A 72,089-nucleotide genomic window follows, 5' to 3' on the forward strand; every position below is an offset into this window, starting at 1 on the left:
CATTAAAGAGATTAGAAAGTGGTTGAAGTCAGTGCACAGCAGAGGGGGACGAATTGGGGAGTTATTTCAAAGAGCTATGAAATGCCAGGAGACCTCCTTCCACACGCCAACTCTGATTCTACAAAAAGAAAAAATGATTTTCAGACTTGGGAAGATTCTTCAAAAATTTCACAAGTAACCAGCTTTTGGGCAGAGTAGAGTTGCTGAGATGATAGACCAGGATTTAAGGGTACCAGTAGTGATAATATGCTGAACACAATCAAATTTTGAGGTTGTAGAATGATGTGGTCTTCAGCATTTTTGAAACTTTGACCATTTTCCTTCCTCTTCACAGAACAAGTCAAATAGCGGCAGCACAATGTTGCATGGCCGCTCAAGCCTGCTCCACCGTTGATGATGATTGTGGCTGTTCTTCCACATCAATTAAAAACATTTGCTCATATCTCATCCGCTTTTCAAAACATTGATCTATTCACGTGTAATATCTCTCTCGCTAAATTCATGAGAATTCATTCCAATCACTGAACTCCTCACGCTGACCCACCTGAGATCAAAAAATTCAGCTGAGATCAGGAACTGATCTCGCCTGTATGGCTGAGCTGGTTTTTAAAAGTTTGCCAGTGAGAAACATTCATTAAAAAAAATACAATTGCATGGATTGCTCTCCAATCCTAAACTCTATTCAAATTCAGTTGGCTGAACGGTTGGTTTGTGATGCAGAGTGATCCCCTCCAACAGAGGGCTCAATTGCCACACCAGTGAGCTTACCACAAAGGATCTTCGCCTCAACCCCTCTACTTGCCTGAGGCATGGTGATCTTCAGGTTAAATCATAACCAGTTGTCTCTCTCTAAGGAGTGGCCAAATGGCGTGGTAAGGCTTTTCCTTTAATCCTGATAACATGGCAACAAGTAGATAACTCAGCTGATGTCACTGACTAATAGAATCCTCAATTATACTCATATTAACGATGTGATATCATCAGAAGGCATGCTCAACGAAGTTTTAATTTGCAAATTAAGTTAACAACCATTCAATCAATATTACTGAAGTACTCCTATTACTGATCATCTCGATACAACATTGTGGTTACATGTTCATAAGTGAAGTGTAATGTAATTGCAGTTACTGTGGTTTTATCAATGTGATTCTGCAATGAGTCAATAAACAGGTCACCCACAGGTTGCCAATCAGTGTGGATCCCCTCAGCTGTTATCACATGAGCCTCAAGGTCATCCAGAGCTTTCTGCAGTTCTTGAAGTTTCTCCAACGCCTTTTCCACCTGTTTCTGCCAGTTGCTCGCATGGGTTTTCAATTGCTCCCAAGTTTCCTTCACTTCTATTGACTGTTTGCGGACAGCTTTAGCTCTCTCTTCTGGGGTAGGTTCTGGAAATATGAAGTGCAAATAATTTATCAACTATTCATGTCTTTGATCAATGGAACTTAAGTTTTCTTTCTAAATCCCTTTCCTTGAAAAGGTCTCTCTGGACTTTCTCCTGAAATTGGGATATACAGTATAAGACTAAAGATTTTATGACAGGCACATCAATGATAAATTCTCTAATTAGCTGGCAGGTCGCGGAGCCATTCACGGGGAATCACAGAGAACCAATACAAAGCCGAATAAAATTCCGCAGATATTTCAAATTTATGACTACCAAGGAAACTTTAAAAAAGGAAAAGGATTAGAGTGACTAAGTGGGTAAAATTCTCAACAAAAGATATGAAAAATCCTTTCAGGATATCTTTCATAGCTATGAACCAAACATCCAACATAAACCAACTTTCATCTTTCAGGCCTGGCAAGTTAGAATGATAAACCCTAAGTCTACCCTGCATAGTTAACTCAAGAACTCACTTAATGAGGTTGTTAAGAGATATAGAGATAACAAAGTGTGCAGCTGGATGAACACAGCAGGCCAAGCAGCATCTTAGGAGCACAAAAGCTTACATGTTGAGCCCAGACCCTTCATCAGAAAAGGGGGAGGGGGAGAGGCCTCTGAAATAAATAGGGAGAGAGGGGGAGGCGGATCAAAGATGGATAGAGGAGAAGATAGTTGGAGAGGAGACAGACAAGTTAAAGAGGTGGGCTAGAGCTAGTAGAGGTGAGTGTAGGTTGGGGGGGGAGGGAGGGAGGGAGGGAGGGGGGGAGGGAGGGGATAGGTCAGTCCGGGGAAGACAGACAGGTCAAGAGGTGAGGTTAGTAGGTAGGAAATGGGGGTGTGGCTTGAGGTGGGAGGAAGGGGTAGGTGAGAGGAAGAACAGGTGAGGGAGGCGGGGACGAGTTGGGCTTGTTTTGGGATGCAGTAGGGGGAGGGGAGATTTTGAAGCTTGTGAAATCCGCATTGATACCTTTGGGCTGCAGGGTTCCTAAGCAGAATATGAGTTGCTGTTCCTGCAACCTTCGGGTGGCATTGTTGTGGCACTGCAGGAGGCCCAGGATGGACATGTCGTCTAAGGAATAGGAGGGGAAGTTGAAATTGTTCACGACTTGGAGGCGCAGTTGTTTGTTGTGAACCGAGCATAGGGACTGCTTTGCAGAACACCTAAGTCTCTCCTTGGTTTCCCCGATGTTGAGGAGTCCACAATGGGTCCAGCGGATGCAGTATACCACATTGGTAGATGTGCAGTTGAACATCTGCTTGATGTGGAAAGTCTTCTTGGGTCCTGGATGGGGGTGAGGGAGGAGGTGTGGGGGCACGTGTTGCACTTCCTGTGGTTGCAGGGAAAATGCCGGGTGTGGTGGGGTTGGAAGGGAGTGTGGAGCGGACAAGGGAATCATGGAGAGAGTGGTCTCTCCAGAAAGTAGACAATGGTCGGAGGAAAAATGTCTTTGGTGGTGAGGTCAGATTGCAGATGGTGGAAATGTCAGAGGATGATACATTGTAGGCAGAGGTTGGGAGGGTGGTATGTGAGGATGAGGGGGTTCTCTTTTGGTGGTTATTGCGGGGACGGGGTGTGAGAGTTGAGTTGCAGGAAATGAGAGAGACACGGTCGAGGGCGTTCTTGACCACTGCGGGGGGTTGCGGGGGTGTGGGATGGGTTGGGGGGAGTTGCGGTCCTTGAAAAATGAGGACATCCGAGGTGTACGGGAATGGAATGCCTCGTCCTGGGAGCAGATGTGGCGAAGGCAAAGGAATTGGGAATAGGGGATGTAATTTTTGCAGGAAGGTGGGTGGGAGGAGGTGTATCCTAGGTCGCTGTGGGAGTCGGTGGGCTTGAAATGGATATCAGTTTCGAGGTGGTTGCCCGAGATGGAGATAGAGGGGTCCAGGAAGGTGAGGGAGGTGTTGGAGATAGTCCAGGTGGACTTGAGGTTGGTGCCCGAGATGGAGACATATATAGCTCCATTCATATTCACAAATCTCTGTTTCAAATCTAATCTTCTGAAGCACGTATGTAATTTTTCATTGTCAAATAATGTTGGAATGTTGATTGCACAGCAAAAGTGTTTCAAGAGACTGATTGGCCTCATACTGTTTAGCCAATTGTATTTGGCAAGTTGACGTTCAGCACTTCTGTAACAAGTCCAATCCCAGTAAGTGGAGCAAATGGCATGGTCAACATTTCAATATAAATACAAGAGAGAAAAATTAAGACAATGGCCTGAGTATTTCGCCCGATTACAGCAGAGGCATTAACACATACTAGGTTACATTAATTTATCTCTGAATCTACCAAGAAATGAATTCTTTGACAATGTCATGACAACATTGAGACATTTGGCAAGCTCAGGGGCAAGGGGGCTGGTTCAGAACTGTACACAGAAACGTAATGAAATGCCGAAACACTGTACGGCGAGAATGGTACTAACAAGGAAATGGTACTATTTCATTTGTATCAATCCGTAGTTGGAATACACATGGTTTGAACCGGCACCAATGCAAAATTGAATAGCCATTGCATGACATAGCATGTGTTCAGAATGAGGAAGAGATGAAGCTTAGTTAGGATTCATTTCACTAAAATGAATCTCAACTAACTAATCTAATCAAACAAGGCAGTTTTACATACAGAACGCTGGTTTACCATCAAAATCTGCACTGATTGACTTCCAGATAGTAAACTGAAAGCTGTTGATCTCAAACTTTGATTATAAACAGAACTGAAAGATGAAGTGACAATATTGGATTCAGGATTGCAAACTGACATTGGTGATTAAGCAACTGATAGAGACCATCCATGTAGTTAATCTTGAATTGGCAGCATTACAAGTGACCAGGACAATACCTGCTCTGTAAAAATAAGAAACAGAAGACAACTGAGATGCAAAAATGCGACATTCAATTAGAATTACAAAATACCTTAAGCAAACAATTTTATTTCATTCACATATATTATCTGCAATAATATCCATTTAATATTGGTTCTTCCAAACTGTTGCAGCACTTTGACATTAAAAGAATATTCCATCACAAGTATTGCTTGCAATAAAAATCCCAGCACGTTCTGAAATCCTTGGAATAAAAGTATTTCAATCCGATGGTGCTCCTGCATTATTCATCAGTTCCCCACTCAATGGTTATGTTCTGATATGCAGGAAACTTCTATTGTTCGATATGGGGATGGGGATTAACTTGGCATTGTTCTAATGGAGGCAGCACTGACAGATTATAATTTTCTTCCTGTGGGCTCTGTAGTCCAGATTTTTCTCTCCTCCATTATATTGCATTAAAGATCAACAACATTCACCATTTCCTCAGTCTGAGAACCGACCATGTTAAAAAGTGACCAATTAAAGTGTTGCATTGCCTTCAATTTCACAAGGACTGAACTAATCTGCTGCTTACGACACTGATTGCAAAATTAAACCATGAATTGAGAACAAAAACAGCGGGATTTTGTACTTTGAGAGATAATAGGAACTGCAGATGCTGGAGAATCCAAGATAATAAAATGTGAGGCTGGATGAACACAGCAGGCCAAGCAGCATCTCAGGAGCACAAAAGCTGACGTTTCGGGCCTAGACCCTTCATCAGAGAGGGGGATGGGGGTGAGGGTTCTGGAATAAATAGGGAGAGAGGGGGAGGCGGACCGAAGATGGGGAGAAAAGAAGATAGGTGGAAAGAGTATAGGTGGGGAGGTGGGGACGGGATAGGTCAGTCCAGGGAAGATGGACAGGTCAAGGAGGTGGGATGAGGTTAGTAGGTAGATGGGGGTGCGGTTTGGGGTGGGTGGAAGGGATGGATGAGAGGAAGAACAGGTTAGGGAGGCAGAGACAGGTTGGACTGGTTTTGGGATGCAGTGGGTGGAGCGGAAGAGCTGGGCTGGTTGTGTGGTGCAGTGGGGGGAGGGGAAGAACTGGGCTGGTTTAGCGATGCGGTGGGGGAAGGGGAGATTTTGAAGCTTGTGAAGTCCACTTTGATACCATTAGGCTGCAGGGTTCCCAGGCGGAATATGAGTTGCTGTTCCTGCAACCTTCGGGTGGCATCATTGTGGCACTGCAGGAGGCCCATGATGGACATGTCATCTAACGAATGGGAGGGGGAGTGGAAATGGTTTGCAACTGGGAGGTGCAGTTGTTCGTTGCGAACTGAGCGGACGTGTTCTGCAAAGCGGTCTCCAAGCCTCCGCTTGGTTTCCCCAATGTAGAGGAAGCCACACCGGGTACAGTGGATGCAGTATACCACATTGGCAGATGTGCAGGCGAACCTCTGTTTCATGTGGAATGTCATCATGGGGCCTGGGATAGGGGTGAGGGAGGAGGTGTGGGGGCAAGTGTAGCATTTCGTGCGGTTGCAGGGGAAGGTGCTGGGTGTGGTGGGGTTGGAGGGGAGTGTGGAGCGAACAAGGGAGTCACGGAGAGAGTGGTCTCTCCGGAAAGCAGACAGGGGTGGGGATGGAAAAATGTCTTGGGTGGTGGGGTCGGATTGTAGATGGCACAAGTGTCGGAGGATGATGCGTTGTATCCGGAGGTTGGTGGGGTGGTGTGTGAGAACGAGGGGGATCCTCTTTGGGCGGTTGTGGCGGAGGCAGGGTGTGAGGGATGTGTTGCGGGAAATATGGGAGACGCGGTCAAGGGCGTTCTCGATCACTGTGGGGGGAAAGCTGCGGTCCTTGAAGAACTTGGACATCTAGGATGTGCAGGAGTGGAATGCCTCATCGTGGGAGCAGATGCGGTGGAGGCGGAGGAATTGGGAATAGGGGATGGAATTTTTGCAGGAGGGTGGGTGGGAGGAGGTGTATTCTAGGTAGCTGTGGGAGTCGGTGGGCTTGAAATGGACATCAGTTACAAGCTGGTTGCCTGAGATGGAGACTGAGAGATCCAGGAAGGTGAGGGATGTGCTGGAGATGGCCCAGGTGAACTGAAGGTTGGGGTGGAAGGTGTTGGTGAAGTGGATAAACTGTTCGAGCTCCTCTGGGGAGCAAGAGGCGGCGCCGATACAGTCATCAATGTACCGGAGGAAGAGGTGGGATTTGGGGCCTGTGTAGGTGCGGAAGAGGGACTGGTCCACGTAACCTACAAAGAGGCAGGCATAGCTGGGGCCCATGCGGGTGCCCATGGCCACCCCCTTAGTCTGTAGGAAGTGGGAGGAGTCAAAAGAGAAGTTGTTGAGGGTGAGGACGAGTTCGGCTAGGCCGATGAGGGTGTCGGTGGAGGGGGACTGGTCGGGCCTGCGGGACAGGAAGAAGCGGAGGGCCTGGAGGCCATCTGCATGCGGAATGCAGGTGTGTAGGGACTGGACGTGCATGGTGAATATGAGGTGTTGGGGGCCAGGGAATTGGAAGTCCTGGAGGAGGTGGAGGGCGTGGGTGGTGTCACGGACGTAGGTAGGGAGTTCCTGGACCAAAGGGGAGAAAATGGAGTCCAGATAGGTGGAAATGAGTTCGGTGGGGCAGGAGCAGGCTGAGACGATGGGTCGACCAGGGCAGGCAGGTTTGTGGATTTTGGGAAGGAGATAGAAACGGGCCGTGCAGGGTTGGGGAACAATGAGGTTGGAGGCTATGGGTGGGAGGTCCCCTGAGGTGATGAGGTCATGAGGTCATGAATGGTGTTGGAGATGATGGTTTGGTGCTCGGGTGTGGGGTCATGATCGAGGGGCGGTAGGAGGTGGTGTCGGAGAGTTGGCGTCTGGCCTCGGCGATGTAGAGGTCAGTGCGCCATACTACCGTTGCGCCACCCTTGTCTGCAGGTTTGATCGTGGGGTTGGGGTTGGAGCGGAGGGCTGCCCGTTCTGCAGGGGAGAGGTTGGAGTGGGTGAGAGGGGTGGAGAGGTTGAGGCGGTTAATGTCTCGACGGCAGTTAGAGATGAAGAGGTCGAGGGAGGGTAGGAGGCCTGGGGGTGGTGTCCAGGAGGAGGACTTGTGTTGGAAGCGGGTGAAGGGGTCAGTGGAGGGAGGGTTAGGTTCCCGGTTGAACAAGTAGGCATGGAGGCGAAGACGGCGGAAAAACTGCTCTATGTCCAATCGTGACTGGTATTCGTTGATGTGTGGTTGTAGGGGAACAAAGGTGAGGCCCTTATTAAGGACTGACCATTCGTCCTCAGTCAGTGTGAGGTCTGGGGGGATGGTGAAGATGCGGCAGGGTTCAGTGTGGCTGTCTCCTCTGGGGTTGCTGGCTGTGGAGGTTGTGGGCAGAGCGATGAGGTCGTCGACCGTGGGCGGGGTTCCATCGGCGTCGGCCGTGGGCGGGGTTACGTTGGCGTCGGCCGTGGGCGGGGTTCCTTCATCAAATCCAACCTGTTTTGATGAGATACTTTTGACTGTATAATCATCCCTCCATACGAAAGCCTCTTCCTCTCCATCCATTGAATTCAATACTCTCTGACTTTGCAATGAACTGCACATTAATTGCCCTGGGCAATCTAAAAACATTTCCGAGTTGAAAACTTATGGCCAACTCCCAATGTGAATAGATTCCTAAATGTACAGTTATTAGCTGAGAAAATGGAAGCAGGTTCACTTACATGCCAATGTACAGGCCTAAACATGCACTTTAGTTTTGAAAAACTGAATGGTGGCTGGGAAAACGTCAGTTTGTATAGGTAGAAAATGGGGAGGTGGGTGGGGTCAGGAGCAATCAACAGGGTGGAGCCCAAAGAGAAAGACAGTTGAACAGATTTAGGAGTTGCTAATGATCAGGCTGGGAGGGTGAATAGTTGTTAATGGGGACTGTTAGTCATGAACAATAGCGGGTGTGTCGGGGGAGGCTACGTGGTAACAAGGCCTGGTGTGTGGGGTGGGGGAGGCTGGGACATGGGAGAGTTTCGGCCCAAAAATTATTCAACTCAATATTGAGTCCGGAGGGCTGGAGGGTCCCCAAGCACAAAATGAGGTGTTGTTCCTCCAGCTTGCACTGGGCTTCACTAGAACACTGCAGCAAGTCGGAGACAGAGATGTTGGTCAGGGAGAAAGGTGGTGCATTGAAGTGGTAGACATATTTTTCAAAAATCTGATCTCAGATTTAGTCAAACCCTTCCCTCCACCAGTTTGTCACTGTTAGAAAATTTGGCCAGTTCATTAAACCCCTGAGTCCATGTTGTTGGTGGTAACTACAAATAGGCAAGATCCTAACATGATCCTCGGACGCCACAGCAAGTACTCTTACCAGTCTCAATCTTGATACCACTTCTCAACTGAAAACTCACCGCTTCAGCCAGTTTCAATCCATTCCTGTGTTTTGTTTTAATTCTACCACAATGAGCTTCAATAGCTCTGTTACATGGAACTTTGCTGAAGTTTCTTTTTTAAAGTCTAGATATATGTCAAATCAGGTAATGATCTAAATGAATTGCGAAGCAGACTCATAGATCCAAATGACCTTCTCCTATTTCTGCATCTTGGAATTCCCACAGTCTACCTGGAACATGATTTCCTCTAAAAGTTCAAAGTGGTTCGTCAGCCAGACTGCCCCTTCCAAACCTACATGTTGGCCAATGTTAATTAGATTAGCTGTTCGACCCTCACTCCTCACAATCATTTCCAGTATTTTACTCCGACCTTGGTTAAGTGTAATGAACTTTAAGTTTTAGAATCCTTACAATGTGGAGACAGGCCCTTCGGTCCAAAATGTTCAGTTGGATCCTTGGAACATCCCACCCAGACCCATCCCCCTATAACACACCTAATCTACACATCCCTGGACACGATGGGCAATTTAGCATGGCCAGTCCACCTAACCCGCACATCTTTGGACAGTTGGAGTAAACCGAGCACCCGGAGAAAACTCACACAGACACAGGGAGAACTTGCAAACTCCACACAGACCGTCACCCAAGTCTGGAATCAAACCCGGGTCCCTGGTGCCAAGAGGCAGCGGTGCTAACCACTGCACCACCATGCCGCCCTTAAAGACATGTCCTTTGAGTCAGAAACAAACCAGCAACCAGAGGATCTTTTTGGATCTTTATTTGAAAGTTAACCTGTTTCCAATTTGTATTACCAAGATATTCCCAGAATATAATTTCCTCGTAACAATTACCAGCACATCACAAATAAAATCCCTTGGCTCCCTCAACACCTGAAATACACGCTATTAAAGCCACTTGCAAAACTGAAGACTGCATTCTCAACAAAGCGACTGATAGATTGCCACAGCACATACCAGTAGAAATCAGGAACCATAGACAAGAGTGATCTTTATCGTTACTATCCCAAGGTCCCACAGACAAACTACTCTTATGTTGAGTTGATACAATGTAGCCCCTGATTATTAATTCAACCTGGAACTATTTTGTTACAAATCGACGAGACACTTTCATCACAATGGGAGCAGATTAAATGCTGTCTCATTTCAATGTATTTCAATGCTGTCTCATTTTTGAATGTTTTTTTATTACGTCATTATCGTGTGTTACTGCTTTAGTGCATCAGCAGCCAGGTAACCAACAAATTCTCTGATGTATCACTGGCAATTATGGACTTCGGGCCAGGTTCATTAATGCTTTGATTTTTCTCTCTCCTTCTACTTTCAGGAATCCCAGTGTTTCTGGTGGAGGAAGCTAGGGTCAAGTTCAGCTAGAGAGGATTACATGCAGGCAAGGAAGGAGCTCAAAAATGGTCTGAGGAGAGCCAGGAGGGGGCACGAGAAAGGCTTGGCAGAAGGAATCCGGGAAAACACAAAGGCATTTTACACTTACGTGAGGAATAAGAGAATGGTCAAAGAAAGAGTAGGGCCGATCAGGGATAGCATAGGGAACTTGTGTGTGGAGCCTGAGGAGGTAGGGGAAGCCCTAAATGAGTTTTTTGCTTCTGTCTTTACGAAAGAAACGACCTGTGTAGTGAATGAAACCTTTGAAGAGCAGGTGTGCATGCTGGAATGGATAGAGATAGAGGAAGCTGATGTACTGAAAATTTTGTCAAACATTAAGATTGACAAGTCGCCAGGCCCGGATCAGATTTGTCCTCGGCTGCTTTGGGAAGCGAGAAATGCAATTGCTTCGCCACTTGCGAAGATCTTTGCATCCTCGCTCTCCACTGGAGTCGTACCTGAGGACTGGAGAGAGGCAAATGTAATTCCTCTCTTCAAGAAAGGAAATAGGGAAATCCCCGGCAATTATAGACCGGTAAGTCTCACGTCTGTCGTCTGCAAGGTGTTAGAAAGGATTCTGAGGGACAAGATTTATGACCATCTGGAAGAGCATGGCTTGATCAAATACAGTCAACACGGCTTTGTGAGGGGTAGGTCATGCCTTACAAACCTTATCGAGTTTTTTGAGGATGTGACTAGTAAGGTTGATGAGGGTCAAGCTGTGGATGTGGTGTATATGGACTTCAGTAAGGCATTTGATAAGGTTCCCCATGGAAGGCTCATTCAGAAGGTCAGGAGGAATGGGATACAGGGGAACTTAGCTGCTTGGATACAGAATTGGCTGGCCAACAGAAGACAGCGAGTGGTAGTAGAAGGAAAATATTCTGCCTGGAAGTCAGTGGTGAGTGGGGTTCCACAGGGCTCTGTCCTTGGGCCTCTACTGTTTGTAATTTTTATTAATGACTTGGACGAGGGAATTGAAGGATGGGTCAGCAAGTTTGCAGACGACACAAAGGTCGGAGGTGTCGTTGACAGTGTAGAGGGCTGTTGTAGGCTGCAGCGGGACATTGACAGGATGCAGAGATGGGCTGAGAGGTGGCAGATGGAGTTCAACCTGGATAAATGCGAGGTGATGCATTTTGGAAGGTCGAATTTGAAAGCTGAGTACAGGATTAAGGATAGGATTCTTGGCAGCGTGGAGGAACAGAGGGATCTTGGTGTGCAGATACATAGATCCCTTAAAATGGCCACCCAAGTGGACAGGGTTGTTAAGAAAGCATATGGTGTTTTGGCTTTCATTAACAGGGGGATTGAGTTTAAGAGTCGTGAGATCTTGTTGCAGCTCTATAAAACTTTGGTTAGACCGCACTTGGAATACTGCGTCCAGTTCTGGGCGCCCTATTATAGGAAAGATGTGGATGCTTTGGAGAGGGTTCAGAGGAGGTTTACCAGGATGCTGCCTGGACTGGAGGGCTTATCTTATGAAGAGAGGTTGACTGAGCTCGGTCTCTTTTCATTGGAGAAAAGGAGGAGGAGAGGGGACCTAATTGAGGTATACAAGATAATGAGAGGCATAGATAGAGTTGATAGCCAGAGACTATTTCCCAGGGCAGAAATGGCTAGCACGAGGGGTCATAGTTTTAAGCTGGTTGGTGGAAAGTATAGAGGGGATGTCAGAGGCAGGTTCTTTACGCAGAGAGTTGTGAGAGCATGGAATGCGTTGCCGGCAGCAGTTGTGGAAGCAAGGTCATTGGGGTCATTTAAGAGACTGCTGGACATGCATATGGTCACAGAAATTTGAGGGTGCATCCATGAGGATCAATGGTCGGCACAACATTGTGGGCTGAAGGGCCTGTTCTGTGCTGTACTGTTCTATGTTCTATGTTCTATGTTCTATGTTCTTGGCCTTCCAACTGACCTACCAGTGTTCAAGGATATTCTTTTCCATACAGCAAGATATTATTTTCAGAATTATATCCCCAAAACATAATCTAGCAATTTAACACAAGAAATTCAACTGGCATACGCCAGCTAGAGTTATCACATTCGTAACCCTTATGACAATTGTTTGTAGATTCTCTACATCCTCTCAGCATTGTCTGGCCAATACTTTCCTCCATGTACTGTGTTAACAGCAAAGTCACAAAGTGAAATTATATTCTATTTGTGTCAAATTTCAGAAGTACAATGGATTCACTGGTAAAGAAATACTAACTCAAATACAGCAGCTATAGGTAATCAGTTTAACCTTCCAACCAAAGCAGAACAACAACCAAATGACAGACTGCCAAACTATACAACCAAAACAACAGCAAATTCAAAATAAGAAAAGCCATGATTAAACTGCTCTCATGAGAATGCACTTGATAACTGCACTCGGATACAGGGAAAAATGCCAAGCCTGGAGGAAAAGTGCAGCACACCCCTAAGGTAAACTCAGGTTGTTGAAGGCATGCTTCACAAGAAATAAATTAAAGAAATTTTGGCTTTACTGCTGGCAAACACAGCAAATGGCTGGTGAAAACAAATGAGACGTTTCTGAAGGAAGGCTCAACTTCAAAAACATGTGCTCCAAAGAATCAACATGACAAAACAAAATAAGAAAATCAGATGACACCAAAAACAGAAGTTGCTGGACAAGCTCAGCAGGTCTGGCAGCATCTGTGAACAAAAATCAGAGTTCACATTTTGGGTCGGGTGATCCCTCCTCAGAACACAACCGTCTTGTTTGTCCGTTTCTATGCATAATGCAAAATGTAAAACAGTTGTCTAATTGCAAAGATTTTCATCATGTTTTAGTATTTCAGCCAGAACATACTGCTTATTAGATGATTAAATTGGTCTTTCATGACAAGCCTGCTCATAAAGTTGTGTCTAAACTGCAGTGGGTAATCACTTGAGCAATGCTGGATGTGTCAAAATGTCAAAATGCTGCTTGGCCTTCGGTGTCCATCCAGCTCCACACTTGGTTGTCTCTGATTCTGCAGCATCTGCAGTTCCCATCATCACTGATACAATTTTGTGACTTACCCATTTACAAACCAAATATTTCAGAAGATATTCTAGACAATAGAAGAAATCTGTTGAATTACTTTATGTTGAATCTTTCAGGGTAATGCTAAGAGTATGTTTTTGCATGTTTCAGTTTTCAAATCAGATGCACAGCAACAGGACGCCTCCAAGTATTTCTAAACAAGACAGATTTGATTTTTTGTGGTGGCACAGAAGCAGAACAGTTGTTGCCAGTCTCCAAAAGTCTATTACTTTAGCATATCAGAGTCTCTGGGGTAATCTCACAGCATACTCACGACAAGATCACTCTCAAAGCCACACACAAATCAAATCTAATTCTAGACGGATTCTTCTCTTTACTTCTGTTTATTTTAAAGCAAACATTTGTACGGAAAAGAATTTTACAATCAGACTGTTTGAATCAACTGCTTTAGAAAAAGGCCGACAAACAAACACACAGCACGCAGTTCTGGGCAAATTATTGAGGGTCTGTCTACCAGTCCTAACCATTTCTTCATGAGGACCATAAATCTTTTTGAATCCTTATATTTCCTTGTTGACCTTGTCAGCATTTCATGATAAAGTACATATAAATGCTTAAAACAAGTCAAAATCCTGGAATTCCCTCCCTAATGTCATTGCGAGAGTAGCTATATCACATGGCATGCAGCGGGTTAAGAAAGCAACTCACCACCACTTTCTCAAGGGCAACTCAAGACAGGCAGTGATGTCCATATCGCAAAAGTGAATAAAAATTGTATGTTGAAATAAAGATACACAAAAGTAAGTCTCACCTCAGGTGAGGAAACTACTGGAAGCAATTCTGTGGGACAGAATTAATCCACACTTGGAAAGGCAGGGCAGTCATGGTTTTATTGAGGGGAGGCCATGTCTGAATAACTTGATTGCATTTTTTGAAGAAGTAACCAGGTGTGTACAAGAGGGGATTACATTTGAAATAATCTACTTGGGCTTTAGCAAGGCTTTTGTCAATGTCCCAAATGGAAGACTAATAGTGAATAGCCCAAGGGGTCTGAGGAAATTTGGCTACTCGGATCCGGAATTGGTCGAATGGCAAAGAACAGAGGATGATGATTGCTTGGTGTTTTGGTGATTGGAATTCTGTGTTCAGTGCAGGGATCAATGTTGGACTTTTTGCTGTTTGTGTTATTTATAAACAATTTAGATATCTATACAGCAAGACAGATCAGTTAGTTTGCAGATGGTGCAAAAATTGGTGGTGTAGTCATTCATGAGGAGGTTAGCTTTAGATAACAGGGGAATATAGATAGGCTAATCAGCAGCAAATGGAATTCAATCTGGATACACGTGAGAGAATGCACTTCAGCAGGACAAATAAGGCATAGGAATATATGATGAAAGGTGGAAGCACTGAGGATCCCAGGGATTTTAATATACATGTACACCAGTCCCTTAAGGTATCAGGTCGGGTAGATAAAGTAATGAAGAAGGCATAAGGGACACTTATCTTTACTAACTAAGGCATTGAGTTTAAGAGTAGGGTGGTTATGCTGGAACTCTGCAAAACATTGTTTAGGACACAGCTAGCGTAATGGGCACAGGTCTGGAATCCACAGTGAAGGGTTGGGGGGATGTCACTGCACTGGAGAAGGTGCAGGGGAGATTTATCAGGATGCTGTCCAAGGTGAAGAGTTTTTGAAATGAAGAAAGATTGAACAGTCTAAAGTTGTTTTCCATAGAACAGAACAGATGAAGGGAGAATATGATTGAAATGTATAAAATTATGAGAGACATAAACAGAAAGAAACTTTTCGCTTTGGTGCAGGGATCAATGACTGGTCACGTAGATTTAAGGTAAGGGGCAAGAGATTCATAAGGGATGAGAGGAAAAATGTTTTTACCAAGAGGGTGCAGGGATCACTGCCAGTAAGGGTGGCTGAGGCAGAAACCCTCGTAAGATTTACGAAATAAAGGTGGATACTTGCTACGCCAAGGCATACAAGGAAAATGGTACAAATGCCGTAAAATGGGATTAGAATAGTTCGGTGGCTGTTTTTCACAGGCACAGTGCCAAAGGTTCCTTTCCTGAGCTAGAGGCCTCTATGAGACAATAACCAATTCATGAGCATAATAGGTAGTTCATAACATCAATAACTTTGGTTAAAGATATTGGCTGAGAAATTCAAATTCGATTGCCTAACATGACCATTTCTGGGAAATAGCTCAGAATGACTCCCGAAGTGAGCAGTGAATAAAGAAAAGGATTTAATCTAATTACCATTAGATACTGTTTCAACAAATCTCCTGTGCTGTGTTAAAAACCTGCCTGCCCTGCCCAAAATCCACAAGCCTGCCTGCCTGGGTCGACCCATTGTCTCAGCCTGTTGTTGCCCCACCAAACTCATCTACACCTATCTGGACTCCATTTTCTCCCCCTTGGTCCAGGAACTCCCCACCTACGTCTATGACACCACCCACGCCCTCCACCTCCTCCAGGACTTCCAATCCCCTGGCCCCCAACACCTCATTTTCACCATGGACGTCCAGTCCCTACACACCTGTATTCCGCATGCAGATGGCCTCAAAGCCCTCCGCTTCTTCCTGTCCCGCAGGCCCGACCAGTCCCCCTCCACCGACAGCCTCATCCGCCTAGCCAAACTTGTCCTCACCCTCAACAACTTCTCTTTCGATTCCTCCCACTTCCTACAGACAAAGGAGATGGCCATGGGTACCTGCCTGGGCCCAAGCTATGGCTGCCTCTTTGTAGGTGACATGGAACAGTCCCTCGTCCGCACCTACACAGACCCCAAACCCCACCTCTTCCTCTGTTACATTGATGACTGTATCGGCACCGCCACTTGCTCCTCAGGGCAGCTCGAACAGTTCATCCACTTCACCAACACCTTCCACCCCAACCTCAAGTTCACCTGGGCCATCTCCAACACATCCCTCACCTTCCTGGACCTCTCAGTCTCCATCTCAGGTAACCAGCTAGAAACTGATGTCCATTTCAAGCCCACCGACTCCCACAGCTACCTAGAATACACCTCCTCCCACCCACCCTCCTGCAAAAATTCCATCCCCTATTCCCAATTCCTCCGCCTCCGCCGCATCTGCTCCCAGGATGAGGCATTCCACTCCCGCATACCCCAGATGTGCACGTTCCCCAAGGACCGCAACGTTCCCCCCGCAGTGGTCGAGAACGCCCTTGACCGCGTCGCCTGCATTTTCCGCAACACATCCCTCACACCACGCCCCCACCACAACCGCCACAAGAGGATCCCCCTCGTTCTCACACACCACCCCACCAACCTCCGGATACAACGCATCATCCTCCGACACTTCCGCCATCTACAATCCAACCCCACCACCCAAGCCATTTTTCCATCCCCACCCTTGTCTGCCTTCTGGAGAGAGCTCTCTCTCCGTGACTCCCTTGTTCGCTCCACACTCCCCTCCAACCCCACCACACCCGGCACCTTCCTCTGCAACCGCAGGAAGAGCTACACTTGCCCCCATATCTCCCCCCTCACCTGCATCCCAGGCCCCAAGATGACCTTCCATATTAAGCAGAGGTTCACCTGCACATCTGCCGATGTGGTATACTGTATCCATTGTACCCAGTGTGGCTTCCTCTACATTGGGGAACCAACCGGAAGCTTCGGGACCGCTTTGCAGAACACCTCTGCTCGGTTCGCAATAAACAACTGCACCTCCCAGTTGCAAACCATTTCCACTCCCCCTCCCATTCTTTAGATGACATGTCCATCATGGGCCTCCTGCAGTGCCACAATGATGCCACCTGAAGGTTGCAAGAACAGCAACTCATATTCTGCTTGGGAACCCTGCAGCCCAATGGTATCAATGTGGACTTCACAAGCTTCAAAATCTCCCCTTCTCCCAATGCATCCCAAAACCAGCCCAGTTCTTCCCCTCTCCACAGTGCATCCCAAAACCAGCCCAACTTGTCTCCGCTTCCCTAACCCGTTCTTCCTCTCACCTATCCCTTCCTCCCAGGTCAAGCAGCACCTCCATTTCCTACCTACTACCTCATCCCGCCTTCTCGACCTCTCCATCTTCCCTGGACTGACCTACCCCCTCCCTACCTCCCCACCTATACTCTCCTCTCCACCTATCATCTTTTCTCTCCATCTTCGATCCGCCTCCCCTTCTCTCCCTATTTATTTCAGAACCCTCTCCCCATCCCCCTCTCTGATGAAGGGTCTAGGCCCGAAACGTCAGCTTTTGTGCTCCTGAGATGCTGCTTGGCCTGCTGTGCTCATCCAGCTTCACACTTTGTTATCTTGAATTATCCATGTAATGGATTATAAAGTAATTTGAATGAAAGAGAGAGCATAACCCAGGAATATGGGTATAAATTACATAGTTGAGATTATGTTACGAATACTGAGATTCATAAAGCTTTCCCTGGACAAAGAATTCACTAAGCATGTTGGTCACAAATCTGTAAATAGTTTTTTAAGCCACTCAACTCAGAATCACACTGTGTGCTGAACTAAATCTTTACACATTTTTGACACATGCAATACAATTCATCAAAAGGTATTGCTTTCAGCAGAAACACACACGGCTGTAAAAATTGCACAGCTCTTAATAAAAGTCAGTCAACTCACTGTATCTCCTTGAACATAATGAAAACTTGACTGAAATTAACTGCATATAGCTAATTATAAGCCGAACTCTGGCAGCTCCCGTTCATATGACAGCACCACACAATTAATAAAACAGCTCCACAAAGTGTTCACAATCAAAAGACTGAGATAAGTACTGAATGACCTGGGTAACTGGAGGTCGAGTCTAGAATTTTAACTCATTGTACGAGTCAAGGTTGCGCTTGGTTATATAAATTAATGTTATGATTGGAATAGCGTAGTTTCTCTAACTGTGTGTGACTGAAATTAATCAGAGCTAACATTTCGGGTCCAGTGACTGTTCCTCAGAACTGGACCCGAAACTGGACAATAACCGGCTCGTTGTTGCTCATTTTGGGTTCCATCAGGGCCAACGTAGCTTCTAACTTTAATACAATCTCGGTCCAAACAGAGACAAAAGAATAGTTTTCCAAAGGTGACAGAAAAGTAACTCACCTTGACATCAAAAAGCCTTCCGAAAACTGAAGTCAATTGGGAATCAGGTGGGAAATGGCCGACTAGTTGGAGATATAGACAGCAAAAGGCAGGATTGGTTGTGGTTGCCGGAGATCCATCAGCTCAGTACTAGGTCATCGCTGCAAAGTTCCTCAGTCTGGCCAGCTTCAGCTGCTTTATCAATGAACGTAACTCCTACACAAAGTCAGAAGTGGGTATAGGCACTGATTACTGCAGTCCATGTCCATATGCAGCAAGGCCTGGGCAAAGTTTAGGCTAGGGCTGACAAGTGGTACGAATTATGCATTACAAAAAAGTGTCAGGCAATGACAATCTCCAGTAAGGGAGAATCTAAATCTCTTTACTTGACAAAAACAGAAGTTGCTGGAAAAGATCAACAGGCCTGACAGCATCTGTGAAGTGAAATTGGAATTAACATCTAAGGTCCGGTGACCCTTCCTGAGATATATATTTGAAAGTGCTGAATTTAGAGGCCTACAGAGACACAGCTGGGTAGCTCTTTCAGGAGCCAGTACAGACAGAGTGGGCCAAATGGCCACCTTCTATACTGTAAAATTCTATGATTCTTCAGTTCAGAAATATTAGAATTTGATTGTGATGCAGGATAATGGAGTCGAAGTTGATCACCAAAAAAAAAATCGCTGAGCTCACATTTTTCCGCACTTCAGTTAAAGAATAATTTACCAAAAAATCTCACTCAAATTTTACTAGTTACTTGCGCAATTTTCCTGAAAGGCTGTTACCTTGCTGGAGATGTACCCAACAGTTCCTCCATACTCATCTGTTTTTCAGCTATACTCTACAACAGTGGGTGGCAGTCGCTACATTAATTCAACACAGCACATAACTCTCAACCAAAATGTCTTTGCTGAGGACTTTCTGGCCCAAAATCTTTTCAGCATACACAAATCAAACTTGTGTTAGAATGCCTACAGTGTGGAATCAGGCCTTTTTCTGATCCAAGCCCAGACATAGGTTCAATTGATCAACTGTCAAATTGAGGATCAATGTGGTGATCGGTGACACGACACCATTGTCAAAAAGCAGAGGAACTGTGAGAAAGTCACCTCATTTACCCCGTTTTTGGCTGAGAGTCTTGTTCTGCAGGGTTTGTTCTTTTTACTGATATCTCCCACCCACGATACTGCAGAATAACTGTTCGTCTTGACTATCCTGCCACCTTATTGGTGACAAGTGTATGCATGTCTGCACCTGAATGTAGAATGGTTTAAGTTTACATGTTCATCATTAATAATCCACTTTGTCACTTGTTAAAGAATACATTTAAAATAATAAATGTACTTTTTCCCCCATTAATTGATGAAGCCTGGAGAAAATTTCTTTTATCCTCAATAACGGTAACAGTCAGACATTCACAATCCTTGAGATTACACTCGTCATATTTACAATTATTTATGGAATAGTGGGGTTCAATCTCTAGTAGGCTCTTCCAATATAGATTGTGACAAATCAAAAAAAAATTTACGTCCCAAGAAAATGCTGCTCAAAACAGGTTCATAATGATAAAATCAAATATATATCAAGTGTTTTCACTGAATGTACTTAAGAACAAAATTTACCTTCATTCTCTCAGGGAATCGAGGGACTCAGGGAGCAAGCAGGAAAGCAAATTTGAAGCCCAAGATGAGCCACGATTGTAGTGAATGAGGAAGCAGGCACAGTGGGCTGCACAGTCTTCTCCTGCCCTTGGTTCTTATATTCCTTTACAGTATTATTAGATTGGATCCAAAGCCAAATTGAAACTAAGCACAGCCCTGGATCCTAGCTGAACCTGTTAAAACGAGTGGAAGGGATGCACTGTCTTTAAGTTTTTCACAAAGCCTTTCTTTATTGTTCACAGGAGTGCATCAAAATATTCTGGACAGCTTTCAGTGAAAGAGCATTCCAACTAATATCAAATAGGCAATCAGTATCAAACACCAACAAATCTTAAAAGAAAGGCAGTAAACCTTTAGCAGAATATTGCTGGCCTACTTTATAAAGTACATTGTTGCATACAACATGGATACAAAGTTCCAAAGTTCTTGTCTTGACTAAATCAAGCTTTGTACAGCTTCATTTACTGTTCAGGTTTCATACAAAGTTCCGCTAAATCCTTTCACCATGTATATTTCGTAATCAAACAACAAACTAAAAGGAATTTGTGATTAGTTGCAAATAATTAGTAGCGTGTTATGAAAGTAAAGAGTCAAAATTCATAGTTTCAATGTGCAAGAGTCCACAACACAAATAACCCACAACTCTACAATCTGTGAAATATCAATTGGAATGCAAGCTGATTAAAAAAGCTCAAAGGCAACAGAAATGAGAATTAATGCTATTGGTGAAACTCCAAAGGTTAACATATCACACTGCATGCACCTTTGTATACATGGGAAGGTAATAAATGAGATTTGATTTGACATATTACCGTCACATGTAGACAGACACAGTGAAAAGTATTGTTTTAAATGCTAACCAAACTAGGTTGATACGGCATCAGGAAAGCCAGTGCCAGACATGAGACTGCTGAGTGAGAGAGTTTATTTCAGGGGATAATGTTTGGTGTAGGAACCAGAGGAATGTACCTGCATGAGTAACGGGCATGGTCAATGTGAGGTCAGGTCGAATGACATATAAAGATCAAGTAGATGCAACAGCCCTGAACGAGAATGTCACCAAGACCATACGAATGCTGCAAACTCGCAAACAGTGCAGGGGCACAACGTGCCCAGCTCCTCGACAGCCTTTCCAATAGTTTGGGAACATGTGTGTTCGACTTCTCGGTCAAGATTCTCGGAATCTGAGATGGTCACTGCCTCGACGCCTTTTCCGCTTGCAGAATAAAACTGATTTCTTGCGAAATACTCTCGGTGCAAGAGGCAGGCTACTGCACATTACACTCTGCCCGTATCCGAGACAGGATTAGAGGAACCTGACCCGACGCTAGAACATCCAGAAACCACAAAAGAAAAAGAACCAGCCTGTGTCCTTGAACTCAGAAGGGGAGGAATATATTGAATGTAATGAGGTCAGCCAGATGGACAGCACAGAGTGAGTTTCCTGAATGGGGCTTAATCTGGTCCAGTCAGGAAGCCCTGGCTGATTGATAAGAACTGGAGTGTCGGACATCCTGCTCACTCTGAAAGAGTCGGTTGAGTGTCAAGGACTCTCAGTTTGTAAATAAAAGGTGACTTGGTGACAGGATACCAGCTCTGCGGAATTATTTCAGGTCCCTCTTAAAAACAAAATTTTTGATCCCTTCCACTGCGACAAATTAAAAATTCTGAGTGAAAACCCAAGAGGACAGCGGATGCTGTAAATCAGAAATAAAAGCAGAAGTTGCTGGAAAAGCTCAGCAGGCCTGGCAGCATCTGTGAAGGAAAATCAGAGTTACCATTTCAGTGACCTTTCCTCAGTTCTGAACAAGTACATTCATCATATGAATGCTGCAAACTCGCAAACAGTGCGGAAGCATGACATGCCCAGCTTCTCGACAGACTTCCGATAATTTTGAGCATCTTGCTAAATCTCCTCTACACCCTCTCTAAAGCTTCCACATCTCTCCTATAATGAGGCGACAAAAGCTGAACATAAAAATACAAGTGTGGAGGAACCAGAGTTTCAGAGAGCTGCAGCATAACCTAATGGCTCTTAAAATCAATTCTCCTGTCAATGAAAGCCAACACACCATATGCCTTCTTAAAAACCCTCTCAACTTGGGTAGCAACTTGGTGGGAGCTTTGGATATGGACCCCAAGATCCCTCTGTTTCTCCATACTTCCATTAACCCTGTAATCTACATTGAATTTGAACTTACAAAATAAATCAGTTCACACTTTCCTGGTTTGAATTCCATCTGCCAGTTCTTTGCCCAGCTCTGCATCCTGTTGCAACCTGCAACAGCCCTCCACACTATCCACAACTCCAACAACCTTTGTGTCATTGGCAAACTTACTAACCCACCCTCCCACTTGCTCTTCCAAATCGTTTATAAAGATCACAATCAGCAGGCGTCCCAGAACAGATCCCTGCGGAACACCACGAGTCACCGAGCTCCAAGCTGAATACTTTCCATCTACTACCAACCTGTCTTCTATTGGGCAGCCAGCTATGTATCCAGACAGGCAAATTTCCCTGAATCTCATGCCTCCTTACTTTCTGATTGAGCCTACCATGTTGAAGCTTATCAAATGTCTTGCTAAAATCCATAGACACCACATCCATGGTCTACCTTCATCGATGTATTTTGTCACATCCTCAAAGAATTCAATAAGGCTTGTGAGGCCTGACCTACCCCTCTGAAAGCCATGCTATTTCGAATCAAACTGTGCTTTTCCAAATAATCATAAATACTATACTATTCATATTGGGATATACCCACATCACATGGACTGCAGTGACTTATTCTCACCTTCTCAAAGGCAATTAGAATTGGACAATGGACACACTCCATGAATGATTTAAGGAAAAAAAAAACTCCGTGTCTGTCATTTTTGTTCCACTGACACAGTCAACCTCTTCTTTCCACCCTCTACCCAGTTAGAAATTTTAGGTTGAAGCTCCAAACCAGGACTTGAGCACAAAATGATGGCAATGTTGAGGGAATGCTGCAATGCTGACGTACCTACTCTTGGCATTCTTTCCGAAGCCTGAATTCAATGGAAGTCTGCAATAAAAAAGTTAGCCAGAACGTGTCCATTAAACCATTCTCAATTGCCATTTGGTTCACTAATGCCCGACACAGAAGGAAACCTGGCCTAGGATACACGTGATTCCAGTCTTCGCATTCATAAAATCACAGAATCATATGGTACAGAACAAACCCTTCAGTCTAGGCCATGCATCATAGTTTACGCTTAACTGCCTTCTAAGCAATTTGGCATGAGCAATAAACAGTCACCTAGCCAGCAACACAAGGCCCATTTAGAAAAAGTACTGATAATATTGGCTTCCAAGAGTTACTGACGTCGACACCATCAAGAAGCTGAAATAACATAAATATAGTGATGCAAAAATTGACTCAGCGGCACCTAACTAAGCTCCTTGATAATGAGCAGAGACTCAGAATCTCTAAGCTGGTAAACTCAATGTCATTACTAATCAAAGCAAAGGGTGCAGAGGTACATGCTGTTAATCTTAGTTGTGTGTCACTGGTCAAGTTCAAAAAGGGGGCCACAATGATGATTAAGAGCGTCTAAGTTGGCGGTTGGTTGGCTGACTGTCATAAGCCAAGCTCATTATGTGCTGAGGATACAGAATGACTTGTATGAAAATAAATTAATTTTAAAAATTATATTTCCTCATTAGAAGTACAGGATAGTGTTAATAGCCCTGAAGGGAACATTATAAAGAGTCACTTTAGGCTTTATGTTTGTTTTGCTTCTGTCCTACAGGGGTTATGCGTGTAGAACATAGAACATAGAACAGTACAGCACAGAACAGGCCCTTCAGCCCACAATGTTGTGCCGACCATTGATCCTCATGTATGCACCCTCAAATTTCTGTGACCATATACATGTCCAGCAGTCTCTTAAATGACCCCAATGACCTTGCTTCCACAACTGCTGCTGGCAACGCATTCCATGCTCTCACAACTCTCTGCGTAAAGAACCTGCCTCTGACATCCCCTCTATACTTTCCACCAACCAGCTTAAAACTATGACCCCTCGTGCTAGCCATTTCTGCCCTGGGAAATAGTCTCTGGCTATCAACTCTATCTATGCCTCTCATTATCTTGTATACCTCAATTAGGTCCCCTCTCCTCCTCCTTTTCTCCAATGAAAAGAGACTCAGCTCAGTCAACCTCTCTTCATAACATAAGCCCTCCAGTCCAGGCAGCATCCTGGTAAACCTCCTCTGAATCCTCTCCAAAGCATCCACATCTTTCCTATAATAGGGCGCCCAGAACTGGATGCACTATTCCAAGTGCGGTCTAACCAAAGTTTTATAGAGCTGCAACAAGATCTCACGACTCTTAAACTCAATCCCCCTGTTAATGAAAGCCAAAACACCATATGCTTTCTTAACAACCCTGTCCACTTGGGTGGCCATTTTAAGGGATCTATGTATCTGCACACCAAGATCCCTCTGTTCCTCCACGCTGCCAAGAATCCTATCCTTAATCCTGTACTCACCTTTCAAATTCGACCTTCCAAAATGCATCACCTCGCATTTATCCAGGTTGAACTCTATCTGCCACCTCTCAGCCCATCTCTGCATCCTGTCAATGTCCCGCTGCAGCCTACAACAGCCCTCTACACTGTCAACGACACCTCCGACCTTTGTGTCGTCTGCAAGTGTAATTTTCATCAAAAATGATTAGCTGCTCTAGGCCGGCCCAGATTAAAATTCTAGCAGTTTGGTAGTGGCTTGACCACTCGACCATAAATATAGCATAAAGACCCATTCATTCCTTGGCAGTTTTATTAACTCCAATACCGTTTGTTATTAGAAAGGCTGTCAAAACATATCAGAAAGAATCCTTCAAAGGAATCAGCTGAGAATACAATACTGCAAAGATAATTTTCTCTTCAAGTTGTCAAATCATTTTATTTTTAAGGGTGGACAACTATCGTGGACAAACAAGAGACACAAAATTCTACAGGTGGGGGTGGAGTAGTGATATCATCGGACTATTAATCCAGACCCACAAGCTAATGTCCTTGGGACTTGGCTTCAAATCTCACTATGACAGACGATATAACATATTTACTCTCTCCTAATGTCCCCTTAACTCCTCAATACCTTGTACCTAAACATTGGAAATTAATTCCCTTTATACAATTACAGGAATAAAAATAATTTACATTTTCGATAGTCAAATATCAAACTTCTAGTTAGATATATGTCACAACCAACTCATACCTGACCTGATCAGAATTATAAAACTTTCAATGAATGTTTAAAACAAAACCAGTGTTATGACAGTGGATCAGAGCTTCAAAATACAAACAGGCCTCTTTTCACTTCGCATTTCAAAATTACTCACTTTTGAAAGAAAAACAGGACTGCTACAGAAAGTATAAACTGTAAATGTGAACTCACTGAAAAGATCCTACAAGAAGCCCACGTAATGCTGTAAAGAATCACAGAAATTTCAAACAGGGACAGACCTCCTAAAAAGACAGACCGAGGGGCTGACTGCACCCCTGTCAGCAAACAGCCACCTCTTTCAGGCATATCTGTGTTAGCCTCCAGAAATGTATGAAAAAGAGGTTAAAAAGTGAATGCAACAATGAGCCTGTCACTATTAGCAGAAAATGTCCTGGTATATGGCCCAGAGTGCTGAGGGACACAGCTTTGAGAATAGCGATTTTTAACAGCCCTATCCTACCAGAAAAAACATAGAATCACCCCTTCTTCCTCCACATGCTGTCAGTGAGTTCAAAAGTAATCACAAAGGAATTTTGATTACAAAATCAACATCAAAACTGTCAGCTCAACTATCAAGGTCAACGCTACTGGCCCAATCCAATCACAGCTGCTACATCTTTGCACTTGCTCCTCACAAATAATTCAGAGGCTCATCTGCATTTTGCTTTTACTTTTATCCAGTTGCACTCATCGCTTACTTTTATAAGTTTAGTAGTTTAATTATGTATTTTTTTATTTTGAAGAAACTGAAAAATGTTTGGGAGGAAACAAATGCTAGGAAAGTCAAGGAAAACTGTCTCAACTCCCCTAGTCAATTTTCATCATGGGATATCACATCCCTGGAATTATTGTAAATTGCTTCTGCTCTGCATCCAACATATTCACAACATTCCCATAGTATTGGAGGTTTTCATCTGCCATGGTGGCATAAACCTATTTAGAAGTAACCTTGCCAGAATCTTCCTGGAAAAGGTAAATCTGACGAGCAGCAATTCTAACATGTGAAGCTGTAAAGGCAACAATACACATTTTCAGCTCAGACAGCAGAAGGGAAGTTCTCCATGGAAAGAGAAAAAAATAGCAAAGAAATAAACTGTAATAATGGCTGAGAGACAGTGGGCAAGTGGCAAATACAGTGAACTAAAAATCCAGAGACCCAGGCTGATGCTCTGGAGAATGTAGGTTCATGTTCAAACACTGTAGCTGGTCAAATTTACAATTCATTAAAAAAATACCCAGAACTAAAAGTTATTTCCAGTAACGCTATCATGAAACTATCAACAATTGTTGGTAAAAATCCATCTGATCCACTCATGTCTTTTTGGGGAGAATTTGATCATCCTTACCCCATCTGATCTACATGTGGCTGCAGAGCCACAGCAATGTAGGTAGCTCTGAACCACCCTCCCAGCCATCCACTCAGTTCAACAGCAATTAGTGAAGGACAACAAATGATACCTTCACCGGTGATAGCCACATCCCTTGCAAGAATGGAACATGTTATAATGAAATGGAAGGACTTGATCAATGTAGTGTGAAATTATCAACAGATGAATGGATAGAATTGGACACAGAATGCAGTTCATCAATATGATGAGATGGTGCAAAACAGAGGATATTGCTTTCAGGATTCCTGTCATTAAGGCAAACTCGAAGACTCAGCAAGCAGTTAGGGCACTCATTAATGTATGAGCAGAAACTAAATAGCCATGAAAACCAACATAAAAGTACAAACAGCAGGCTCTTAAAATTTTTTGGAGATGTGCAAGGCAATATTAAATTATGCCCTGAAGTGGTTAAGTTCAGTTAATCCTATTATAAATAGCACTGAAACTCACTGTCAATTACACATTAGTCCAGAATTTTCGAGGCAATAGATAAAGTGAAGCAGAATACCAGTTTCCATGAGGAACAAACATAATTTGGAAGTTAAAGGGATGAAAGGAATTACTTTTCTGAACAACGTTCTGAATAAAGACAGGCAGAGGGCAGATTGAGAATATGAAACATTGAGGAGATGGTAAGTAAAGAAACAGGTTTGGAAGCAACAGTGTGGTAGAATTGTAGAAGTTCTCTGGCCTCATGCAACATCAGGAATGAATACATTTGATCTTTATAGAACAGAATGTCGGAGAAGGGGGGGCTCTCTTCCAAAATGGTCAAGCTTACAAAATGTAGGAAAAAGGCTGCCTTCCTCTTGGTGCTTCTCACTGGATGAACACTCGAGGAAAGTTGTGCTCATGGGTTGCGGACATGTTGGTGGTTGCTTCGTTCATATCAGGCAGATTCTCCCACAGCGGGTGAAGGTGTGGTCACAGTCTTCACTGGGGGCAACTGAATCTATTCCTCTTCTTTGTTCTTTCATGCAAGTTCTGTGTTTGGATTCCTGATTGTGGCTACAAACTCATCTATCTGTCCCTCGAACGATCAAGTCTCCGATCACTCACGTCCTGTTTACCTTACCCTTTTCCGCCGTGCCCCAGAGCCAATTACACTTTACTTTAAACAAATTTTCAGTCCAAATCACGGTAAAAGGAAGCCATTTGGTCCATCATGTTTGAACTAGCTCTCCAAATACATATCACAAATTTGTGCCTTTTCCTTACCCTGCACATTATTTTTCTTTCATTAATCAACTAATGCTCTCTTGCATCTTTTGCTGAAACTGCCTCCTCCAGGTAATGCATTCTATAGACTGTGATAAAGCTATTTCTTACAGGGCAGTTACTTCTTTTGTCAATCACTGCAAACCTCTGCATCCAATTCTCAATTCTGTCACAAGGTAGCAAAGTCTTCCCGTCGTCTGCTCTGACCAGACCTCAAATGATTTTGCAAGATTCAACATAATCTCTTCTAAGTCTTAGCATCTTCGAGGAAAGCTGTCCCAATTCCTCTAATCAATTTTCATGAGATATCACATCACTGCAATCATTATTGTAATTTGGTCCTGCTCTGTCTCCAACATTTTCACAAAGTTCCCTCAGCATGGAAGGTTTCTGCACCCATTCAGAATGGTTCCTTCCATTTTATGTACTGTTTTTCCGACCGAACTTAACCACTTCACAATTTTCTGTATTACATTTAATGTACTACATCAACTGGTGCCTCTCCTCACCTTGACCTCTAACTTGCAGCCTCTCTCCACTCCCAAACCTTTGGGTTGTGCCCTCTCCTGCTTCTCAATCTCTAAGTAACAGCCTCTTTTCCTTCCCTCCGTGACCTCAGGGATGCAGTCTCTGCCTCCTCACCTCCTGCTGCTATTCAACAATAAATAGAACACAGAACAGAGAACATTACAGCACAGTACAGGCCCTTTGGCCCTCGATGTTGTGTCGACCTATCATACCGATCTCAAGCCCATCTAACCAACACTATTCCATGTACGTCCATATGCTTATCCAATGACGACTTCAATGTACCTGAAGTTGGCAAATCTACTACCGTTGCAGACAAAGCGTTCCATTCCCTTACTACTCTGAGTAGAGGAACTACCTCTGACATCTGGCCTGTATCTTTCACCCCTCAATTTAAAACTATGCCCCATCGTGCTTGCCGTCACCATCCCAGGAAAAAGGCTCTCCCTATCCACCCTATCTAACCCTCTGATTATTTTATATGCTTCAATTAAGTCACCTCTCAGCCTTCTTCTATCTAATGAAAACAGCCTCAAGTCCCTCAGCCTTTCCTAAGACCTTCCCTCCATACCAGGCAACATCCTAGTAAATCTCCTCTGCACCCTTTCCAAAGCTTCCACGTCCTTCTGATAATGCAGTGACCAGAACTGTACACAATTCTCCAAGTGCAGCCGCACCAGAGCTTTGTACCGCTTCACCATAACCTCTTGGTTCCGGAACTCGATCCCTCTATTATTAAAAGCTAAAACACTGTATGCCTTCTTAACAGCCCTCTCAACCTGGTTGGCAACTTTCAAGGATCTGTGTACATGGTACAATTTTATTCATTTCGTTAATCTAATATTTGATATTATAGCAGCACTAAGTAGAGCTGAAGACTAAAAATGGCAGGAGATCCCAGACCTGTGTTATGCTGCTCTTACTCAATGTGGGAGCTCAAGGACGTGGCTGATGTCCGTGACTCCTTCACGGGCAGGAAGTGTGTCCAGCTGCAGCTCTCGTTAGACCACATGATGGCTCTGGAGCTGTGGATGGACTCACTTTGGAGCATCCACGATAGCACATTCAGCAAATTGGTCATATCGCTAATGAGGATAGCTGAGGGAGAAAGGGAATGGGTGACCAAAAGGCAGAAAAAAAAGCAGGAAGGCAGTGGTGTCCCCTGTGGCCATCTCCCTCCAAAACAGGAAGGACAGGAAAAAGAGTGGAAGGGCTATAGCCACAGGGGATTCTATTGTAAGGGGAGGAGATAGGCGGTTCTATGGTCAAAAACATGCTATGTTGCCTCCCAGGTCCACCGGTCAGAGATGTGTCAGATCGACTGCAGGACATTCCAAAGGGGGAGGGTGAACAACCAGCTGTAATGGTGCATATAGGCATCAATGACATGGGTTAAAAAAAACACACAATGAGGTTCTACATGCAGAATTTAGGGAGTTAGGAGCCAAGTTAAAAGGTAGGACCTCAGGAGGTAGTAATCTCAGGATTGCTACCAGTGCCACATGCTAGTCAGAGTAGAAATGAAGAAATAGGCAGGACAAGTGAGTGGCTTGAGAGATGGTGCAGGAGGGAGGGGTTCAGATTTTTGGGACATTGGGACCGGTTCTGGGGGAGGCGGGACTATTACAAATTGGACCGTCTACACCGGGAGCCAATGTCCTCGGGGCTGCTTTTGCTAACGCTGTTGGAGAGGATTTAAACTAATGTGGCAGGGGGATGGGAGCCAAATGCACAGGTTAGTGGGCAGTAACAAGATAATAACTGCAGCCTGTAAGGAACTAGATAACAAAGTCAGTGTGACTAAGAGGAAGAGTAGACACAGAGCAGATGATGAATGCAGACGGACAGGTGGTCTGAGGTGCATTTGTTTCAATGCAAGAAGTGTGTAGTGCGCTATCAACGCAAGGTCGCTCAACTGTGGGGTCCTTACAAAAGTTATCTCAAAACTGAACAAGTTGAACTGCTGGGACCGGACAGATTTAGCAAATATCATGTGTGGCACAGCACAATTTTTGACAAAACAAATCTGAATTCTCAGAGATAATGGGAACTGCAGATGCTGGAGGGTTCCAAGATAATAAAATGTGAGGCTGGATGAACACAGCAGGCCAAGCAGCATCTCAGGAGCACAAAAGCTGACGTTTCGGGCCTAGACCCTTCATCAGAGAGGGGGATGGGGAGAGGGAACTGGAATAAATAGGGAGAGAGGGGGAGGCGGACCGAAGATGGAGAGTAAAGAAGATAGGTGGAGAGAGTATAGGTGGGGAGGTAGGGAGGGGATAGTTCAGTCCAGGGAAGACGGACAGGTCAAGGAGGTGGGATGAGGTTAGTAGGTAGATGGGGGTGCGGCTTGGCGTGGGAGGAAGGGATGGGTGAGAGGAAAAACAGGTTAGGGAGGCAGAGACAGGTTGGACTGGTTTTGGGATGCAGTGGGTGGGGGGGAAGAGCTGGGCTGGTTGTGTGGTGCAGTGGGGGGAGGGGACGAACTGGGCTGGTTTAGGGATGCAGTAGGGGAAGGGGAGATTTTGAAACTGGTGATACCATTAGGCTGCAGGGTTCCCAGGCGGAATATGAGTTGCTGTTCCTGCAACCTTCGGGTGGCATCATTGTGGCACTGCAGGAGGCCCATGATGGACATGTCATCGAGAGAATGGGAGGGGGAGTGGAAATGGTTTGCGACTGGGAGGTGCAGTTGTTTGTTGCGAACTGAGCGGAGATGTTCTGCTGAATTCTCAGATAAAGATGCATGAAAACTGATGCTATCATAAATCAGGAACTATATTCAGAATTCTCAGAAAGCTCAATGATAAACTGTATTCATCAAGAACTACTGTAATATTTATATTTTATATATACAATCTTATTTAAGTATTTCACAAACAATGAAAGTGCATATTTTTCACATTTTTCATTTCAGTGGTTCAGCCAGTTATTTTCTAACCACCATCTTTATCAGGCCGGAAAGCCATAACTAGTGGAGTGCCACAGGGATCAGTCCCAAGACGACAATTATTTACTATCTACGTTCATAACTTAGAGGAGGGGACAAGGCATAAATCCATCCAAATTTGCTGATGCTACAAAAATAGAGTAAGGGAATGTTGTCATGAGGACAGAAAGAATCTGCAAGGGGATAGACAGGTCAAGCAAGTCGGAAAAAAGTTGGCAGAGAGAGTTTAATGTAGGAAAGTACACTTTGGTAGGAGGAATCAAAAGATAGACTCTTACTTAAATAGAGGGGGACTCTAAAAAAATGCAGGGTAGGGGACTTGGATGCTCTCGTCCATAAAACACATAACAGCATGCAGGTGACTGATTGCTTTATCGCTGTCACATGTACTGAGATACTGTGAAAAGTGTTGATTTGCATGCTGGAGAGGCGAATCATACCGTACAAAGTGCAGAATACAGTGTTTACAGCCACAGAGAAGATGCTGAGAGAGAGAGATCAGAATTAACATTTGAGAGGTCCGTTCAATAGTCACAACAGGAAAGAGGCTGTTCTTAAATCTATTTGTACGCTTATTCAAACTAATATCCTCTGCCCGACAGAAGAGGATGGAAGAAAGTATAACCAGAGTGAGGGGGTATTTTGATTATGTTGGTTGCTTTCCCAAGGCAGTGGGAAGTGTAGATGGAGTCAATGGATGGAAGGCTAGTTTGCGTGATGGATTGGGCTGTGCTCATGATTCTCTTTAGCTTCTTGCAGTCTTGGGAACAGCAACTGCCATACCACACAGAGATGCATCCAGATAGGATGCATCTACAAAATTAGGTAGGGTCCTCATGGACATGCTGAATTTCCTTAGCCTCCTTGACCATCATGTTGACATGGGTAGACCAGGACACATTGTTGGTGAGCAACATTCCCAGGAGCTTCACACTATCAACCATCTGCACCTCAGCACCATTGCTGCAGACAGAAGCTTCCTGAAATCAATATCCAGCTCCTTCATTCTGCTATGTTGATGGACAGATTGTTATCTTTCCATCATGCCAGCAAGCACTCAATTGTTTTTCCTGTAATCTGACTTATTGTTGTTTGAGGTCCGACCTACAATGGAAGCATCATCAGCAAACTTGTAAACGGAGTTGGGGCCACACAGTCATGATTCCATAAGGAGTATAGAGTAGGGGCAGCTCTGCTGGGCACCGGTGTTGAGGCTTACGGTGGAGGAAGTGTTGTCATCTATCCTTACTGATTGTGGTCTCTGGGTCAGGAAGTCGAGAATCCTGTTACAGAGAGGGATGCTGAGGCGGAGGTCTCAGAGTTTAGAGAGGAGATTGTTTGGAATTACAGTGTGGAAGGTGGTGCTCTGATCAATAAGTAACAGCCTGATGTAGGTATCCTTGTTATCCAGACATTCCAGGGATGACTGTCAGGCCAGGGAGACGGTATCAGCTGGAGACCTGTTGCAGTGGTAGGTGAATTGCAAAGGATCAAAGCACTTTGGTAGGTTGGAGTTGATGTGAGCCATGACGATGGTGATGCAAGTAATTTAGAAGGCAAATGGAATTTTGGCCTTTATTGGAAGGAGGTTTTAGTTCAAAAATGGGCAAGTTTTTTTGCAACTGATCAGGCTATCGAGGAGGTCACACTTGGAGACATACAAGAAAGGATACACAGCCATGGGAAGCAGTTCAAAAGAGATTCACTGGGCTGATTCGTCGGATCATGATTTATCAAGAATGGTTACACAGAAGGTCTTTATTCATTCAAGTTTAGAAGAATGAGGGGTGATCTTACTGAAACACAAAATTTTGAGGGGGCTTGACAGGCTAGATGTGAAGACAATGTTTCCATTAGTGTGGAAATCTCAAACTCAGCAACATAGTTACAGAAGAAGGGAACATTGATTGAAACCGGAGATGCAAAGAAATTTCTTCTCTCAGCAGGTAGCGATTGTTTAGAATACAAGAGAATTGTGAAAGGTACATCACTGAAAGAATTTAAACAAGGTGGTCGATAAGATTTTTGAAATAGAGAAGTTGAGGGCTCTGAGAAGCTGATATGGAAGAGGAGTTGAGTCCTGGGCAGGTCAGCCATGTTCTTAAAGGATGGTGAGGCAGGGTCGAGAGGTAGAACATCCAGATCCTGGTGCTATTTCTTATGTTTTTGTCTGCTTTCTAGAACTGATAAGGAGTTTTATTGTGCTAAATGGCCAAGCAAGCTACTGACACAGAACAAGACTGAAATAATTTGCTCAATAAAACATTTCATGAGGCTTTATGGGATAAAGAATATTTTCATGTACTACTTTGCTGACATCAATCAAAATCTGCTCAATTGAAAGAAATACATTCAGTTCACACAATTTTATGTCATTCTTTCCTTCAATGTATCAAGTATATCTTTGTTGTAATTCATTAAAGTTTGTCTTTCTCAGGGACTTAAAATATGAAACAATACATAATACTGAAGTGTACAGCAGTGAGCACAATGGTCCAATTCCAAATACTTTTAGATGGATCGGGAAAAATATCTGCTACCTGCAGCTTCATCATGAATATATTCAAATTGTTCCAGTCCTGAACCATTTCAGACTGTAGTTCGGATGCTCACATCTCTCACTATTTGGATTTTGTTTTGCGATTACATTCTAAAGTGCAGACTACAGACCAGAACATTGTATTTTTGGAAAAGAAATATTATAAAACTAAATAACTTCATGAACCATGATAATAAAATATTAATTGCTTGCTTAAATTGAAAGGGTTCTTTATCTTGCTCATATATTTGAAGCCAAATTATTTGGACATGCTTTCTACAACAGATTGGCTAGTTTAGAAAATGTTTTCACTGTTACTTGTATAAATTTCAACCTCATATTTAAGTCATCAAGCTGGTGAGAAATCTTTGGAGAGAAAGAGACATCAAGTGGAGATAACTGACTGGCCAGATCATTTAATATTTTGACTTCTTGTTTGACTGGGGCAATTTCTTCTTTAAAAACCTAATGGAGAGGAAGCGTATAAAATCTGAGAAATATCCTGAAATTAATGATTAAATGTAAAGAAGAAATTAAATTAAAACTAACATCCTAATATTAAATACAAAATACAAAAGCATCTGCTGAAAATGACATTCAATTAATAAAGATCTCGAGTTAAAAGTAACAGTGATGATGAAACTATCATAAATTGTTGTAACAGAAAACTGAATTCACTAAACTATTCTTCAGGGAAGGGAATCTGCCTTCCTCAGCAATTCTGGTAAATGACTTCAAATTCACTGGGATATGGCTGACTCTCTACTGACTTCCAAAATGGCCCACCAAGCCATTCCTGGATGGGAAATGAATGTTAGCCTTGCCAGCAGTGCTCTCATCCTGTGAAAGAATGCTTTAAAAAAAAGTGGATTTAATAAATGTCGAAGTAAGTAACAAAACAGGACAAAACAACTCAAAAAGGCTTTGAAGGATAATACTACTAAGTCCTGTTCTTCTTCCTTACTTTATGCTATCTGTATGCAGAGCTGCATTTGAAATTACAATTTGACACCTGCCTGATGCACATCACACATAAAGACATCCTGAGGCATCCCAAAACTCAATCTGTTAACCAGTTCCAATTCAAGCCATTAGGAAATCAACCTCTGGATGTCGGGTATGCGTTGCCTGAACAAGCATAAACTCTTCCCTTTTTATATATACCACCAAGCAAATAGCAGACAATTAGGTTTAATGCAGAAACGGTTTTAGGTTTTGGTTGGCAAAATCAGGGCAGAACTTATACACTTAATGGTGAGGTCCTCAGCAGTGTCGCCAAACAAACTTGGGGAGCAGGTTCAGAGTTCCTTGAAAGTGGAGTTGCAGGTAGAGAAGAAGGCGTTTAATATGCTTGCTTTTCTTGGTCACAGCACTAAATATAGAAGTTGGGAAGTCATGTTGCAGCTACAAAGGACATTGGTTAGGCCATTTTTGGAATACTGCATTCAATTCAGGTTTCCTTGCTATAGGAAAGTTGTCGTGAAATTTGAAAGGGTTCAGAAAAGATTTACAAGAACATTGCCAGGGTTGAAGGGTTTGACTGTAGGGAGAGGCTGCTTTCTCTCAAGTACCTGCTTCAAAATCTTCCCACCCCCAGCCTCATCTCATATCCAGCCTGACTGATCCAGACTGATCAGAAGGTAACAATGTGACCACCTCTGAATGGCACTTCTCACAAGACATAAGAAAAAAGTCGCTCAGCAACATCATTTCTTTTTCTGGCAACAGAAGTTTTAATTGCAATAAATTACAAAGAATTAACGAAAAGAAAAGCATGCTGCTGTTCGACTCTTCAGAAATATGACAAATCCCAAATTTCCAGTTAAATCTTGGTAAAAATGGAGTGACGAAAATCATCTGCACACAGAGTGCGAGCAGCAGCGGAGGCAAGACGGACCCGGAAGACTGCAGCTAAGGTAAAGCAGTTTATTTTTAAAATTACTTACTGGTAGCGGGCAGCGGTGTTTTTCCTCTTTCAGAGAAGGAGCGGGAGCAGCAGAGGAAGTGACGAGGACCAGAGGGGCAGCCGGGAAGGAAAGCAGTGACCATATATATCAGCAAGGCGTGTTAGGGAAATGGAGCTGGAGCTGGATGAACTACGGATCATTCGTGAGGCAGAGGGGGTAATTGAGAGGAGTTACCGGGAGTTGGTCACTCCTAAGGCTCAGGACGAGGATAGATGGGTTACAGTTAGGGGGAGGAAAGGGGACAGACAGACAGTGCAGAGATCCCCTGTGGGCATTCCCCTCAGCAATAAGTATACCGTTTTGGATACTGCTGGGGGGGAATGACCTACCAGAGGAAAGCCATAGTAGTCAGTTCTCTGGCACTGAGCCTGACACTGTGGCAAAGAAGGGAAGGGGGCAGAATAGAAAAGTACTCGTGGTAGGGGACTCGATAGTTAGGGGAATCGACAGAGATTTTGTGGGCAAGATCGGGATTCCCGGAAGGTATGTTGCCTCCCTGGTGCCAGGGTCCGGGACGTCTCCGATCGGGTGTATAAGGTTCTAAAACGGGAGGGTGAACAGCCAGAAATCGTGTTACATATTGGCACAAATGATATAGCCAGAAATAGGTTTGAGGATATAAAAAGTGATTTCAGGGAGTTAGGATGGAAGCTGCAGAGCAGGACGAACAGAGTAGTGTTCTCTGGTTTACTACCGGTGCCACGAGATAGCGAGGTGAGGAACGGGGAGCGGGCGCAGCTGAACACGTGGCTACGCAGCTGGTGTAGGAGGGAGGGCTTCAGATATGTTGATAATTGGGATGCCTTCTGGGGAAGGTGGGACCTGTACAAGAAGGACGGGTTGCATCTGAACTGGAAGGGGACCAATGTCCTGGGTGGAAGGTTTGCTCGAGTAGTTCGAGAGGGTTTAAACCTGAGCTGTATACCAGAGGTGAGCGTTGATGCAGGTGAGGCAGTAACAGGAGGTAGACCAGCTAGTGGGAAGGATTTTCCTGGGAAGGAACCAAGGGATCGGTTAAAGTGTGTTTGCTTTAATGCAAGGAGTATCAGGAATAAAAGTGATGAACTTAGAGCATGGATCAGTACCTGGTGCTATGATGTTGTGGCCATAACAGAGACATGGGTTTCTCATGGGCAGGAATGGTTGCTGGATCTTCCAGGGTTTAGAACATTTAAAAAGAATAGGGAGGGGGGAGAAAGAGGAGGGGGTGTAGCACTACTAATCAGAGAGGGGATCACAGCTACAGAAACTTCCATTGTCGAGGAAGATCTGCCTACTGAGACAGTATGGGTGGAAATTAGGAACAGCAAGGGAGTAGTCACCTCGTTAGGGGTTTACTACAGGCCCCCCAATAGCAGCAGGGAGATTGAAGAAAGCATAGGTCGACAGATTTTGGAAAAGTGTGGACGCAGTAGGGTTGTTGTAATGGGTGACTTTAACTTTCCTAATATTGATTGGAACCTCCTTCGAGCAGAAGATTTGAATGGAGCTGTTTTTGTAAGGTGTGTTCAGGAGGGTTTCCTACCGCAGTACGTTGACAGGCCGACGAGGGGAGAGGCCATTCTAGACTTGGTGCTCGGAAACGAGCCGGGGCAGGTATCAGATCTTGTGGTGGGAGAGCATTTTGGTGATAGTGACCATAACTGCCTCACGTTCTGCATAGCTATGGAGAAGGAGAGGATTAGGCAAAATGGGAGGATATTTAATTGGGGAAGAGGAAACTATGATGTGATTAGACATGAGTTAGGAAGCATGGACTGGGAGCAGTTGTTCCATGGTAAGGGAACTATAGACATGTGGAGATAATGGGAACTGCAGATGCTGGAGATTCCAAGATAATAAAATGTGAGGCTGGATGAACACAGCAGGCCAAGCAGCATCTCAGGAGCACAAAAGCTGACGTTTCGGGCCTAGACCCTTCATCAGAGAGGTCCCTCTCTGATGAAGGGTCTAGGCCCGAAACGTCAGCTTTTGTGCTCCTGAGATGCTGCTTGGCCTGCTGTGTTCATCCAGCCTCACATTTTATTATCTATAGACATGTGGAGATGGTTAAAGGAACAGTTGTTGGGAGTGATGAGTAAATATGTCCCTCTGAGACAGGCAAGAAGGGGTAAGATTAAGGAACCTTGGATGACGAGAGCGGTGGAGCTTCTAGTGAAAAGGAAGAAGGTAGCTTACATAAGGTGGAGGTCAAGTTCAGCTTGAGAGGATTACATGCAGGCAAGGAAGGAGCTCAAAAATGGTCTGAGGAGAGCCAGGAGGAGGCACGAGAAAGGCTTGGCAGAAGGAATCCGGGAAAACACAAAGGCATTTTACACTTACGTGAGGAATAAGAGAATGATCAAAGAAAGAGTAGGGCCGATCAGGGATAGCATAGGGAACTTGTGTGTGGAGCCTGACGAGGTAGGGGAAGCCCTAAATGAGTTTTTTGCTTCTGTCTTTACGAAAGAAACGAACTTTGTAGTGAATGAAACCTTTGAAGAGCAGGTGTGCATGCTGGAATGGATAGAGATAGACGAAGCTGATGTGCTGAAAATTTTGTCAAACATTAAGATTGACGAGTCGCCAGGCCCGGATCAGATTTGTCCTCGGCTGCTTTGGGAAGCGAGAAATGCAATTGCTTCGCCACTTGCGAAGATCTTTGCATCCTCGCTCTCCACTGGAGTCGTACCTGAGGACTGGAGAGAGGCAAATGTAATTCCTCTCTTCAAGAAAGGAAATAGGGAAATCCCCGGCAATTATAGACCGGTAAGTCTCACGTCTGTCGTCTGCAAGGTGTTAGAAAGGATTCTGAGGGATAAGATTTATGACCATCTGGAAGAGCATGGCTTGATCAAATACAGTCAACACGGCTTTGTGAGGGGTAGGTCATGCCTTACAAACCTTATCGAGTTTTTTGAGGATGTGACTAGAAAAGTTGATGAGGGTCGAGCTGTGGATGTGGTGTATATGGACTTCAGTAAGGCATTTGATAAGGTTCCCCATGGTAGGCTCATTCAGAAGGTCAGGAGGAATGGGATACAGGGGAACTTAGCTGCTTGGATACAGAATTGGCTGGCCAACAGAAGACAGCGAGTGGTAGTAGAAGGAAAATATTCTGCCTGGAAGTCAGTGGTGAGTGGAGTTCCACAGGGCTCTGTCCTTGGGCCTCCACTGTTTGTAATTTTTATTAATGACTTGGACGAGGGAATTGAAGGATGGGTCAGCAAGTTTGCAGACGACACAAAGGTCAGAGGTGTCGTTGACAGTGTAAAGGGCTGTTGTAGGCTGCAGCGGGACATTGACAGGATGCAGAGATGGGCTGAGAGGTGGCAGATGGAGTTCAACCTGGATAAATGCGAGGTGATGCATTTTGCAAGGTCGAATTTGAAAGCTGAGTACAGGATTAAGGATAGGATTCTTGGCAGCGTGGAGGAACAGAGGGATCTTGGTGTGCAGATACATAGATCCCTTAAAATGGCCACCCAAGTGGACAGGGTTGTTAAGAAAGCATATGGTGTTTTGGCTTTCATTAACAGGGGGATTGAGTTTAAGAGTCGTGAGATCTTGTTGCAGCTCTATAAAACTTTGGTTAGACCGCACTTGGAATAGTGCATCCAGTTCTGGGCGCCCTATTATAGGAAAGATGTGGATGCTTTGGAGAGGGTTCAGAGGAGGTTTACCAGGATGCTGCCTGGACTGGAGGGCTTATCTTATGAAGAGAGGTTGACTGAGCTCGGTCTCTTTTCATTGGAGAAAAGGAGGAGGAGAGGGGACCTAATTGAGGTATACAAGATAATGAGAGGCATAGATAGAGTTGATAGCCAGAGACTATTTCCCAGGGCAGAAATGGCTAGCACGAGGGGTCATAGTTTTAAGCTGGTTGGTGGAAAGTATAGAGGGGATGTCAGAGGCAGGTTCTTTACGCAGAGAGTTGTGAGAGCATGGAATGCGTTGCCAGCAGCAGTTGTGGAAGCAAGGTCATTGGGGTCATTTAAGAGACTGCTGGTCACAGAAATTTGAGGGTGCATACATGAGGATCAATGGTCGGCACAACATTGTGGGCTGAAGGGCCTGTTCTGTGCTGTACTGTTCTATGTTCTATGTTCTATGTTCTACAACGGGGTGGCCTGTTCTTGAATCCATAGTATTTATGTAGCCGATCTTGTTCAGTTTCTGGTTAATAGTAACACCTCTGATGTTGACAGTGGGGGATGCAGCGATGGTAACAGCAATAAATATCAAGAGATGATGGCTAAATTCTCCCTTGTTGGAGATGGCCATTGCTTGGCACTTGTGTGGTGCAAATATTACCGAGCACTTATCAGCCTAAGCCTGGATAATATACTGGTCTTGCTGCATTTAAACATGGACTGCTTTATTATCTAAGGAGTTGGAAATGGTACTGAACATTGTGGAGTCATCAGTGAACATCCCCACTTCTGACTTTATAGAGAGAAGCTGAAGCAGCACAGATGTTTGGGCCTTGGATGCTGCCCTGACGAACGCTGAAAGAGATGTTCTGGAGGTGAAATGACTATGTCTAACAATCACAAACGTTTTCCTTTGTGCTTGGTATGACTCCAATTAACAAAGACCTTTTCCCTGCCTTACAAGAATCTAAGTCCACCTTAAAATATTCAATGACCCCAACTCTGTCATCTTATGAGGCAGCTAGTTCCAATGTCATACAACTATCAGAGAAAAAATGCTCTGCTCATCTGTCCTGAAGTGGCAAGTCCAAATTTTGCATAAGTGTCCCGAGTTCAGCGCTCGCCAAAGTATAGGAAAAATCTTTCTACATATTCCTCATGAAGACCATTCGGAATCATATATACTTCAAGGAAATCACCTCCTTACTCTTCTCAACCTCAGCAAAAACAAGCCCAGTCTATCTAAGACAACAAAGTGTGGAGCTGGATGAACACAGCAGTCCAAGCAGCATCCCTGGAGCACAAAAGCTGATGTTTCGGGTCTAGACCCTTCAGCCTCTCTGATGAAGGGTCGAGGCCCGAAACGTGAGATTTTGTGCTCCTAAGATGCTGCTTGGCCTGCTGTGTTCATCCAGCTCGACATATTGTTATCTCGCATTCTCCAGCATCTGCAGTTACCATTATCTCTCCAAAATAAAGGCTGATGTCTTTCAAAACCCAATGTCAGATTTTGCAGACAGTCCTCACCATGGAAAAATACTAAATATGTAAAAAGAAAACTGGAGGTGAATCCATTCAAACAATTTTCATTGGCACAACAAATGTTCAAACTGTAAAAGCAGGTTAAGCACCTGAATATGAGGAAACTGTACTCAAACTTTGACCAGACACTTAGAGCTAACAAATGCGAGAAATATCCATTTCTTTCTGGATTACCAATTTTGCTGTTGGGAAAATAGGCCTAGACTTAGCAATGTAAATTCAAACAAGATAGCAACCTCTCAGATCTCAACACTCACAGTCGTAGAGTTCTGTTTTCACAGGTTGGAGTATAATAGCATCAAGTACAATACACCAAATCTTCTTTGGTACCTTTTCCTTCCATAAAACTGTTTTTAGTCGATGCGCACAGAATTCATTTTATACACGTTGAAAAGTTCAAGAGGCCAGTTCCAGCACTTGGACTTGCATCTTCTTCATCATCACAACAGAACAAAATAAAGACCCACTCTTTCGAAGTCACGTTTTCCATTTTTAGTGACAAGGTGAAGTGCAAGAACTGCTCACTTGATGTTAAAATCTCTTAACTATGTACCTATATATTTCAATTCTGTGAAATATGTGGAATGAGTTCGAGAAAAGGATTAATTTTGTTGCTCTGGGAGAGAGCTGGTACAGATAAAATAGGTTGAATGGCCTCCTCCCATGCTAAAAATGTCCATAACTATTCTTGGCCGTGCTAAATTAAAGTGGGCATCCTTTCATTATGACTGTGAGACGCAGCATGTTACGATAGATGGCATAATGGAGAAATCCTTTGTTATTAATGAATTTGTCGGCACTAGGCATCCTTCCGAAGTCAAATGTTTGACATGTACCTGTTGCACTGACTTGGTTCCAAACACTTATAATGTGGAGGTGCTGGTGTTGGACTAGGATAGACAAAGTCAGAAGCCACATGGCATCAGGTTATAATCTGACAGGTTTATTTGAAATCACACAAGATTTGAAGTGCAGTCCCTTCATCACATGCGGTCAGAGAGGAAAACACACAGACACACAATTTATAAGCAGAGAGATCAAAAGATCATACAACTGGTGTGAGTGGAGTGTCAGATAATAAGTCTTCATCCAGGACGTTTGTTTATTTGCAGATATTTTGTTGAAGAAGCACACAACTTGTAGTTACAGTCAGTGTGGTATCTTATAAATTCTTGCTTTTGAAATAAAGTTTAAAACTCTACGACAGATTCTGAACACAAGCCTCTAAACTACAAGTCAGAGTCTGACCTGAGATGTCACCTTTTGTACATTCCTGTTGCGCTGCCTGATTATCATGACAACACAGCACTGACATTGACTTTATAAACACTCTCCTTGCCTTTAACACTCTTGGTCGCCTGGAAAGAGTTATTATCTGACACTCCACTCAGGCCAATTCTATGATCTTTTGATCTCTCTGCTTATAAGCTGTGTGTCTGTGTGGTCACCTCACGAACTGCACCTGATGAAGGGGCTGAACTCCAATAGCTTGTGTGAATTGAAATGAACCTGTTGGACGATAAGCTGGTGTCATGTGACTTCTGACTTCACACAGTTGTAGGATATGTTTTCAATCCTACCATGACTTGACAATAAGCCAACTTAAAATTTATAAAATGAGAAGTATGTCTAACCTTGAGCCTTTAAAAAAGGAAATATTACAACCATAGTATTCCCCATGGTAGGCTCATTCAGAAGGTCAGGAGGAATGGGATACAGGGGAACGTAGCTGCTGGGATACAGAATTGGCTGGCCAACAGAAGACAGCGAGTGGTAGTAGAAGGAAAATATTCTGCCTGGAAGTCAGTGGTGAGTGGGGTTCCACAGGGCTCTGTCCTTGGGCCTCTACTGTTTGTAATTTTTATTAATGACTTGGATGAGGGGATCGAAGGATGGGTCAGCAAGTTTGCAGATGACACAAAGGTCGGAGGTGTCGTTGACAGTATAGAGGGCTGTTGTAGGCTGCAGCGAGACATTGACAGGATGCAGAGATGGGCTGAGAGGTGGCAGATGGAGTTCAACCTGGATAAATGCGAGGTGATGCATTTTGCAAGGTCGAATTTGAAAGCTGAGTACAGGATTAAGGATAGGATTCTTGGCAGAGTGGAGGAACAGAGGGATCTTGGTGTGCAGATACAGAGATCCCTTAAAATGGCCGCCCAAGTGGACAGGGTTGTTAAGAAAGCATATGGTGTTTTGGCTTTCATTAACAGGGGGATTGAGTTTAAGAGTCGTGAGATCTTGTTGCAGCTCTGTAAAACTTTGGTGAGACCGCACTTGGAATAGTGCATCCAGTTCTGGTCGCCCTATTATAGGAAAGATGTGGATGCTTTGGAGAGGGTTCCGAGGAGGTTTACCAGGGTCCTGGCTGGACTGGAGGGCTTATCTTATGAAGAGAGGTTGACTGAGCTCGGTCTCTTTTCATTGGAGAAAAGGAGGAGGAGAGGGGACCTAATTGAGGTATACAAGATAATGAGAGGCATAGATAGAGTCGATAGCCAGAGACTATTTCCCAGGGCAGAAATGGCTAGCACGACGGGTCATAGTTTTAAGCTGGTTGGTGGAAAGTATAGAGGGGATGTCAGAGGCGGGTTCTTTACACAGAGAGTTGTGAGAGCATGGAATGCGTTGCCAGCAGCAGTTGTGGAAGCAAGGTCATTGGGGTCATTTAAGAGACTGCTGGACATGCATATAGTCACAGAAATGTGAGGGTGCATACATGAGGATCAATGGTCGGCACAACATTGTGGGCTGAAGGGCCTGTGCTGTGCTGTGCTGTACTGTTCTATGTTCTATGTTCATTGTACAGTCTGGCAGTAAAGACAGAACGAATGATTTAATCGACTGTGTTTGACACCTCACAATTAATCCCCCTGATGGAAGAAAGGTTGGCTGTGTTCTCTTTCTTCAGGAACATCCAGCTAATACCATCTTACTACTGCTTGTTTTATTCATCTGGTGTTCCATCTAATTCCTTTCAGTCTTGGTCAAACCTTCATGTAATTTATTTAAATTTTCAATAAAATAAATTTAACTTTATATTCCACAATTTTAACATTTCCTTTGAAGGTTTGAATGGTTCACTTAGTACACTGCACATGTTGTGTTCATAATTGGAGAAGATGGTGGAAAAATCAAGATATATTGACAAGTAAACAAATGGCTAACTTCTGCTTTCTTGTCAGTAAAGCCTTTTGAACAGAACATAAAGTTGCGCAACTACGTAGAGATAACAATTTAAAAGTGGGAAGACCACTGTTTGTGGTCCCCACACCAATCTCTATTCACTACCTACGGACTGCATTACTCCTCCTTGGCAACAATGTTATGTTACACTTGTCTCAGCACAACCGTGGCATCTTGTTTATCCCACGATGAACGTCCGACCACACATTCATGCAATCCCTAAAGCTGTCTCTTTACATCTTTTTAATACTGCCTACCTGTCTCTTGTCTTGACTCATTAGCAGTGAAACCTTCATCTGGAACTACTTCACTTCTGGACCTGACAACTCCAATGCATTGCCTGTTTGAGTCCCACATTTGCCCATTGAAAGCTTGATGTCGTCTAAATCTCCACTGCCCGAGTCTCATCTTGAACCAAATCCTATTCTCTGTACTTTCTACCTGACTGATAGTATTAACAGTAATTTTATTAAATTCTCATTTTTGTTTCCAAATCGTTCCTTGGCTCTGCCAATCGCTATTTTCGTAATCTCCACCAGTCCAACCATAATTCAGGATATCTGCACTCGTCTAATTATGTCCTCTTGCCCACTCTTGATTTCAAACGGCCCACTACTGGTTGCCAAACATTTAATTGTGTAGGCTTCAAACCCAAGAAGAGACTTCCTACACCTTCAGCGAGCAAACTCACATCCAGAACCTCAACCTGAGCAACAAATCTTCGCAAAACTCACTAACTTCCGACACCTCTTAGCCTCTGTACATTTCCTCTTTTAAGGCACTTTTTAAAAGAATCCTCTTTGATCAAGCTCTTGATCATCAGAACTAACAACTTAATAAGGCTCAGTTGTATTCTGGGATCGTTAATACTCCTTTCAGATGTCTTCAAAGTTTCTCTCCAATAAAGAGATTACATAAGTGGTTGAAGTCATTGCCAAGCAGAGGGGGACGAATTGGGGAGTTATTTCAAAGAGCTATGATATGCCAGGAGACCTCCTTCCACACGCCAACTCTGATTCTACAAAAGCAAAAATGAGTTTCAGACTTGGGAAGATCCTTCAAAAATGTCACAAGTAACCAGCTTTTGGGCAGAGTCGAGCTGCTGAGATGATAGACCAGGATTTAGGGGTACCAGTAGTGATAATATGCTGAACACAATCAAATTTTGAGGTTGTAGAATGATGCGGTCTTCAGCATTTTTGACACTTTGACCATTTTCCTTCCTTTCCACAGAACAAGTCAAATAGCAGCAGCACAATGTTGCATGGCCGCTCAAGCCTGCTCCACCGTTGATGATGATTGTGGCTGGTCTTCCACATCAATTAAACTATTGCTCATATCTCATCCGCTTTTCAAAACATCGATTTATTCACGTGTAGCATCCCTCTCGCTAACTTCATGAGAATTCATTCCAATCACTGAACTCCTAACGCTGACCCACCCCAGGTCAAAAAATTCAGCTGAGATCAGGAACTGATCTCGCCTGTATGGCTGAGCTGGCTTTTAAAAAGTTTGCCAGTGAGATAGTCCCAGCGAGAAACATTCATTCAAAAAAATAGAATTGCATGGATTGCTCTCCAATCCTAAACTCTATTCAAATTCAGTTGGCTGAACGGTTGGTTTGTGATGCAGAGTGATGCCCTGCAGAGAGGGCTCAATTGCCACACCAGTGACCTTACCACAAAGGGTCTTCGCCTCAACCGCTCTACTTGCCTGAGGCATGGTGATCTTCAGGTTAAATCATAACCAGTTGTGTCTCTCTAAGGAGTGGCCAAATGGCGTGGTAAGGCTTTACCTTTAATCCTGATAACATGGCAACAAGCAGATAACTCAGCTGATGTCACTGACTAATAGAATCCTCAATTATACTCATATTACCGATGTGATATCATCAGAATGCATGCTCAACGAAGTTTTAATTTGCAAATTAAGTTAACAACCATTCAATCAATATTACTTCACTACTCATATTACTGATCGTCTCGATACAACATTGTGGTTACATCTGTTCATAAGTGAAGTGTAATGTAATTGCACTTACTGTGGTTTTATCAATGTGATCCTGCAATGAGTCAATAAGCAGTTCACCCACAGGTTGTCAATCAGTGCGGACCCCTTCAGCTGTTATCACATGAGCCTCAAGATCATCCAGAGCTTTCTGCAGTTCTTGAAGTTTCTCCAACACCTTTTCCACCTGTTTCTGCCAGTTGCTCGCATGGGTTTTCAATTGCTCCCAAGTTTCCTTCACTTCTATTGACTGTTTGCGGACAGCTTTGGCAATTCTCTGGGCTCTCTCTTCCGGGGTAGGTTCTGGAAATATGAAGTGCAAATAATTTATCAACTATTCATGACTTTGATCTATAGAACTTAAGTTTTCTTTCTAAACCCCTTTCCTCTAAAAGGTCTCTCTGGACTTTCTCCTGAAATTGGGAATAGAAAGTATAAGACTCAAGATTTTATGACAGGCACATCAATGATAAATTCTCTAATTAGCTAGCAGGTCGCGGAGCCATTAACAGGGAATCACGGAGAGCCAATGCCAAGCCAAATAAAATTCTGCAGATATTTGAAATTTATGACTCCCAAGGAAACTTTAAAAAAGGAGAAGGATTCGAGTGACTAAATGGGTAAAATTCTCAACAAAAGATACGAACAATCCTTTCAGGATCTCTTTCGTAGCTATGAAACAAACATCCAACATAAACCAACTTTCATCTTTCAGGGCTGGCAAGTTAGAACGATAAACCCAAAGTCTACCCTGCATAGTTCTCTCTAGAACTCACTTAATGAGGTTCTTAAGAGATATAGACACAACAAAGTGTGCAGCTGGATGAACACAGCAGGCCAAGCAGCATCTTAGGTGCACAAAGGCTGACATGTTGGACCGAGACCTTTCATCAGAAAAGGGGGAGGGGAGAGGGTTCTGAAATAAATAGGGAGAGGAGGGAGGCGGATCGAAGATAGATAGAGGAGAAGATAGGTGGAGAGGAGACAGACAAGTTAAAGAGGTGGGGATGGAGCCAGCAAATGTGAGTGTAGGTGGGGAGGTAGGGAGGGGAGAGGTCAGTCCGGGGAGGACGAACAGGTCTCCGGGGCGGGAAGAGGTTCGGAAGTAGGAGATGGGGGTGGGGCTTGAGGTGGCAGGGTGGGCTGGTTTTGGGATGCGGGAGGGGGAGGGGAGATTTCGAAGCTTGTGAAGTCGACATTGATTCCACGGAGACGCAGGGTTCCCAAGCGCAATACGAGGTGCTGCTCCTGCAACCTTCAGGTGGCATCGTTGTGGCACTGCAGGAGGCCCAGGATGGACATCCTATCTGAGGATTGGGAGAGTCAAAACAGTTCACGACTGGGAGGTGCAGTTCTTTAGTGCATTGAGCATAGGTGATTTGCAAAGCAGGCCCCAAACCTCCATTTGGTTTTCCCGATGTAGAGGGGGCCACAAAGGGATCAGCGGATACAGTATACCACATTAGCAGATGTGCAGGTAAACATCTGTTTGATGTGGAAATTCTTCCTGGGGTCTGGGATGGGGGTGAGGGGGGAGGTATTGGGACAAGTGAATTTTAAACATTATGATGACAATATTTGTGGATATATAGGGAAAAGTGCTGGGTGTAGGGGGTGCTGGAGGCGAGTGTGGAGCGGATAAGGGAGTCACCGAAGTGTGGAGGGAAAAATGTCTTTGGTGTGGGGTCGGATTGCAGATGGCAGAAGTGTCGGCGGACGATGCATGGAATCCGGAGGTTGGTGTGGTGGTAGGTGAGGGTGAGGAGGACACTGTTTTGGTAGTTATTATGGGGAGCGGGTATGAGGGATGAGTTGTGGGAAATGCGGGTGACACGGTTGAGGGCGTTTTTGACTATTGAGGAGGGGGATGTTGTGGTTCTTGAACAACCCTCAACAATTTCTCTTTCAATTCCTCCCACTTCCTACAGACAAAGCGGGTGGCCAGTGTACCCACCTGGGCCCAAGCTATGCCTGCCGCTTTGTAGGTTACATGGAACGCTCCCTCTTCCGTACCTACACTGGCCCTCAACCCCACGTCTTCCTCCGTTACATTGATGACTGTATCGGCACTGCCTCGTGCTCCCACAAGGGGCTCTAACATCCACTTCAGCAACACCTTCCTCCCGAACTTTAAGTTCACCTGGACAATCTCTGATACCTCTCTCTCCTTCCTGGACCTCTCTATTTCCAACCACCAAGAAACAAATATCCATTTCAAGTCCACCAACTCCCACCAAATTCCCGCAACAATTCATCCACTTTCCCCATTCCTTTGACTCTGCATCTGCTCCCAGGATGAGGTATTCTACTCTCGTATATCTCAGATGTCCTCATTTTTCAAGGACCACAACTTCCCCCGCTCAGTGGTTGATAACGCCCTCGACCGTGTCTCCAGCATTTCCTGCAACAAATCCGTCTCACCCCACCCCACAACAACAACCAAAACAAAGTCTTCCTCGTCCTCACGTACCACCCCACCAACCTCCGGATACAACGCATCAGTTCCTTCGAAACTTTGATATTCTCTGGGAGGCTACGGAGGAGGTGGTGGAGCCTTTGGCCTTCATCTTTGAGTCCTCATTGTCTACAGGTTTAGTACCAGAGGAATGGAGGGTTGCAAATGTTGTGCCTTTGTTCAAGAAGGGCAGTAGAGATGACCCAGGTAATTATAAACCATTGAGCATTACATCTGTTGTCGGAAATGTTTTGGAAAGGGTTATAAGAGATAGGTATTATAATCATCGAGCAAGCACCAATTTGATTGGAGATAGTCAACATGGATTTGTCAAGGGCAAGTCATGTCTCACAAACCTCACTGAGTCATTTTAGAAGCTGACGAAGCATGTGGATGAGGGTCGGGCAGTTGACGTGGTGGACATGGACTTCAGTAAAGCCTTTGATAAGGTTCTACATGGTAGGCTACTGGAGAAAACATGGAGACATGGGATTGAGGGAGATTTAGCAGGTTGGATTAGAAACTGGCTTTCAGTAAGAAGGCAACCAGTCGTGGTTGATGGAAAATATTCAGCCTGGAGTCTGATTACTAGTGGTGTGTCTCAAGGATCTGTTTTGGGACCACTGCTGTTTGTCCTTTTCACAAATGACTTGGACGGAGGCATTGGTAGATGGGTTACTAAGTTTGCAGATGACACTAAAGTCGGTGGAGTGGTGGACAATGTGGAAGAATGTTGCAGGTTGCATGGAAACTTGGATGAACTGCAGAATTGGGCTGAAAGGTGGCAAATGGAGTACAATGTGGATAAATGTGAGGTGATTCACTTTGGGAGGAATAATAGGAAGGCAGAATATTGGGTCAATGGAAAGATTCTTGGTAGTGTTGCTGTGCAGAGGGATCTTGGTGTTCATGTACGTAGATCCCTGAAAATTGCCACCCAGTTTGATAGTGCTGTTAAGGCGGCTTACGGTGTATTAGGTTTTATTGGTCGAGGGATTGAGTTCCAGAGCCGTGATGTCATGCTGCATCTGTCCAAAAAGCTAGTGCGGTCTCACTTGGAATACTGTGTACAGTTCTGGTCACCCCATTCCAGGAAGGATGTGGAAACATTGGAAAGGTGCAGAGGAGATTTACCAGGATGTTGCCTGGTCTGGAGTGAAGGACTTCTGAAGAAAGGCTGAGGGACTTGGGTCTGTTCTTGTTGGAGAGAAGATGGTTCAGAGGGGATTGAATAGAGACATACAAGATGATCAGTGGATTAGATAGGGTGGACAGTGCGGGTCTTTATCCGAGGATGATGATGTCAGCTTGTATGAGGGGGCACAGCTAAACATTGAGGGGTGATAGATTTGAGATAGATGTCAGAGGCAGGTTCTTTACTCAGAGTGGTAAGGACGTGGAACCCCCTGCCTGCCAATGTAGTTAGCTCAGCCACATTAGGGGCATTTAAACAGTCCTTGGATATGGATGATAATGGGATCATGTAGGGGGATGGGCTTAGATTAGTTCACCGGTCCGCCCAGATCGTTGCAATGGGCAAAAAAGCACACCATTGTCTCTACTTCCCAGGAGGCTAAGGTAATTCTGTGCGTCCACAAGGACAACTTTCACTGATGTACCACAGAAAGCATCCTATCTGGATGCATATCACAGCACGGTTCCTTCAGCTAAACAATCACAAGTTATTATGGCTCCTGCCTTTCTTCTTCAAGGCAGAATTGGTTCTGCTTTATCATAACTACATTGGGAGAAAATCCATGCTCAGTGCAAGTTAATTCTTCCAACAATTGAGATACCATGGAATACTGAGCAATGAGTTGGTGTGAGAGAGAGAGAGAGAGAGAGAGAGAGAGAGACAAAGACAGAGAGGTTGGTCGGGGGGGGGTGGAGGGAGACAGGGACAGAGAGAGAGATGGGCGATGAGGGAGAGAGAGAGACAGTCAGACAGACAGAATGGGCGACAGAATGTGAGCGTGTGAGTGCCTGCATCAGACAGTGTGAGAGATGTTGCTGAGGTGGAGATAGTTGAGAGTGACAATCACCAACGATCTCTCCTGGTCCACCCAGATCGTTGCAATGAGTGAAAACAGCACACCAATGCCTCTATTTCCCCAACAGCAGCTTCTTCACCGCTGCTATTGGACATCTGACAAAGGAAGTCAGGAAACATATCAAAGAAAAAGAGACAGCCTATAAAATGGCCAAGAGCACTGGGAAATCAGAAGATTGGGAAGGCCACAAAAACAGACAGAGGATAACAAAGAGAGCAATCAGGAAGCAGAAGATCATATATGAAGGTAGGCAAGCTAGTAATATTAGAAATGACAGTCAAAGCTTTTTTCAATACATAAGAAGCAAACGAGAGGCAAAAGATGATATTGGGCCGCTCCAGATTGATTCTGGAAGGCTATTGATGGGAGAAAAGGAAATAGCTGAAGACCTTAATAAGTACTTTGCGTCAGTCTTCACAATGGAAGACATGAGTAGTATGCCAACAATCAGGGAGAGCCGGGGGCAGAGTTGAGTACAGTAGGCATTACAAAAGAGCAAGTGCTAGAAGAGCTCAAGGGTCTAAAAACTGATAAATCTCCTGGCCCCGATGGGCTACATCCTAGAGTTCGGTGGGAGGTGGCTGAGGAAATCGCAGAGGCTTTGGTCGTGATCTTTCAAAAGTCACTGGAGTCAGGGAAAGTCCCAGATGATTGGAAAATTTCTGTTGTAACTCCCTTGTTTAAGAAAGGATCAAGGCAAAAGATGGAAAATTACAGGCCGATTAGCCTAATCTCGGTTGTTGGTAAAATTCTAGAATCCATTGTCAAGGATGAGATTTCTAAATTCCTGGAAGTGCAGGGTCAGATTAAAACAAGTCAGCATGGATTTAGTCAGGGGAGGTCATGCCTATTCGAATTCTTTGAAGAGGTGACAAGTATGTTAGACCAGGGAAACTCAGTAAATGTTGTCCATCTAGACTTCCAAAAGGCCTTTGATACAGTGCCTCATGGGAGGCTGCTGAGCAAGGTGAGGGCCCATGGTGTTCGAGGTGAGATACTGGGTTGGATTGAGGATTGGCTGTCTGACAGAAGGCAGAGAGTTGGGATAAAAGGCTCTTTTTCGGAATGGCAACCGGTGACGAGTGCTGTCCCGCAGGGTTCAGTTTTGGGGCCACAGCTGTTCGCCTTATATGTTACTGATCTGGATGAAGGGACTGGGGGCATTCTGGCGAAGTTTGCCGAAGATACGAAGATAGGTGGACAGACAGGTCCTACTGAGGAGGTGGGGAAGCTGCAGAAAGATGTAGACAGTTTAGGAGAGTGGTCTACGAAATGGCTGATGAAATTCAATGTGAGTAAATGTGAGGTTTTGCACTTTGGTAAAAAGAATACAGGCATGGACTATTTTCTAAATGGTGAGAAAATTTGCAAATCAGAAGTGCAAAGGGATCTGGGAGTGTTGGTCCAGGATTCTCTACAAGTTAACTTGAAGGTCGAGTCCGTAATTAAGAAAGCGAATGTAATGTTGGCGTTTATCTCAAGAGAGTTGGAATATAAAAGCAGCCATGTGCTTCTGAGGCTTTATAAGGCTCTAGTTAGGCCCCATTTAGAAAACTGTGTCCAATTTTGAGCCCAACACCTCAGGAAGGACATACTAGCCCTGGAGCGTGTCCAGCGGAGGTTCACACGGATGATCCCTGGAATGCTAGGTTTAATGTATGATGAACGGCTAAGGATCCTGGGATTGTCCTCATTAGAGTTCAGAAGGTTGAGGGGCGATCTAATAGAAACTTACAAGATAATGTATGGTTTAGAAGGGGTGGACGCTCGGAAGTTGTTTCCGTTAGGCGGGGAGACTAGGACACGTGGGCACAGCCTTAAAATTAGAGGGGGTAAATTTAAAACTGAAATGAGACGGCATTTCTTCAGCCAGAGAGTGGTGGGCTTGTGGAATTCATTGCCGCAGAGTGCAGTGGAGGCCGGGACGTGAGATGCCTTCAAGGCAGAGATCAACAAATTCTTGATCTCAAAAGGAATCAAGGGCTATAGGGAGAGTGCAGCCAAGTGGTGTTGAAATGCCCATCAGGCATGATTTAAATGGTGGAGTGGACCGGATGGGCCGAATGGCCTTACTTCCACTCCTCTGTCTTAAGGTCTTATGGACAGGTACATGCATGGGCAGGGAGCAAATGGACACAGACCCTTAGAAAATAGGTGACAGGTTAGACAGAGGATCTCGATCGGCGCAGGCTTGGAGGGCCGAAGGGCCTGTTCCTGTGCTGTAATTTTCTTTCTTCTCTTTATTTGTACTCTTGCCTCTCTCTTACCTTTATAGGTGAAAAAAAACTCCTGCAATTTTTTTTTAATATTACCCTCATTAATATTGCCCTCATATTTCATCATCTTCCCCCTTATTGCCTTTTTAGTTGTCCTCTGCTAGTTTTCGAAAGGCTTCCCAATCCTCTGGCTTCCCACTCACCTACACCACATTTTATCCTTTTTCTTTTGCTTTCATCCTGTCCCTGACTTATCTTGTTAGTCGTGGTTGCTGATCTTTTCCTGATCTCAACTCCACTCTCCTGCCAGCTCCCCATGGCCCTTGATCCCTATTTTTCATCAGAAACATATTTATTTCTTTCCTGGATCGGTCGATTGGTGCTGCCTCCATTGCATTCAGAGGCAATGAATTCCACAGATTCACAACCCTCTCCTCATCTCCATTTTGAACATTCCATCTCTCACTCAACAGCCACAGCTTCTTGTTTGAGACTGTTCCACAATGCAGAACATGTGCTCAATGCCCATCTTTTCAATCCCCTTTACTATTTTATATACCTCAATCAGAACCACCCCCTCACTCTTTCGAACGCCAGCAAGTACAAGCGCAAGCTACTCAGCCACTTCTCATATGACAGCCCTTTCATCCCTGGAATCAATCAGTTAAACCTCCTCCGAACTGCCTCCAGTACAAACGTATCCATCCTCAGTGAGGGGATCTAAACTGGACACAACACTCTGGTCTCACCAATGCCCAATGTATGAGGAAAAACACTTTGTTACTTTAATGATCCAGTCCTTTTGTGACAAATGCCAGAGTTCCATCTGCCTATCTTATGCTATGCTATACCTGCATACCCACTTTCGGCTATTCATGCACAAAGGCAGCCAGATAACAGACTTTGAATCTTCCTTCCATTTAAATAATAATTCGCCCTTTTTTCCCCTGGGCAAAACAGGCAAGCCTTGTGCTTATCCACATAAACCACCTGCCAGATTCTGGTCCATTCTCCTCGCCTGTCAATGTTCCGCTCTGTATGTTCTATTTCACATCACAGGCTGTTGTCCCACCTATTTCAGAATCATCCATGCATTCTGTTATGTTACATTTTGTCTCTGCTTACATATCATTTGTATAGGTTACAAATAGTTGAGGTCAGAGAACTGAACCCGCAGCACCCCACTAGTGACAATTCACCATCCAGGCAAAGACTCATTTATCCTGACACTCAGCTTTCTGTCAGTTAGCCAGGCCTTTATTCAAACCAATATTCTACCCTTCATCCCCTTGGATCTAACGTTCTGATTCACATTTTTATGCAGCAACTGGTCAAATTCTTTCTGGAAATCTCAATATGCCACATCCCTCGGATCCCTGTACAAGATCCTCAATTCTGCCACCTCATCAGTTCCTGACTTCATTACAGCTTTTGTTCAAACATGGTCGAAAGAGTTGAATTCCGGAGGTGAGCTAAGGATGGCTACATTTGACCGAGTGTGGCATCAAGGAGCACTACCAAAACTGGAGCTGATGGGAATCCAGCAGAAACTCACCACTGGTTCGAATAATATCTGCACAGAGGACGATATTTTTTCCATTCTTTCATGGGAAAGAGGGCATTGCGGGTTAGACCAGCTTTTATTGCCCATCTCAAATTGCATAACTGATATCTGGAGTTCCATGTCGGCCACACCAGGCGACGCAGCTTCCTTCCCTAAAGAACATCAGTGAATCAGATGGGTTTTTCCAACAATTGACAATGGATTTACGGTCATCATTAGACTCTTAATTCCAGATTTTCATTGAATTCAAATTCCATTATGTGCCATCGTGGAATTTGAACCAAGTCCTCAGCACATTACCTGAGTGTTTGGATTAATAGTCCAGTCATAATACCATTAGGTCATCGCCTCTCCTAAAGGGAGGCATTTTGGTTGTTGGAGGTCACCTGCAGGAGGTCCTGAGAGTACAGTCCTAAGCCTAACCATCTTCAGCTGCCTTATCAATGACCTTCTCTCCATCATAAGCTCAGAAGTGGGGATGTTCACCAGAGATAGCAGAATATTCAGCATCATTCACCACTCCTCAGATAGTGAACCTGTCCATGTCCAAATGCAACAAGGCCAGAACGATGTCTAGGCTTGGGCTGCTAAGTGGCAAGTCGCATTTATACTTTACAAATACTAGGTAATGACCATCTCCAGTAAGAGAAAATCCATAAATTGTCCCTCGACATTCAATGGTGTAACCATCACTGAATTGTCCGCTATCAAAATCCCAGGTTTTACCAGTGAACAGAAATTCAACTGGACTTCCTATTTAAATGCAGTGGCTACAAGAGCAGGCCCAAAGTTCGGATTACTGCATCAAGTAACTCACCTCCTGATTCCCCAGGCCTGTCTACCAGCTACAGGAACAAGTCAGAAGAATGGTGGAATACTCCCCACTTGCCTAGATGGGTGCAGATGCAAAAGCACTCAACAAGTTCAACACCATCCAGGAAAAAGCAACCTCCTCCCTCCAGTGCTCAAAAGCAGCAGTGTGTACCATCTATGAGATGCACTGAGAAATCTGCAAAAGATCCTGAGATAGGACTTTCCAAACCTATGACAAATTTCAGCTACAAGGGCAAGGGTAACAGATATATGAGAACAGCACCACCTACAACACCTTGTCTAAGCCACTCACCATCTCAACTTGGAAATATATTGCTGTTCTTTCACTATCACTGGGTCAAAGTCCTGGAAATTCGCCCCTGACTGACTGAGTCTACCTACAGCACATGGACTACAATGATTCAACAATGACAAGGGTAACTAAGGATGGGAAGTAAATGCTGGCCCAGTTAGTGATGCCAGTGGCCCAGAAACAAATAACAATTAAGTATCACCTATCTCTTCTTAATTCCAGTTTCTCATGCAGCACCATTCTGATTAATCTATAAAACCTGGTCTTTCTATAGCAATGCTCAAAGCTACACACAGTACTCAGTTGTGATCAAATCATAGTCTGCACAATATTAAGAACCATCACTGGCTGATGAGTATGATTGCCCAGCTAGGAAATTCCATATCACAGGTCCTGAGCTCTGTGCGGGTTGATTAGCCTGAACTGGAGCCACATATCTGACCACACGTTCAGGAGGTCTTTCGGAGTGGTGGAAGTGGTTTCGGCCTTGAGAACATTGGCATTCCTTTCTCCAGTTCCTTTCCCACACTTCAACTTCTTGTCTGGTGTTCATGAAGAATTATGTGCCTTCATACAGGAGATTCCCCCAAGTTGGTTTCTTCTGAATGGGGATATCCATACTTTGACCTCCAAGTACTACTTCTTGAAGGAACATTTCAAGGTCTTTGAAATGCTTCCTTTGACTTCTTCTTGTTCAGATGCCTTCCTTGAGTTGGCAAAAATTTACTTTGGTAGTCATAACTTAGGCATCCCAAGTACATGGCAATCCCAATGAGGTTTGTTTCAAATCATCATGGCGTCAATGCTGATGCTGGGAGGTTTTTCCTCCTAGCTGATGTGGAGAATCCATGACAAAACTGTGCTGAAAGGGTCTTGAAGTGGCAGCTCTGTGTTATCCAGGTTTCACAGTCATATAGAAGAGGCTGAACGATGCATGCCTTGAACTCAAGGATCTTGCGATCAGCACAGATGTCACAATTGTGCATTCTCATCCTCTGGAGTCCAAAGGTGCCACTCGCAGATTGGACGTAATGTTAGAATCTCTGTATCGATGTCAGCCTTAAAAGAGAGAGAGCGTCCCATCTAAGGGAAATGTTCTACATTTGGGAGGATTTCTCTATTAATTTTGATGAAAAGATGGGCCACAACATGACAGATTGGCAAAGGATTTGAGTCATCTTGAGGTTCGAACACAGAACATAACAGCGCAGTACAGGTCCTTTCGGCCTTGATGTTGTGAAACCAACCTGAAGCCCAACAAACCTACACTATTCCATTATCATCAATATGTTTATCCAACAACCATTTAAATGCCCTAAAAGTTGGCAAGTCTACTACTGTTGCAGGCAGGGCATTCCACGCCCTGACTACTCTCTGAGTAAAGAACCTACCTCTGACCTCTGTCCTACATCTATCACCCCTCAATTTGAAGCTTTGTCCAGCCCGTGTCAAACATGGCCATCCGAGCCAAAAGATTCTCACTGTCCACCCTATCTAATGCTCTGATCATCTAGTACGGTTCCATTAAGTTGCCTCTTAATTTTCTTCTCTCGAACGAAAACAGCCTCAAGTCCCTCAGCCTTTCCTCAAAACGCCTTCCCTCCATACCAGGCAACATCATGATAAATCTCCTCTGCACCTTTTCCAATGCTTCCACATCCTTCCTGTGATGCGGTGACCAGAACTGTAGGTAATACTCCAAGTGCAGCTGCACCAGAGTTTTGTACAGCTGCAACATGCCCTCATGGCTCTGAAACTCAATCCCTCTACGAATAAAAGCTAACACACCGTATGCCTTCTTAACAACCCGATCAACCTGGGTGGCAAATTTAAGGTTGAGGCTAATTCTTCAGTATACTTCTGCAAAGGCCTTAAGGGAGATTTGAAGACTTCTGAGAGCGGAAATGACATTGTGAACCACATACTGAAGTTCCATATGCGAGGTCAGTGTCATTTTCTTCTTCGATTTCAACTGGTTGAGGTTAAAAGGTTTTCCATCAATCCTGTCCAGGCCACTGGGAAGCTTGTTCTTCACGAGATTAAGAATGGCGGTGACAAAGCTGGAGAAAAGGGTGGGCGTGATGACACATTCTTCCTTGAGCCTCAACTTGACCTCCAAGAGCTTCTGCACAATATTGCATTTCTGGTATTGAAGCCTGATTTAAGCTGTTGGCCTTTTATCATTTTAGCAAACTACTTCAACTTTGAGGGAAGATTGTATTTAAATGGTTAAATCCCTAAGTTTCCACTGATTGGAACAATTCTATCAAGTGGAATAATATATTACTCACCGGAGTGCAGTACTCCACCATGGGGCAATGTAACTTGTGTCCCTTTGATGTGCGCCCCGAAAAGAAACAGCTTTGGCAGATGTCAGAATTGAAGTGCTTGAGACTGCGGTACCTATAAAGAAAGAACAAGAAGTAAGAGAAATGTTCATTTTTGTTTAGATATTTTCAACCTTTGAAGGAATGCAAGTTAAGTAGTTAAATTACATATTTCTTTTTATTTTGAAGAAACGGTAAATTGTTTGGGGAGAAACAAATGCTAGGAAAGTCGGGGAAAACTGTCCCAACTCCCCCAGTCAATTTTCATAATGAAATATCTCATCCCTGGAATCATTCCTGTAATTTGGTCCTGCTCTGTCTCCAACATTTTCACAAAGTTCCCTTCACATGGAAGGTTTTCATCTGCCATGGTGGCATAAACCTATTCAGAAGTAACCTTGCCAGAATCTTCCCAGCAATGGAAAGGTTGGTGATCCCATGGTTCTTTGAGCAATCTGACATTTCTCCTTCAGTTTTGTACAAGATATGGCATCTTAAAGATTCTGTGAAATCCTGCCCTGTTCCTCATAGTCCATGAAAAGCTAACAGATCTTGGCCTTCAGAGTTAGGCCACCATTCCTCAAGCTTCAGATGGAATTCAATTGACTCCGGGTCGCTGTTGCTCTTTACTTAGATATGGCAGTCATAGTTTCATCCACAGTTGGGGTCTCACTTCTTAGACAGGGAGTTGTTTGGTCAGATCAATGGCAGTAACATGCACCTTTTCCAAGATGGTCAATCGTAGAAATGTAGGAGAATAGTTAACCAAAAAGGTTCAATTACCCCTTAGAAATCCTGTCCAAATATGCATTTTAATTTACTAATTATGGACAAGAAGTTTTATCGATCATTTAGCAACATCACAGCAATCACTTTCATAGGATGCACACACACTGATTACAGGACTAATAAAAAGGCCTTTCTGTAAATTCCCAATAATTGCAAATTACAGAAGCAACCGCAAGTCGAGTTACAATCCGTTCTGAGCCACAGTGTCTGTGATCAATGCAACTGTGAACAAAATACCATAAACATGCAGCATTCACCTCTCACAAAAATTAAGGTAAAGAAGTTGATACTTAATTTATCCGAATTACTTCTCTGGTCCATAAATTTGTTGGGATTTTTGACGATTTCAGTTATCATTTACTGACAGAGTTTCCAATAGAACATCTAAAGTTAAAGCTTTCTTTAAAAACTAATTCCCACTAACTTTCTGCTGGTTTGCACATCTCACCTGAAACCTACGATTGGGTACTCTTTGCAGATGTTACACTTAGCCTGATGTTTTGCAGTTTCAGCAGCTGCCACACGGTGTCGAACAGGCAGCCACACCATGGACTGAGGCTCCAATCTCATCCACTCGACAAAGCGTTCAACATCAATCTCTGGTTTGTTCTGGCCCTGGAGGGAAATAAAAGATCAGCTGCATGATTAATTATGTCAAGCTTACGTCCGCTATCCTCAGTGATATGGTATCTCATACACTATCACTGGGGTTTCTGACATTGTTTTTTGTCATTAATCTAATAAAAACATTGACTACTTATCAACATGATAGCCTTGGATTAGTGGTGGTACATGTTGGCCTCTGGAACCAATTCAAACCAAAAATGAGCACAAAAATCATACTGGCAAGTGGACCCGCTTGACCTTATGAATTGGTGCAGAGCACACTTACATGTTGGAAGCAACTGCGGATACTTGGTTCAATGTTGCAGCCTCCAAATGAAGCTACCTCACCCAGCTGCCAAGGGATCTGGACTGCATCGTAAAGCAAAAGACTCAGGCTTCGTTGGTCACATAAATCTGTGGGTTCAGCGACTTGTTTGAAGAGATCTGCCAAAGTTATCCAGAAGAAAAATATTGATATTCCTCAACTTAAGGGAGGTAGTTGAGAGTTCAATACATCCAATACATCTTCCTCAATTGCCTTGTTTTGTAAATTATGTTAAAAGATTATTTTATGATCTTGATTGGCTATTTGCAAACAACTGTGGAAACAAAAACTTCTGTTTGTTCACAACAATGGACAATGTATGTTGTATGATTCTCCAAGGAAGTCATTTTGTCAATTTCTTTGTTGATTGTAAATCTCAAAACTCTCTGATATCTCCTCATTCATTTCACAGAGGTAATCTTTGTGTGGACCTGGAAAACATGGGCACTGTCCTCAATGAATATTTTGCGTCAATCTTTACAACGGAGAAGGACACTGCAAGTATAGATATCAGGGCAGAGGACCTCGGAACATCAGAGGTTAAGACATAGGGAGATGCAGCTGGTTTAGCAACTTTAAAAGTGGATACATCTGCAGGCCGAACTGAAACGTATACCAGTTAGCGAGGGAAGTGAGGGAGGAGATATCTGGGCCCCTGGCAGCAATTTTCAAACCCTTGTCAATCACACGTGAAGTCATGAAGGACTATTAACATTGTCCCACTATTATCAAACGGACAAAGAAACAGACCAGGAAATTAAAGACCAGTCAGAATAATCTCAGCACTGGAGAAGCTACAAAGAGGCATTCTTAGGGGTAGAATGTACTTGCATGAATTAATCAGGGATAGTCAGTATGGATTTGTTAAGATGAGGTCACATTTCAGAAATTTGATCCAAATTTGAGGAGATGTTGGAAGATTGATGAACTTCTGCATTTGATGTTGACTTAGTAAAGTCCCCCTTGGCAGACTGATCAAGAAAGCAACAGTCAACGGGATCAAAGGCAAAGAGGCACACTGGAGCCAAAACTGGCTGAGGCAGAGAGCACAGGGTGATTGATGGTAGAGGGATGTCTATTTGACAGGATGTTTGCTTTCAGTGGTGTTGTGCAGGGCTTGCCACAAGGACCCTTGAAGTTTGTCATGTATATTCTTCATTTGCGCTTAAACACAATTTGTATGACCGTGTCGCTAGCAAATCATTAATTCAGTGAGGTGGATATCGGTGGAATGGTCATGTAAATAACAGCCATGGGATCAAAGGCAAATTGGCAAATTGGCTGACAGACAGGAAGAATAAACTTCAGGAGGAGATCAACAGACTGGTCAGCGGGACACAGCAATTGGAACTCAACCAGGAAAAGTGTGAGCTAACGAACTCGGGAGGGCTAACAAGGCAAGGGATCACACTATGAAGGGTGTGATCCTGGAGATTACTGAAAAAACCAAGATGCTGCCTGGGCTGGGGGTTCTCATGGAATCATAGAGGACAGAAGAGGTCCTACAGCCCACGAAGGCTGTACCTCTAAAAATACACTGCGACATATACTAGTCCCATTTTTACACACTAGACCATTCTCAAAAATATTATGACATTACAAGGGCTCATCCAAGTACTTTTCAAAGGTTGTACGGTTTCCTGTTTCAACTTCCCTCCCAGGCAATGCATTCCAGACCTTTACCACATTCTGGATGAAAATGATTTTCCGCAAAGCTCCTCTAAATTTCCTGTCTTTCTCTTTAAAATTGTGCCCTGTTGTTATTGATGCTTTAACTAAGGGGAACAATGCTTTCTACTCAACCTATCTATACCTCTCATAATCTTCTATGCCTCTATCAGGACCTCCACTCACCCCGCCAAACGTTCTCTGCTTCACAGAAAATAATCTGAATTTTTCCAGCCTTTCTTCACAGCTAAAATGCTCCAACACATGCAACATCCTTTTCATTCCCTCCAGTACAATCACATCCTTCCTAATGGGTGGTGACCAAAACTCCACACGTGACTCCAGCTGTGGCCTAACCAAACTTTTAAACAGCTCCAAAGTGACCTCCCCACTCTTACAATCTATGCCACGACTGATAAAGGGAGATGTCCTATATGTCTTTGTAACAACCCTTACTAGCCTGACCTGACCCCTTCAGGAATTTATGAACAAGTACCCCAGGATCCCTTTTCTCCTCTAAGCTTCCCAGTGTCCTGCTATGCATTAGATTTAGATTTAGGTTTTATTATCACATGTATTCAATACAGGGTACAAGAGTACAATGTCACCTCAGACGGTGCCATCTCAGGTACAAAGTACCTCGGTACGAAATTTTAGATGCAGATGTAGAAAATTTATCCATCCTTCTTTACTCAGAGTCGTAGGGGAGTGGAATGCAATGCTGGAGAGGTCTGTAGACCAGAGTGGAGTCAGCCTCATTAGGGGCATTTAATCGGCTATTAGTCAAGCACATGAATGACAGTATAAGGTAGGAGTGGAGGTTAGATAGACCATAGGATGACGGTAAAAGTTCGGTACAACATCGTGGGCCGAAGGGCCTGTACTGTGCTGTACCGTTCCATGTTCTATGTTAGAAAAATAAATGAATAAGTTAACAAGTTCAGCACGACAGTCTTCTTAATATAACAGCAGAAAAATAAAAACAAAAGTTTAAAAAGTCAAACATTACAGTCCTTTCTGAAGCCACGAGTTTGCAGACACTCTGAACGAGGGTTCCACAGTGACGGCTCGTATTCCCCTGTGCTGGGCTCAGGCCCGCCCATCCTTGCCAGTGGACTTCACTGCTGACGGCCGTTGCTGTCCTCCATCGGGCATGACAGGCTTTGCCACATGAAGTACTCTTATCTTATTCCTTCTTCAGGCTATATCAATTTGCCACTGACCTGCCCAACTGACCGATGCCAAGAGTGGAGCAGACAAGGGGACCTGGTAAAGGTGTTTAAGATTTTGAAGGGCATAGAAAGGATAACTAGAAGTTGCTTTTTCCATTCGTAGACAGGGGAGGGGAGTTGAGGAGAACCTATTTACCCCAGTGTGGTGGGAGTCCTGAGCTCACTGACTGAAAGTGTGACTGATTCAGAAAGTGTCTGAATATTTAAGCAGTATTTAGATGTTCACTTGTGTTGCCGTAGGCTCCAAGGCTATGGGCCAAACAGTCAAAAAGGAAATCAATGCCATGTGAGTTCAATGTAGACAGATCTTTGTTGAGTAGTGCAGGAACTACAGACCACACGGCCTCCTCCTGTGCAACAAACATCCATGAGTCTATAATTACACAGCTTTTCTTGGAGGCATTTCTCCACTTGACTGATTCTTTGTAAAAGCAAGGCTAACAAAATAAATCCTTTTTATTGAAAGCTTCCATCTCACTGAGAAAGCTTCAGGCCAATTTGATAATCTGCTCTCAAAGATCTGCTCATATTTTGATAGTTGGGACAAATTCTACTGTCAGGGCTGACACAATCCACAACATTCGAAATCAATCAACAATATTCCAGAAAGATGACCATTTGCTGATCCGACCGATTTTAACTGATGCTTTAAAAAAATAGAGAAATAAATCTGGATCTGTCAAAAACTAATCAGTTCTTCCTTTGACCATACCCATACGTACCAGCTTTCAATGAAATATGCCCATTAGTTTGTGAGATACATTGTTGCCAAACAGCACAACAAATGGGCAAAAACATAACCTCACACTAAGTGTTACCACTGCTGCAACTGAGCACTTGAGTCATACCACACTTCTGAATATTTTTCCCAGTATTCTAATGATGAAAACATGATTGGGAACAAAAACAGCTGCTAAGGTTAGTGTCTTTGAGAAACAATAGCATCATACATATGAAGCGCATCATTTATCTTGCAGGAATGCACTGTGCAGATTCTGCACAGACCAAGTTATGACTTAACACTCATAGTGGTAATGACTAATTACAGAAATATACTAATACAGCAAACCTTTTGTTCAACAGCACCCGTGGTACCAGGAATGTGCTGAGTAATCAAAAATTCCAGTTGATCAATAGGTGCACACGCACAAAAAAACACACTCAATAATTGGAACATAATGCACAGGATATATGCATCACTGTTCTCCTTCATTTACAGTATAAATAACTTCAGTAATGAAGCAACTTTGCCTTAACTAAAACTTACTGGCAGGGAGCCTTCTCACTTGCACCCTCACCAGACATCACAGAGATTATGAGAATACAGTAAACATCTGGTGTATAATTTTTGTCAGTTTATTGAGTGTGCTAGTTTGTTAAACAAAGTTTACATACAGTTAAATCTACAGTTTACATGTGTATCAGCAATGATAGATTTAGTACTGACACTTGTATTTTTCCTCCAGATGATCCTTGAAGAGTCACGTCAAGCCAATTTTCAAAGAAAGCACTCTGATTCTTCCACTCATACCCCTGGAAAAGGAAGTTGTAGAATGTCATGACTGACTTTACTTATTTGAATACAGCATAACATACATAGAACATCGAACAGTACAGGCCCTTCAGCCCACAATGTTCTGCCGAACTTTTACCCTAAACCTCAGGTCTACCTAACCTCCACCCCTATCTTAAACTACCATCCATATGCCTGTCTAATAGTCACTTAAATGCCCCTAATGAGGACGACTCCGCGACCCACTCGAGCTGAAACAAAGATCTCTTTGAATTGTCATTTGTCAGACATGTATTGAATCAAAAAACAAATTTCTCACTTCCATAGATTTCTATAGCACCTTAATATGATTTGTGAAAATTATACTCCACCCTTTCATTTAATAAATACAACTTTAAACAAAATGCCACTATATAGAACTTGTATGTTGGTATTTGTGCATATGCCATTTCAGTTTGTGTGATCTGTTTCGATGCAACGAGTGATAAACACTTTGATTAAAATGGTTGAGAGCAGTATATGTGAGATTTAATACCATCTATAGATAGTCCATCTGCAGGTAGTTATTCATGAGACTCAACTGACATCATGTCTCAGGGGAGCTTGTGATCTCTGGGTTATGCACTGTTTGACCATTGCCGACTGGTCACTAGTTGAGTGGAAAGAGAACTACTAGCTGCTATCCATTTTCAACAAGTGATCACGATAATCTACCTGTGTTTCAACGTCCCATCAACATTCAAGAATTATTGCTCGAAGAGGCTTCTGTGTCACAAATAGGAGCGGAATCAAGATCAGCCATGTTGTTTTCCCTATCTGAACAAGCTGCCAACACCATACATAAAGGGACCGTCTTAATCATTCTTATACAATTAACTTTTACAATAGACAACAGGGGCAGGATAAGGCCATTCGGCCCTTCGAGCCAGCACCACCATTCATTATAATCATGGCTGATCATCCACAATCAGTATCCTGTCCCTGCCTTATCTCCATAACCCTTGATTCCACTATCTTTAAAAGCTGTATCTATCTCTTCTTGAAAGTGTCCAGAGACTTGCCCTCCACTGCCTTCTGGGGCAGAGCATTCCATATATCCACCACTCTCTGGGTGAAGAAGTTTTTCCTCAACTCTGTTCTAAATGCCCTATCCCTTATTTTTATACTGTGTCCTCTGGTTCTGGACTCAATCATCAGCAGAAACATGGTTCCTGCCTCCAGAGTGTCTAATCCTTTCATAATCTTATATGTCTCAATCAGACCCCTTCTCATCCTTCTAAGCCATGTCCCGGTACAGCTGCAGATGGACCTCTTTGCTCCGATACTCAATTCCTCTTGAAGGCCAGCATGCCATTGGCTTTCTTCACTGCCTGCTGTACCTGCATGCTTGCGTTCATTGACTGATGTACAAGAACACCTGCATCTTGTTGTACTTCCCCTTGACCTAACTTGACTCCATTTCGATAGTAATCTGCCTTCTTGTTCTTGTCACCAAAGTGGATAACCACACATTTATCCACATTAAACAGCATCTGTCATGCATCCGTCCACTCACCTAGCCTGTCGAAGTCACCCTGTATTCTCATAACATCCTCCTCATATTTCACACTGCCACCCAGCTATGTGTCATTGGCAAATTTGCTAACATTACTTTTCATGCCTTCATCTATATCATTAATGTATATTGTAAACAGCTGCTGTCCCAGCACCGAACCTTGTGGTACCCCACTGGTCACCACCTGCCATTCTGAAAGGGACCCGTTTATCACTAGTCTTTGCTTCCTGTCAGACAGCCAGTTTACAACCAAAGTCAGTATTTTGCCCACAATACCATGTGCCCGAATTTTGCTCACTAATCTCCTAAGTGGGACTTTATCAAAGGCTTTCTGAAAGTCCAGGTAGACGACATCCACGAGTTTTCCCTCGTCCATTTTCAGAGTTACGTTCTCAAAAAATTCCAGAAGATAAGTCAAGCACAATTTCCCCTTCGGAAATCCATGCTGACTCTGACCTATCCTGTTGCTGCTGTCCAAATGAATCGCAATTTAATTTTATAATTCTTTCCCACCACTGACGTCTGGCTAACCGGTCGATAATTTCCATTTTCTCTCTCCCTCCTTTCTTGAAAAGTGGGACAACATTAGCCACCCTCCAATCCGCAGGAACTGATCCTGAATCTAGAGAACATTGGAAAATGATTACCAATGTGTTCACGATTTCTAGAGCCACCTCCTTAAGTACCCTGGGATGCAGACCATCAGGACGTATCAGCCTTCAGACCCAACAGTCTATCCAACACCATTTCTTGCCTAATATAAATATCCTTCAGTTCATCCATTACCCTAGCTCCTTCAGCCACGATTACATCTGGGAGATTGCTTGTGTCTTGCCTAGTGAAGACAGATCCAAAGTACCTATTCAACTCTTCTGCCATTTCCTTGTTCCCATTAAATAAATTCACTCGTTTCTGTCTTCAAGGGCTCAATTTTAGTCTTAACCATTTTTTTTCCACACACCTAAAAAAAACTTTTACTATCCTCCTTTATATTTTTCGCCAGTTTTCCTTCGTACCTCATTTTATTCTCTGCGTATTGCCTTTTTAGTTATCTTCTGTTGCTCTTGAAAAGCTTCCCAGTCCTCCGGCTTCCCGCTAATCTTTGCTCGGTTATACTACTTCTCTTTTATCTTTATAGAGTCCTTAACTTCTCTCGTCAGCCATGGCCATCCCTGCCTCCCCTTAGGATCTTTTTTCCTCCTTGGAATGAACTGATCCTGCATCTTTTGCATTATATCCAGAAATACCTGCCATTGTTGTTTCACTGCCATCCCGGCGAGGGTATTGAACCATTGAACTTTGGCCAGCTCCTCCCTCATAGCTCCCTAGTTCCTACAATACTGACACTTCCAATTCTCCCTTCTCCCTCTCAAACTGCAGATCAAAAATTATTGTATTATGGTCACTACCTCCTCATGGCTCCTTTACTTCGAGGTCCCTGATCAAATCCGGTTGGTTGCACAACACCAGATCCAGGATGGCCTCCTCCCTGGTACGCTCCATACTGACTCTACATCTCCTGATTCTATGTCTCCACTCGCAAGGGACTGGAGATTTTATATTTCTTCACATTCATAATTTCATATTTTTTCACTATTTTTATTATTACTTCATTTCATATTTCTTTACTTCTGACTATTTTAAATACAACAGGTTTTCTTATGCTACATCAGTGACGACATTTCAAAGGTAGTTTAGCTGCCTATAAAGTACTTTTTATGCCTGAGACCATAAAATGTGCTACATAAATGCAGTTCTTTCTTTTATTAACTGCTGTAGTTGTGTGTTTCCTTGCCAATGGAGGATTGGCTACAATTACGCAGAGTAACATAAGTGAAATACATTTCCATGACAAAATTCCAAACCATGGTTACTCAATTAGAATAATAAAATATTGGCTGTTTGCAACCGAACACTGTAGATGAGCGAGCGTCACTTAGTCAGTAAAGTACCAAATAAATATGTTCCCGACATGGAGAATACAAATGAAAACTACGGTAATGCTCACAGGAAATTGGACAATTTTCTATTTTATGATCACAGCAATGCCATATCATCAACACATGCTTTAATAGATAATAAGTCACTCTGCGATATTTATTCATTTGTTTTTCATTCTCAAGATCATCTTGGCAAATCCTGTGAACCGGGACCACTTCGTTAGGACTTAGTTCGCATTTTTTTCCACCTATAATATCCATGGTTTATCCATCTCCACTCTATGTTTGTCTGCAGGAAGATGAGTTGACAGGGGGTTTACAGTTTTAATTCATACAGATATATGTCCAATGTTTGTAAACATCTGTCTGTAGCTAGAATCTATGCTGTTGTAATAAATAGGTATTCTTGTTAAGAACAGAAAAGTGAAAACTGCCGGGTTAGAAAGTTCCAGCTACGCGCTTACCTGATGGAAATGCATTGACTGTGATATTAATATATATAATTGTTAAATGAGAATACTGATGAATTTTGCTTATTGTTTCTGTGATGATCTAAACAATCCATTTGTCAACACTATAAAGTAGATATTGTTATTGTAAACACCCCTGAAAATGCAAAGAAAATTTCAAGAGGGGCCAAATAAGTAGTGTTGGGGAACAAAGAAATGGCAGAGGAACTGAACAAGTATTTTGCATCAGTCTTGAGGTTGGAAGGCACCAGTAGTAGAGCTTTAAGGGAGTCTGAAGCAGAAGTGAGTGCAGTGGCCATCACTAAGGAGAAGGTACAGGGGAAGCTGAAGGGTCTGTGTGGAATTTGTACATTCTCTCCATGTCTGCATGTGTCTCCGCCAGGTGCTCTGATTTCCATCCACAGTCCAAAGATGTGCAGGCAAGGTGGATCAGCCGTGGCAAATGTGAGCTTGCCGGGAAACAGTACAGGGCTGGGTCTTGGTGGGATGTTCTTTGCGGAGGTGGTGCAGACCCAATGGCCTCTTTCCGCTCTGTAGGAATTCTATAATTCAGAGAAGATGGTAAATTACATGGACCAGATGGACTGTCCCCCAGAGTTCTGAAGGAGATAAGTGAGAAGACCATTGGTGATCTTTCAGGAATGACTGGAGTCAGGGTGGGTCCCAAAGGAGTGCAAAATGGCAAATATAACACCCCTGTTTAAAATGGAGGGAGGCAAAAGATGAGAAATTACAGACCTGTTAGCCTGGCGCTGGTCATTGGGTCAGATTTCAGAGTCTATTATTAAGGATGAGACCGGACAATGCTTGGAAGTACATGGCAATACTTGGAAATACATGGTAAATTGGGCTGAGAAAACACAACTTTGTCAAGGGAAGGTCTCTGTTAGATTCTTTGGGAATGTAACCAGTGAGTCAAAACCAAAGAGAGCCATTGAACTTTATCTATTTGGAATTCCAGAAAGCCTTTGACAAGGTGACACACAGGAGTCTTCAAAATAAAAAATGAGCTTATGGTGTTCGGGAGTAGGTACTGGCATGGACAGAGGATCGGCTAACTGGCAGAATGCAGAGAGTGGCAATAAAAGGGTCTTTTTCAGGATGGCAGCCAGCAACTACAGGACTTCCGCACTCATCAGAGATCAGACTACAGCCATTCACGTTATACATTAGCAATCTCGACAAAGGAACTGATGGTATTGTTGTCCACAGGGCGTTGTTGCTAAGTCTGCAGATGACATTTCGATAGGTGGAGAGGCAAGTAGTGTTGAGAAAGTGGGGAGGTCACAGAGAGTCTGTAGAGATGGGCAAGTACAGGCATAGACTATTTTCTAAATGGGGAAAGGCTTCAGAAATCTGAACCACAAAGATGCACCAGTTCAGGATTCTTTTAACATGCAGGTTCAGTTGGCAGTTGGGAAGGCAAATGCAATATCAGCATTCATTTCAAGACGGCAAAAATATAAGAGCAGAGATGTATTGCTGAGGCTGTGTAAGGCTCTGGTTATCTTGCATTTGGAATATTAAGAGCAGTTTTTGGCCATCTATCTAAAGATGGATGTGCTGGCCTTTGTCAGGGTCTGGAGGAGGTTCTCAAACATAATCCTGGGGATGAAGGGACTGTCATGTGAGGAATGGCTGAGAACTCTGGGTCTGTACTCGATGGAGTTTAGAAGGACGAAGGGGGTCACACTGAAGGTCAGTCAGGCCTGGATAGAGTGGACATGGAGATGATGTTTCCACGAGTAGGAGAGACCAGGACCTGAGGGCACAGCCTCAGAGTCAAAGGGACCACCTTTCAGGATGGAGGTGAGGAGGAATTTCTTCAGTCAGAAAGTTGTGAATCTGTGGAACTCATTGATGCAGAAAGCTGTGGAGGCCAAGTCAGAGTTGATTTCAGGCATAGATAGATATGTTCTTGCTTAGTGAGGACACAGGAGGTTGAGAATGACAGATCCCACTCAATGGGCTGAATGGTCTAAATCTGTTCTGAAATCTGAAGGTCTAAAACACTGGAATGTTAGTTCAGTGTTATTTTTATTGCACTGCAAGGACAGTATCTCTCCAAAACACCTAACAAATTTTCCCACTCTGTTGTTGCAAACATATTCAATAACTAGCAACAATGCTCCTATAGTGCCTCCCTCAGCCGACGCTAGTTAGTTCTACACTCATCGTAACTGCACGTGTTTGCCACCACTGAAACATCCCGGTATTACTGGCACTAGTGCCATGTTTAAAGGCTATTGTGAACCAGTAAAATACCCAGAATCCAGAACTTCCTTGTACAGTTCATAGCAATTGTCCCAGACAGGGCAGGAAAGGGGAAATTAGCACCTTATTTACAGTTAGGGACCTGGAGGTCCTGGTGGATGGATTGGTGCAGTGGAGGACTGTCCTCTTTCCCAAGCACAAGCACAGGAGGCCACAACACAATATTCAGCCAGACTCATCTGAGGCTGTCCAGTGTCAATGCAGTCTCAACCACCAAAAGAAACATACAGCAGTGCTGCAGGATCAGTGACCTCTGCTCCAATTGAAGAGGATCCTCATTGGTCTGTGCTACCTCACATTCACACTCTCTCTAATTCTGCACCACCCTTCAGCACAGCTCATGTAATACCATTCTCACCAAAGCATTCAATGTCTGTCTTCGCTTGCTCTCGTCTACTTGAGGCCCCAAGGCTATTATTCCTGTTTGTTCTCTGTGCCTCTTGCTCTCACCCAGGAGACCTCACCTCCCTTCCCAAACATACATGAGCACTAACAAATGCACCAGCTCATTTCATCTCACTCAATTCCTCCCTTTGTTTCATTCCAGGAAAAACAGCCCACAGTAGGGCAGAAAGAGCTAACACAGGTAGTGAGGTGTCTAATGTTTGACTTCTCACAACCTATGACGACAGTGTCCTGACCATGGTCATTCTGAGCAGCCAACTGATTGCATCCAAGCCCCTCGAGTGATATCAGACAATGCCCTGGAGTTACCTAGATCTGCTGCCTGAAAGTGCCTCGCTTGACTGGAGACCATTCCCCTCAGAACATGAAGCATGACCATGTGGTTGGAGACAATGCAATGCCTTCTGTGCTTCTGCAGCTGGCACAGACTGCAGGTGTGAGATCAACATATCACGGTGCTGAACGGCAACACATCCACTCCTTTGATTGATGACTGCTGACAAGCATGACAAGCTGTCTGGCTTGGTCTCGATGCTAAAAAGTTAATCAACATAGTCGCGTTATGAGTCTGTTAGATGTGGCGGAGGGGCTAACCTTAAGAAGACAAGGCAAATGAAGACAAGGCAGAGGAGCTGTTAGCATTCATGCAGGGACACAATGAGAGTTGAGAGCTCAAGCAACGTGTCCTGATGTGTAACGTGGCCCAATACACGAATGGGTGCCTGTCCCTGCATCCAAAAGTGCCCTGGCAGTAGCACTGCAATGAGGGGGGCTGCTGCAATCCAGAATGCAGCAATGAAGTACAGAAGAGTACTGAAAGCAGATCTGTGATGTGCCATGATGTGCTGAGGCTGGAACATGTCACATGTCAAAACTGTGGACATGGGGTGCTCCTGATGGGTGTGGCTGCAGATGCTGCGGACTAGTGCCCAAGTTGGAGGTGCAGAGGAGCATTGAGCAATGTGGAAGCACCACACACCCACTCAGAATTTCATGTTGTTAATTCGGAGCATCCAGTTTCTGTCTGGCAGGTAGAAAAAGGGAATAAGTACTAATGAGGGTGGTACTGAGAAATAGTGCATGTCGTTCAGTGCTCCCTAGCAAGAATTTCAGCTCAATATCTACAATTTCCCTGGAAAAGGCAACATTTTGGTTTTGACATCCTGAAGCAGCTTGAGCTGCTATCAATATGAAGGGTACGCACCTAATGAAGAATGTCAAAATTGACAGTCGCAATAACAATTTAATATTGGAACACATCTCATGCAGACAAAGCTCAATTTTATATTAATGGTAAATTCAAGGTGATTGGGGTGGATAGGAGGACACCGAAAGTTTAACCCTGGACGTCCATTGCCAAGTCCTAGAATTGTATCCAGCCTGGACTGAAAGAAAATAAAATTCTCTCCGCTTGCAAGGATTCCCCAATATACTGTCACAGTCCTAATACATTTCCAAGTGAAGTGCATAACATTATTCCGGAATGGAGTTTACTAAACAATCTGACTGAGATAAGCTGAACGACAATTAGTCTGGAAAATACCACAATGGCACAGTTAATGCTCTTCAAGATACTGGCGAGGTTAAAAAGTCTCAGTTATGAGATAGACTGGTATGCTGGGTTTGTTTTCCTTGGAGCAGAGGAGGC

At 43.9% G+C, this 72,089-nt stretch overlaps 1 protein-coding gene across 3 annotated transcripts; it reads right to left on the bottom strand.

Moving 5' to 3' along the window:
* Positions 1-497: 497 nt before the first annotated feature.
* On the bottom strand, positions 498-46,170 carry LOC132209066 (utrophin-like). Of its 3 annotated transcripts, none has more exons than XR_009445168.1 (2): positions 45,960-46,170; positions 498-1,385 (listed from the first exon to the last, which is right to left on the bottom strand). XR_009445168.1 is itself a non-coding variant. In XM_059644275.1 (2 exons), the coding sequence occupies exons 1-2, from the start codon at positions 2,446-2,448 to the stop codon at positions 1,060-1,062; spliced, it is 423 nt and encodes a 140-aa protein (XP_059500258.1). In that variant the 5' UTR covers positions 2,449-2,452; the 3' UTR covers positions 498-1,059. The 3 variants fall into 3 exon arrangements, 1 of the variants encoding a protein (XP_059500258.1); XM_059644275.1 differs by lacking the exon at positions 45,960-46,170 and adding an exon at positions 2,352-2,452; XR_009445169.1 differs by lacking the exon at positions 498-1,385 and adding an exon at positions 18,026-18,266.
* Between the last annotated feature and the right edge of the window lie 25,919 nt (positions 46,171-72,089).

This window comes from Stegostoma tigrinum, unplaced genomic scaffold (genome assembly GCF_030684315.1).
Source record: "Stegostoma tigrinum isolate sSteTig4 unplaced genomic scaffold, sSteTig4.hap1 scaffold_64, whole genome shotgun sequence".
Lineage (NCBI taxonomy): Eukaryota > Metazoa > Chordata > Chondrichthyes > Orectolobiformes > Stegostomatidae > Stegostoma > Stegostoma tigrinum.

Excerpts from the sequence above, each read along its gene's own strand:
- LOC132209066 (XM_059644275.1), bottom strand. The coding sequence starts at position 2,448 with ATGTCCATCCTGGGCCTCCTGCAGTGCCACAACAATGCCACCCGAAGG. Across the intron at positions 1,386-2,351 it reads AGGAACCCTGCAGCCCAAAG|AACCTACCCCAGAAGAGAGA; the intron begins GTATCAATGCGG and ends TCATATTTCCAG.